We start from the raw sequence: 72,089 nt of genomic DNA on the forward strand, positions 1-72,089 counted from the left end.
GGCAAAAAATAAGCCCATTTTCCTTTTCCAATTAATTTATGTATGACATATATTTTTACATTTCTTATTATATTTCCATTTACATCTCTCCATTCCATTTGAAAGTAAGCTCTTTGAGAACAAAAGCAATGCCCTTTTCTTTTCTGTTTTTTATTGTACTTAACAAAGTGATTTACTCATAAGATGTGTTCATTAAATATTTTTAAATAAATTAATGTTGTCTCAGAGTATCAGTTTAGTAAGAGCTCTGGCATCTGCCTCTCCCTGCCACTGCCACACTCACTGAGGCTGTGGATGTGGCATAATCTGAAATCCAGATTGGAGAGTTTCTCCATTCTTGCCTTTCTTACATTGCTCTAAGCCATTTCAGAAATCATTTGCTCTTGCTCTCTACCCTTTCGGTTTTGAGAATTTGTCTACCCTCCTTGTTTTGTTCCATTTGGCTTTGACAACTGTTCACACACTGTTTACCTTGCATACTGACCTTGGAAACCCTGAAGATTTGCCTCTGCTAATTGTCTCCGCCTCCTTTGGCTCCAAATTCCAAATCATTGCCCAGACCAGGCCTCTGAGACACCACCTGCCCTGTCTTGTGGAAAGGAGATCATATTTGATTTCTTTGGATAACATCCATCTTATCAGGTTCATCCAAATCTCATATTTGTTTGTAATGGGCATTTAAAACCCAGATGGCAATAATGTTTAAAAAGTTTCTACCTGTGAAAGTGAAGAGAACATTCTCTTGGTTCCAGGAACAAGTGCCTATATTGAAACAAAGCAGTAGAGGAAAGGATGCACTTCTTCATAGGATGTATGAAGAACATGGAAAAATAATTAAGAATTAAGGATGATAAAATATAACTAAATTATAGAACCTAGGAGTTAAAAAGAACTCCAGAGCTTTAAATAAATAAAAGATCTGATGAAAAACCTTCACTCAACATAAATCTCCCTTATAAAATATTTCTGATACATGATCATTTAGACTGTTTTAATATTTCCCGAAATAAAGAGCTAAGTAAGCCAATGCCTTAGAAATTGTACCTTTAATGGAAATCTGCATGCAGTAATTCCCACCACGTTTGTCTTAGTGCAATCCTCTGAAAACCATACTTTCTTTTCCAAGTGATAACTCTTTAAATATTGTAAGATAACCATGACAGCCTCCACTACCACCATCACCTTTGTGTGTGTGTGCATGTGTGTGCATACATCCATGTGTGTAGCTAATTATAAGAGCTTTCTACCTATTAATACTGAGGCAAGTACTTTACGTATATTATCTCTCTTATCCTAACTTATGAAGTTATTATTAATTTCACTGCGGGCTCATGTTTAACTTTTCAGAGCATGATTCCTACCATATACTAATAATGTGGCCTCTAAGCTTGCATTTTAAAATGAGAATGGTGATACATGCCTGGTGTAGGTGTTGCAAGGCTTAAGTGAATTACAGTTTGTTGTAAAAATTAAGTGAGGTAAAGGATGGAAAGCACCAGAATTTTCAACAAACTGAGACTGTTGTTAGCTCATCAGCATTAACTGTTTTCAAGCCAGGCCTCTTCAATCTAGTGCTTGTGCCACTGACTTAAAAATATTTGCATAATTATAAAAAATAATACATATCCAGCATAAAAACTGAAACAAAAAAAAATAGAACTAAGAGACAGCACGTAGTAGGAAAACAAAGATAGTATTTGGTGTATATCTGTTGAATTTTTTACTTGCATAGAATTTTAATTGTTTATATAGATGAAGATCATCCAATTTGTGTTCTGGGTTCTTAGCATTAATACACAGGTACCTTACCATGTCATTGGAAACTATCTGTTCATAAGTTTCATTTTGATGGAAGCATGATCAAGTGAATATATCATGACTCTAATAACTGATCTCATTTGGATGTTTACTTATTTTAAATAGTTCACTATTATAAACAACTATGTAATGAAGCTGTTTATTCATAAATATTGCTCTGTTTTTAATTTTTATTAGAATAGAGCTCAGATCTTTTTTAAAAAGAAATAATCTTGATAAACATACTTCAATTGATACTGTTAACCAAAATGCAAGGTTGCATACATATATATCTTACATTTTGGGTGGATCTGTGTGTGTGTGTGTGTGTGTGTGTGTGTGTTTATTAAACTTCATTGTGTTGATTTATTCCAAATTGATTCAATGGGTCCAATGTTTTAATATATTTCTCACAGTTCTGCAACTTCTACAAACATGATGAATCTGACTAAGTCTTCATTCAAATTAGTCATATGAACTTTGAGGTAGAAGTATCTAGAACAGACATTTTGACATGTCACTGGAGACACACCAGTTTGATATTGGTTCATTAATCAAAACTCTAGGAACATTGTTCAAATAGCTAAAAATATTACTAACTATACTATCATGTAGTCTATAGTGTCTCTATAACATCAACAAGATGGTAAAATTCCTTCCAAAGTATACTATCACAAGGTAGATTCATCTTATAAGGGTTCAAACAATTGTATGCAATTTGAAACCACATTTCAAATTTTAGAATTAAACTATTTTGAAATAGCTATTAGTGCTATTAGTAGGGTGCCTGGGTGGCTCAGTCAGCTAAACATCTGACTCTTGATCTCATCTCAGGTCTTGATCTCAGGGTCATGAGTTCAAACCCCTACTTTTAAAAAAATTGATAATATAGCTATTAGTAGGTAATATGAATTAACAATCAGATCTATGTCATTTCTACTGCCTAGATATTTATCCATGCAATATTTAGAGAGTACTTATTAGGGACCTTGCCCTCTGACCCATGTATGTTTCTCAATAGAAAAAAAAAACTGTACCTTTGCCTAGATAATCAAGTTAACTGTTGTAAAAATAAAAGCACAGAAAATCATTATTAGGTAATTTGTTTCTTAAACATAAAAGCATGGGTGTTTACATGGATGAATGGATGGATGGATAGAATATAATATCTAAAATGTTTACAACATTCTGGACAGTTTGACAAGATGGTGGAGGAGCAGGAGACCTTAGTTTTGTCTGGCCCCAGGAATTCAGCTAGATAACTATCAAATCATTCTGAACACCTGTGAACTTAATCGGAGAGCTAAGAAAAGAATTGCTGCAATTCTACAGATAGAAAAGTGACCACTTTCTACAAGAATGACAAGACAGAAAAACCCACCTCAAAAAAGAGAACAAGAGGCAGTACTGACTGCCAGGGACCTAATCAATATGGATATAAGTAAGATGTCAGAACTAGAGTTCAGAATAATGATTATAAAAATACTAGTTGGGCTTGAAAAAAAGCATAGAAGACACTAGAGAATCCCTTTCTGGAGAAATAAAAGAACTAAAGTTGAAATAAAAAAGGTTATTAATGAGATGCAAGAAAAAAATGGAGACTCTTAAGTCCTAGGATACATGAGGCAGAAGAGAGAATTAGTGACATAGAAAACCAAATGATGGAGAATAAAGAAGCTGAGAAAAAGAGAGATAAACAACTACTGGATCACAAGGGGAGAATTTCAGAGATAAGTGATACCATAAAGTGAAACAATATTAGAATAATTGGGATCCCAGAGGAAGTAGAAAGGAGAGGGGGCAGAAGGTATATCAGAGCAAATTATAGCAGACAACTCCCCTAATCTGGGGAAGGAAACAGACATTCAAGTCCAGGAGGCACAGAGAACCCCCCCAAAATCAATAAAAATAGGTCAATACCTCAACATATAATAGTGAAACTTGCAAATCTGAGACAAAGAGAAAATCCTGAAAGCAGTTCGGGGATAAGAGGTCTGTAACCTACAAAGGTAGAAACATTAGACTAGCAGCAGACCAATCCACAGAGAACTGGCAGGCCAGAAAGGACTGTCATGATATATTCAGGGTACAGCCAAGAATACTTTATCGAGCAATGCTGTCATTCAAAATAGAAGGAGAGATTAAAAAAGCTTCCAGGACAAACAGAAACTAAAAGAATTTGTGATCACTAAACCAGCTCTGCAAGAAATATTAAAGGGGATCCTTTAATCAGAGAGCACAAAAGTAACATAGACCAGAAAGAAACAGAGACAATATACAGAAACAGTGACTTTACAGGCAATACAATGGCATTAAATTCATATCCTTCAAAAGTGAATCTGAATATAAATGGACAAAATGCCCCAATCAAAAGACACAGGGTATCAGATTGGATAGAAAAGCAAGACCCATTGATATGCTGTCTGCAAGAGACTCATTTTAGACCCAAAGACACCTCCACATTTAAAGTGAGAGAATAGAAAAACATGCTAATGGACATCAAAGGAAAGCTGGGGTGGCAATCCTTATATCAGACAAATTACATTTTAAACCAAAGACTGTAATAAGAGATGAGGAAGGACACTATAGCATAATTAAAGGGTCTATCCAACAAGAAGATATAACAATTGTAAATATTTATGGTCCTAACATGGGAGCAGTCAATTATATAAACCAATAATAACAAAATTAAAGAAACACATTGATAATACAATAATAGTAGAGGACTTTAAAATCCCACTCACTAAAATGGACAGCTCATCTAAGCCAAAGATCAACAAGAAAACCGGGGCTTTGAATGACACACTGGACCAGATAGACTTCACAGATATATTCAGAGCACTCTATCCTAAAGCAACAGAATACACATTCTTCTCGAGTGCACATGGAACATTCTCCAGACTAGATTCCATACTGGGTCATGAATCAGGTCTCAACTGCTACCAAAAGATTGAGATCATTACCTGCATATTTACAGACCACAGTGCTTTGAAACTGGAACTCAATCACAAGAAGAAATTTGGAAAGAATTCAAATACATCGAGGTGAAAGAGAATCCTACTGAAGAATGAATGGGTCAACCAGGAAATTAAGGAAGAATTTTAAAAACTCACAAAACAAATGAAAACACAATGGTTCAAAACCTTTGGGATGCAGCAAAGGCTGTCCTAAGAGGAAAGCAATACAAGCCTTTCTCAAGAAACAAGAAAGATCTCAAATACACAACCTAACCTTACACCTAAAGGAGCTGGAGAAAGAACAGCATATAGAGCCTAAACCCAGCAGAAGAGAGTTAGTAAAGATTAGAGCAGAAATCAATGAAATAGAAACCAAAAGAACAGTAGAATAGACCAACAAAACTAGGAGCTCGTTCTTTGAAAGAATTATTATGATTGATAAACCCCTGGCCAGACTTATCAAAAAGATAAGAGAAAGGACCCAAATTAATAAAATCATGAATGAAAGGGGAAAGATCACAAGCAACACCAAAGAAATACAAACAATTAGAAGAACATATTATGAGCAACTATATGCCAACAAATTAGGCAATCTGGAAGAAATGGATGCATTCTTATAGACGCATAAACTACCAAAACTGAAACAGGAAGAAATAGAAAACCTGAACAGATCCATAACCAGCAAGGAAATTGAAGCAGTTATCAAAAAATCTCCCAACAAACAAGAGCCCAGGGCCAGATGGCTTCCCAGGAGAATTCCACCAAACATTTAAAGAAGAATTGATACCTATTCTCCTGAAACTGTTCCAAAAACTAGAAATGGAAGGAAAACTTCCAAGCTCTTTCTATGAGGCCAGCATTGCCTGATTCCAAAACCAAAGACTCCACCAATATCCCTGATGAACACGGATGCAAAAATTCTCACCAAGGTACTAGCTAATAGCATCCAACAGTACATTAAAAGGATTATTCACCACGACCAAGTGGGATTTATTTCTGGGCTGCAAGGGTGGTTGAACATCCACAAATCAATCAATGTGATATACTACATTAATAAAAGAAAGGACAAGAACTATATGATCCTCTCAACAGATGCAGAAAAAGCATTTGACAAAGTATAGCATCCTTTCTTGATTAAAACTCTTCACAGTATAGAGATAGAGGGAACATACCTCAATATCATAAAGGCCATATACTAAAAGCCCACAGTGAATATCACTCTCAGTGGGGAAAAACAGAGTTTTTCCCCTAAGGCCAGGAACACGACAGGGATGTCCACTATCACCACTGTTGTTCAACATAGTACTAGTAGCCCTAGCCTCAGCAATGAGACAACAAAAAGAAATAAAAGGCATCCTAATCAGCAAAGAAGTCAAACTCTCACTCTTCACAGATGACATAATACTCTACGTGGAAAACCCAAAAGACTGCACCCCAAAATTACTAGAACTCATACAGGAATTCAACAAAGTAGCAGGATATAAAGTCAATGCACATAAATCAGTTACATTTCTATACACTAACAATGAGACAAAAGAAATAGAAATTAAGGAGTTGATCCCATTTATAATTGCACCAAAAACTATAAGATACCTAGGAATAACCTAACCAAAGAGGCAAAGAATCTGTACTCAGAAAACTATAGAAAATTCATGAAAGAAACTGGGGAAGGCACAAAGAAATAGAAAAACATTCCATGATCATGGATTAGGAGAACAAATATTGTTTAAATGTCTATGCTACCCAGAGCAATCTATACATTCAATGCAATCCCTATCAAAATGCCATCAACTCTTTTCACAGAGCTGGAGCAAATAATCCTAAAATTTGTATGAAACCACAAAAGACCCTGAATAGCCAAAGGAATGTTGAAAAAGAAAACCAAAGCTGGTGGCATCACAATTCCAGACTTCAACCTCTATTACAAAACTGTAATCATTAAGACCGTATGGTGCTGGCACAAAAACAGACACATAGATCAATGGAACAGAATCGAGAGCCCAGAAATGGACCCTCAACTCTATGGTCAACTAATCTATGACAAAGCAAGAAAGAATATCCAATGGAAAAAAGACAGTCTCTTCAACAAATGGTGTTGGGAAAATTGGACAGCCACATGCAGAAGAATGAAACTGGACCATTTCCTTACCCCACCCACAAAAATAGACTTAAAGTGGATGAAAAACCTAAATGTGAGACAGGAATCCATCAAAATCCTAGAGGAGAACACAGGCAGCAACTTCTGTGACCTCAGCTGCAGCAACTTCTTGCTAGACATGTCTCCAAAGGCAAGGGAAGCAAGGGCAAAAATGAACTGTTGGGGGACTTCATCAAGATAAAAAAGCTTTTGCACAGCAAACGAAACAGTTGACAAAAACCAAAAGACAACCGACAGAATTAGAGAATATATTTGGACATGTCTCATCAGGTAAAGGGCTAATATCCAAAAATCTATAAAGAACTTATCAAACTCAACACCCAAAGAACAAATAATCTAATCAAGAAATAAGCAGAAGACATGAACAGATATTTCTCCAAAGAAGTCATATAAATGGCCAGTAGACACATGAAAAAATGTTCAACATCACTCGCCTTCAGGGAAATACAAATCAAAACCACAAGGAGATACCACCTCACACCAGTCAGAATGGCTAGAATTAACAAATCAGGAAATGACAGATGTTGGTGAGGATGTGGAGAAAGGGGAACCCTCTTACATAGTTGGTAGGAATGCAAGCTGGTGCAGCCACTCTGGAAAACAGTATGGAGGTTCCTCAAAAAGTTGAAAATAGAGCTACCCTATGACCTAGCAATTGCACTACTAGGTGTTTATCCCAATGATACAAATGTAATGATCTGAACACCCCAATCTTCATAGCAGCAATATCCACAATAGCCAAACTATGGACAGAGCCCAGATGTCCATCGACAGATGAATAGATAAAGAAGATGTGGTATATATACACAATGGAATACTCCTCAGCCATCAAAAAATGAAATCTTGCCATTTGCAACGATGTGGATGGAACTGGAGGGTATTATGCTAAGTGAAATAAGTCAATCAGAAAAAGACAATTATCATATGATTTCACTCATATGTGGAACTTAAGAAACAAAACAGAGGCTCATAGGGAAAGGGAGGGGAAAATAAAACTAGATGAAATCAGAGAGGGAAACAAACCATAAGAGACTTTAATCATGGGAAACAAACTGAGGGGGTGAAGAGGTGGGGTAACCGGGTGATGGATAGTAAGCAGGGCATGTGATGTAATGAGCACTGGGTATTATATAAAACTGATGAATCGCTGAACTCTACCTCTGAAATTAATAATATATTATATGTTAATGAATTGAATTTAAAATTTAAAATAAAAAGGAAACAATATTCCCTGCCCTTCGGGCACGTGGGTGGCTCAGTCAGTTAAGCATCCAACTCCTGGTTTTGGCTCAGGTCATGATCTCAGGGTCCTGGAATGGAGCCCTGCATCCAGGTTCCCCACTCAGTGGGGAGTCTGCTTGTCTCCCTCTCTCTCTGCCCCTCCTCCTGCATTTTTACAGGCTCTGTTTGTATGACTTGGAGACTGTAATGTTAGGCAGAATCTTTAGCTGTCATTTTCTTCCACTATAATGATGTACTTGCTGTCCATAACAGAGTAAATGAGCATTTACACCTGGTAAAGAAACTGTATATGAAGAAAAGAAGAAAAGTGAAGGTAGAACACCAACACTCATTGAGCTCCTACGTGCCAGCATTTACAAAGTTGACATTGCTTTTAACTCTCACAAAAATTAGAGTGTGAGAGAATTAGAAGCTCAGAAGAGTGGAGCCATTTTCCCAAGGCCTCATAGGTAGTAAGTACATACTTACAGGCCAACTCCAACTTCAGATTTCAAGCTTTCTCTTGTTAACCATGCTGCCTCTTGGCTACCAGATGGTCTTTCATGAAGAATGTAAAAAACTGTTGAGAAGATATTATGAAACATCTTAAGACATTTAAAAATATTTTTAAAGAAGGCATAATTATTCCCATATCACTGAGATCAAAATAAATAATATTAATCTGCACGATGGTGATGCTTTCAAGTTTGAAGTTGCCTCTATCAGAACCCCTGATAGTCTATAGAGCACGAGATCCTGAGTTTCTTTACATAACTGAACAGCTTCCTTTTAGGGTCATAATATGCTATATATTAACATAGGATCACAGGAGTGATCACAGGAATATCAAGGTTTCTCTGCAGCCCTTCCCCATGGTCTGAGAAATCCTAGATCTTTATTTTCATAGTACAGGATTAGGAGGAAAATATCAACTCCAAATGTCAATGTAACTGAATCATAGCACTATCCAGAATTCTAATCAAACCAATCCCTCTTAAGTCAGAACTAAGACAGCATCAAGGGTGAAAAATGCAAATTATTTTTGACACTCTTCTTCTTCACTGTAATCTTTCTCCTTGCATTACTTTGCCTCTTCTTGTTTACTTAACAAATATTTATTGTGCATTTATTACGTCCCTGGCATTTTGCTGGGACCATTTGCTAATTTCTGGTAAGAGAGACTAGTGAAAAGTTAAATATTAGTAATATTAGAAAAGAATGATTTATTTAATACATTGATAAAATTCCACAGTCATGCTGAAAAAAACCTCACTGGGAATAAAGAATAGAAAAATAAGTTCCTGAACAAAATTAAAAAATAATAATTATAGATAGATAGATACTGATATTATACCAAAGAGGGAAATTAAGTTTAGAGCTTGTCAATGTAAACATAGAAAGAACAGCATCAAAATGCTATCGGCTATTTTCATTTAGCATCGTTCTTGAAATTTTGGCTAATTTCAAGAAGATATAAAGCAGAAATAAGGGATGTTACTATTAGAAAATACAAGACAAAATTATGATAATTTACACTGAACAGGACCTCACCATATAAGAGAATCAACATAAAAATGTTAGAATTAGTAAAATAAATAAAGTGATCAAATGTAAGATTATTTTTTCAGCTGTTTATTTTGGAAGTTTACACCTACAAAAAGGTCAGAAGGATAGTATAATGACCATCTGCATTTTTAAAACCAAGATTCATCAATTGTTAAAAGTTTTGTCACATTTGCTTTTTTCTCTCATTTTATCCATACATCTGAGTGTTTGTATATTCTTTCTTTTTTTTTTTTGCTAAAGCATTTAAGAGAAAGCTACAAACATTGCAATACTTGATTCCTAAAACTTCAGCGTGTATACCAAAGTATTTTTAAAAGTCAATATCTTCCCACATATAATTAATAACTAGTTAGAGAATATAATGAAAAAGATATCATTTGCCCTAACAACAAAAAAGTAATGGCCTTATTGAAAAATATGTTGGATCCAAATATCCAAAGGAGAAAAATCATTTTAAAAATTTGTTGAGCTACATAAAAGACAAACTATATTTCTGGATAGAAGACAACATATAATGAAATTCCCATTTTTCTCAAATTAATTCATATGTACATATTACACAAATCCAATCAGAATTATATTGTGATGTTTTTTTAAAACCGTAACAAAATCTTTCTAAAGTTAATCAGAAAAAAGATCAGGCGAGAAGCAAAAATAGAGTTTGGAAAAGAAATAAGGAAAGAAGACTAATCCTACATTTAGACTTCCTAGTGAACAAGAGACCATAACTACTGGCATTAGAACAAAATTTGAGCCCCATTTTATCACCACAACTTGCTTGGCCTTAGAGAAGTGATTAGCTTCTAGCGTTCTGAGTATCTCATCTATAAAATAGACATGAAAACATCTGTCACTCAGGGTCATGTGAGGATTCCAAGCAGCCCACCTGAAGAATGCTGTACAATGTCCAGGCAATGACAAAAAAGTCAATATATGTTTTAAAGGTATTTTTCAGCTCTTTTGAGACTGTAATTTGTAATTAACTTGGATCCAAAATAAATTTCAGTTCTATATAAAGGTTGGATATTACAAACATATATATATAATACAAAATTTAAAGATTAAAAAATAAGGAAAGAGAAGCAAACCATAAAAAAGGAAGTATAAATTAAAATTTATCAAATCTCCAGGGTAGAAGCTTTTTACCTTTAGAAAGATATAACAAATTATAAAATTTATGCTCAGAAAAATATTTTGGGAGAAAACATATCCAAATATTAACAACAGTTGTCTTTGGGTGGTAGGACTATGAATAGTCTTTTCCTTTATTCAACATTTCTGCATTTTCCAAAGGCGATAAAGAAGCATATATTAATTTTATGATAAAAATATTTTTCTAAAAAGGAAAATAAAATAACTGCATTACACTGAGGGCAAGAGTGGGTGTTACAAAATACATTTTTTTTAAAGGCTTCAAGAGCAAAGAAGCACAAAACACTTTCAAGGTGAGCAAAGAGTCCGAAAAAGCTTCACGGGAGAAAGTACATCTAAGCTAATTCAAAGAATGAATAAGAAATGGACAGATGAACGGAAGAGAACCACCATACCACATGGAAGGGTAAAATAAAAGATGGACCAGAAGGGGATAAATACATTTGCTACATTAAGGGAATTTTACTTCCCTCTACAGGCAGAAAGGAGCAATATAGTCATCACTGGGTACTTGGATGGATGGATGGATGGATGGATGGATGGATGAGTGATGATTGATTGAAAGTAAGGATTTTTAAGCTGATGAGAAATAGGATAAGAATACAGATTAGCTGTGGGAAGGCTGCACTAGTAGGGCAGATGAAGCAACCATTAAGAGACAATTTTGCAGGTAGTAAATGGTGAAGCCTGCTTTGTGAAAGAGTGAGTACACTAGGAGGTTAAGTCAGCTCATCTGCACATCATTTATTTTCTCTCTTCAGTACTTAGACAATGCTTGGCATAAGGGGAGAAAGAATGAGAAGGAGGATGTATAAAGAGGGAGCTAGAAAGGAAAGGAAAAAAGGCAAGATAGGAAAGACAAAGTGTGGCAGAGAGAGAGAGAAGAGAGGAGATGAGAGAAGGAAAAAAAATGGGCAAAAAAGGAAATGGGTAGGGAAAATGCACAGGGCAAAAATACCCAGAAATATGGAAAAATGAGAAAATATGAAGAGGTTTTTCAGAGATTTTCAGAAATCCATAACTAAACTAGCACATACTCATGTAAAGTAGAGCATCAGGAATTATTCATTCATGGTTATTTCTATTATTTGTGCTTAATTCCTATTAAGATTACTCCTGATGTTTCAGTTTCTTTTGCTTCTATGGAGTGGACCAGTCAGCACATGGGTTTTCCAAATACAATCAATGTACCAGTGCTATTAGCGGACTCATCTAAGCTCATGGCCATCTCCAGCCCACAGCAACATTAGGCAAGTTTCCAAGCTGTCCTCCCTCCTGGTAGAGCAGTAATCCATTCCCCACTCCAAACAAAATTTTCACCCTGCTATTTGAATTCTTACTTTAAAGAACACAAATTAAAAAATGTATTGAACCACCTGGTCAGTACCAAGAAGCTAACATTGTTATTATTTGCTAAAGGCAATATAATTTGATCTGGTACACTTCCATTTACTTAACTATAGACCCTCATTCACAGTGCCAAGGGAACCGTTTTTGAAAAGTTGATATTTTTATCTATTGAAGCACTAGGGAAAGGAATATAGATCATCTCCTCAAATTAAAAAAAAAAAAAAGCCTTATTTTCATGAGCTAGACTGACCACATCATTTACTAATGTTGGCAAAGGTGCAGAGCCTAATGAGTAAAAATAAAACTGGTGTTGCCCCTCAAGAGGTTATTTTTTTTTTTATGTACAGCAGATCTGAGGAGTGTTCTTTATTACAGCAAGGTAAATATTTTTAAAGACTTGTTTTGACGGAAGCTGTGTTTCTTCTAAGAAGAGAGGTTTATGGGGACATTGTAGCAGCCCAGAAGATGCAAATCAGTAGCATTTATGAGCTGGAAAAAAAGATAGGCATGAAGTTGTACATGACATACAATGAAAACGTACAGCTTTTGTCATTAAAATTGCACATGGATATCTAAGAGAAGTCACTATTTCTCCTACAGCATGCCTTTCTCGTGGATCTAAAAGATAGCTCGATATCTCGTGTGCATGAGCGCTCTCGTTCAAAAAGACATTATACAGAGAATCCTAAATTTACAGAAGACATAAATTGGGGGATAATTATGCACAATCCAGAAGGTACTTCTTAACAGAAGTTTTTTTTAAAGAAGTAGCTCACTTAGTGCGTTTAAAAAATTATTTGATATCTACAACTGTAACCTACATGCAATCTATCAAAATCACATCTATTAGGTAAAGTGAGGTATATCTGTAAGTAGAATTTAAAGACTATAATCAGAAGGTGTTCCATAAAAGTATGAAAATAAATAAAAATACTTTAAAACTTGCTCATTTTTTTAATTTCAGGAGATACCCTTGTACAGTATTTAAGAAAGGCAGGTATTAACTTAAATTTATACATAGAATTCAAGGGAAATATCAATTTTTTTCCTGCATATTTGAAAGATTATTGGATTGTGAGCCAGATTACTGACCTTGGGCATACTGCACGTCAGCTTCCAAACCTATCTGGAAAGATACTTTATCCTATGAGACTAATATACGGTTCCGGGTGTGAAGCACTTTAAAAAAAAAATGTTTTTAAATATACCAATAGTTCTCAAAGTGTAGTTCCCAGACCAGCAGCATCTGGGAGCTTAGAAATGCAAATCATTAGTCTCCACCTGGACTTAAAGTATCAGAAACTATGGGGTGAGGTCCAGCAATCTGTGGTTTAACAAGCTGTCCAGATGGTTCTGGTACACACTGAAGTTTGAGAACCACTGAAGTGAACTAATAGAGAAAGTCCTAATATATGCCTGCATCTGGTTACTGCTTTATGCAGTTATTTTCAAATTCTCTTCTTTGGAATGCTGGGCATTTGTCCCAGGGCTCTGGTGGGGAGTTGTGAGAAGAGAAGGAATGTGGGGAGAAAATTTGTTTTGGAAATATAGCTGAAGGTATCTGCAGTACTTGCTGGTGGAAATGTGTGATAGGTAGATGCAATTAATAAGTCCTGGAAGGGCACCTGGGGGCTCAGTCGGTTAAGGTTAAGCATTCGACTCTTGATTTTGGCTCAGGTCATGATCTCAGAGCCCCAAGACCAAGGCCCGTGTCTGGCTCCACACTCAGCAGGGAGTCTGCTTGAGATTCTCTCTCTCCCTCTGTCCCTCCCCACCTTCAAATTAGTAAGTACATAAAATCTTCTTTAAAAAAAACGTCCTGGATACAGGAGAGAGAGCAGGACTAACAAGAGAGACACTGGGGAGAAGAAAAAGGAGAGAGAGAAGGAAAAGAGACAGGGAGAAAAGAGGAGGGAGATTACTCAATCACATGTAAAAATATCTGAAAAATATTATACGGTGATCAAAATGAATGAATGCACACTATACTTGTTCACAATGCAACAATACAAATAATTTTTTTCATTTATATTAAATGAAAAAAGTCCCAGATGACTACGTAAAGCATTATCCTTTCTGAAAGTTAAAAATGACTAAAATAAAATATAGACATATACTTTTTAGAAATATAGTTCGATGGGACAAAATGATATAAAAAGCAAAACAAGGGAACAATGAACACAGGACTTGCAGTAGTGGTTATGTCAGGTAGGAAAAGATGGGGTAAAGGGACACAGGGGGACAGAGCCAGATAGAAGTTACTGCCAAGGTCTCAACTTTTGTGTTAACTGTCTGACTCACTGAATAAAGGTGGGAGGGTGGGAGGGAGGGAGGGAAGGAAGCAAGGAAGGAAGGAAGGAAGGAAGGAAGGAAGGAAGGAAGGAAGGAAGGAAGGAAGGAAGTTCGTTATTTGTGGACTAATGATGTGATCTAATTTTATGCACCTGATAGCCATTAAAAAGTTACAAAGATTCTAGCAGTGAAATCATAAAATATGTACTTGAAAACTATCAGAATTAATACAAAACATGAGAGTTCTTTATTGTAATTAGGTTATTAAGACAATAGGGCCTTTCTTTACACAGATTATATTTTAAAGCTTTGTCTGTTAGACAAGATTGATACAAATAAAATGTGTCTTTAAGACTTGCCATGCCACTTTTTTGACACCACCTTGCTCTCCTTTTTTACCCTATTCCTGTATTTCCAGGGCCCTCATCGACCGAGAAGGGGGCAAGAAGTAACTATTCTCAGTAACACTAAATACAATTTGTTGGTTCTAACCACTGCCATCAAACCTGATTCAATCTGTGTCAAATTGCCTGAGGCCCTTCTGCTGCATAACAGTGAGTAGCAATTATTCATATAGACTAATTAATCCTTGCTAACAACCTAGTTATTGGTTAACTCCTCCTAGAGTGATGGCAAAACTAGCTGAGAAAGTATAGCTTCTTGAAAGACCTTTAAGGTGACATGAATATTTGGAATTTGGTCCTCTGTAGAATGACATGGAAGAAGATAGTTCTGATCAGAGAGACTTTTCTTCAAAGCACACCACCCAAATAGCACTCCACTTTACTTTGCAAGATTGGACATGTGTATAATTTTCATTTGTAAAGGTAATTTTTTAAATAGGTACATATATAAGTCCTTGCTGGTGGTTGAGGCTGAGATGATTGATTCTAAGAGGTTGGACCCTATTACTACTAAGTCACTCACATTCTGTTAAATAATCACGTGCCAATGGAATCAAGAACATTATCCTGTTTTTACCTCTTTTTCCCATTGAGACTTAATTGAAGGATTTACAAAGATCCTGTTTCTCAAGTGACATGGAAAAGGTGAGGTTATACCAAATAACTGTCTTATCCAAATAGTAAAATTTAGATGAAACATTATTTTAAAATATAGATTGATTGGACTTATCCAGTATAATGAAACTGGATACTGTGAGATTATAGTTTATATATGTAAATGTATATTATATTTTGTTATTATTGTATATATTGTATATATAATTATTTATTGTGTACATGTATTATTATTTTGTGTGTGTACATATATTATTATATATGTATATAGAGTGTGCACATACATATATATCATACATACTCTTTACCTGATAATACATAAAAAAAACATTTAATTGTGTTTACTTTCAAAGAAATGCCATCTATAAAACAACACAACATTGAACTCTTAACTATCTGGACTCAGATGTCTTTAGGCACTTAAACCATTTTTATCCCTTTCTCCATTACCCATGAGTGAGAATTTCTTCAGGGTAGGTAACAATTTTTTTTCCCACTCATGTAAAGCAAAAACACTAAATAGATTTAATCCAAACTTTGAAAAAGGGACTTTACCTATGCACTAAAATCCCACACACTCCCGAGAAAATTAGGCACAACCTAAGAACATATTTATAATAGAAATTACTTAGTAAATGGAATCAAGATTCAAAGTGGGATGGTCAAGCATTGCCTCTATTAGAGAAAAAAGAAAGTGTGATCATTTATTCACAGGCACAGATTCAAACCAGATATCTATAAAAAGTTAATGGGAAGATTCAGAACCTAATAAAAAGCTATAGAAGAGCATCCTGCCCCACATCAAATCACCATACACATCCATTGTGTGTGTTGTGCCTTATATGTCTGAGAAAGATGGAAATTATGTATATAAAAGGCTATCAATATGTTAAATCACAGATATGCGCTAGTCTGCATATTCACGGTACTTCAGACACCCTAATCTGAGCATTTTTTGTGAGAACACAATCAAATGTACTTTGTTACATTTGATAGAGCTTATTGTTAGTGCTTTCTTGTTAGCTGTCATTTATAGGAGATGCAGATGAAATTGGCCTGGTGTTCAAGGAAATTTAGACTTTCTGTAACACACTCCTCAAAATCTTTTCAGCCTCAACCCATTACCCAGTCACAACAGCACCCCACTTCTCAATACCAAAATCTGTATTAGTTATGTAGGGCTGTATCACAGTTTATTCCACAACTCAAAACTTAGTGGGTTAGAACAACAAACATTATTATTTCACTGGTTCTGTGGTTAGAAATCCAGCCTTGGCATAGCTGAGCGCTGTGGCTCAAGGTTTCTACATTGTTACAATTAAGGTGTCAGCAGGGGCTGCATCTCAAGGCTGAATGGGGGAAAATCTTTCAAGGTCACTCATGTGGCTGGTGAGAAGGCCTCAGTTCTTTACTAGCTGTTGGCCAGAAACACCACCAGTTCCTTGCTGTGCTGTCTTGTCCAAAGGGCTCCTCCCAACAGAGCAGTTTGCTTCCCTCCGGGCAAGCGAGGGTTTAGAGGGAAGGAGAATGTGAGAGAGCCAGCAAAATAGAAGTCGATCTTTCTGTAACCTAATTTCAGAAGTGACACCTCACTCCTGGTGCTGCATTCTGTTCTTTAGAAGTGAGTCACAATATCCAGCCCACACTCAAGGTGAGTGGGGGCGTGTTCCAGAAGGGTGCGAATTCCACAAGGTGGGGACCCCAGACAGCCATGTTACAGGCTGCCTACCACAGTGACCTTCTGTACTGAAGGAATTCTAATTGCCCGGGGACTATACAAAATTTCTGGATGGATGGCACTTGACTCTCATGTTTTATCTATGTTTAGATTATTAATTAAATCTGAGACATTCTACCCATAGAGTAAAATAAAAGTCTAAGTCTAGAAGGTAAGGGAAGATGTCCCTGAAGAAATCGTAACTTTTAAACAAAGACCTGAAGGGTAGTGCAGTGAGCTATGCATGTGTGAAGATCCAGATGCAGGAAGAACAGCTCAATGCAGCAAAGAGAAAAGAAGGAACAATATTCAGAACCCAACAGTTTCTCAGCTGCCACTTTGTCTTCCTTGTGTTCATCTTTTGTGCCTTGATCTGTTAACTGGTCCTGACTAGTTTTAGAATACATTTATTCACTTTGATATACTTTAAAGAACCCAAGATTTAATGAGTTTGTAGCCCCAGTGATTTAAAGAAAAATGATGGAGGAGGAGATGAATGGGAGAGAGAAGGGGGGAAAAGAGGAAGACCAGGTGGAGGAGGAGTGGCAACAGGGAGAAAGGAAGTAAGAAAAGGATGCTTCAGTGAGCTCCTCCATCTTTGCTCCTCAGAGATATGATACAGGCGTATAAGGGAGTGTTTTCATGGAAAGGCATAGAGTGAAAGTCATTATGGGGTTAATCAAATTATATTGACCGATTCATGGTCAACAATATAAAACCAAACTATTAAATAAGGGAGCTATTAAAAATAGCTCAGAATCAGGGATGCCTGGGTGCCTCAGTCAGTTAAGCGTCTGCCTTTGGCTCGGGTCATGATCCTGGGGTCCTGGGATCGAGTCCTGAGTTGGGCTCCTTGCTTAGAGGGGAGCCTGCTTCTCCCTCTGCGCGCCATTCCCTTTGCTTGTGCTCTTTCTCTCTGACAAATAAATGAATTTTTTTAAAAATCTAAAATAAAAAATCAGAATCAGAACCCCTGATTGAAATTAAAAGCAAACAAAGCAAAATGAACATGAAGACTGGCCAGCATCCAGAATGGGGTGACAAAGAAAGGATAGGTGACAAAGATCCAGGAAAACTTTCATAGAGTGAGGAAAGCCCAGTGCTTCCAGCTCTGTGAAGATGCAGAGAATATCTGAGGGTCTTACACACATCTGTCTGTACCAACTTCTTCTTTTTTTAAAAATATTTTATTTATTCATTTGAGAGAGAGAGAGAATGAGAGAGAGAGAGCACGAGAGGGAAGAGGGTCAGAGGGAGAAGCAGACTCCCTGCTGAGCAGGGAGCCCGATGTGGGACTCGATCCCGGGACTCCAGGATCATGACCTGAGCCGAAGGCAGTCGCTTAACCAGCTGCGCCACCCAGGCGCCCTGTCTGTACCAACTTCTTATATTTTAGGTGTTATTGGTGTCCCTGTCTCCATATGAATGTGTTTTACATGTAAAAATCTTTCTTTCTCAGGCCACCTGCTTACTCACAGAGTTCTGAAATAAACAAAAAGATTTCAGTATGGACAGACTACATAGGTAAAAAGGAAATGGGGAAGGGCTCCTGGGTGGCTCAGTCAGTTAAGCCTCGGACTCTCCATTTCGGCTCAGGTCATGATCTCAGGGTCATGGGATTGAGCCCACATTGTGCTCCATGGTCTGCACAGAGCCCGCTTGAGATTCTCTCTCTTCCTCTCCCTCTGCCCCTACTGCCCCTCACACTCTCTCAAAATAAATAAATAAATAAAATCTTTTAAAAGGAAATGGGGAATGCATACTCTTGAAAGTGTTTTCATCCCTACTTAACCCATAGGTCATCTTGAAGCATGAAGGATATGGATCTATTTGCTTTATTGATGTTTTCCATTTTCAAAAATGGAACTGACCAATATATATGTCTATATAGAAAAGACCAACAGGTGAAAAAATGGTCTTTATCCTATTGTAAACTCATCAAGGTTGTCTTTAATTTGTTGTTATACTTACTATGTATAGAATCTTATATTGCCTCTAACTCTCAGAAACAAGATCAGTTGTCAAAAAAAAGCTATACAATTTTTTGACAAACGCACATCAAGCTATTAAGCTGACCTAATTTCATGTGTACCTAGTTATCACAATTTTGTCATATGGTTTAAAACATAATCTTTGGAGGGGCACCTGGATGGCTCAGCCGGTTAAGCGTCTGACTCTTGATTTCAGCTCAGGTCATGACCTCAGGGTCATGAGATCCAGCCCCACATGAGGCTCCTTGCTCAGCAGGGAGTCTGCTTCTCTCTCTCTCTCTCTCCCTCTGCCCCTACCCCCCTTGCACATGCTGCTCTCTCTCTCTCTCCCTCTCTAAAATAAATCTTTAAAAAAATAGTCTCTGAATATTCCGAATACACTTATTTTATCTTTCCTGCTTGTAATTATATTACTCAGATCACCTCATAAATTGAATATTCATTCATCCTCATGGACATTTATTGAGCTCTTGCTTATTGCGAGCTGGGAATGTTAGATTCCAAGACTGCAAAGATAAATTAGGCCCAGACCATGTCCTTCAGCCCAGATCATTTCCTCAAAGTAGAAATAACCAATAATTTATTGTTTGAGATCCATTCTTCATCTACCAACATCAATGAGGTTGTGCCCTTGGCTTAAGCAGTTGAAGGTCTCCAATAACCCTGGCACATATTCTCCAGAAACATTGTTCCCACTGTACAGAGGTTCATGGATGGCCATTCGGATTATTTTCATTGCCATCCTTTGATCTATGGAGATTAAAGTTTTCTGTTGGCACATTTTGCAAAAGGCCTCCATGCCCCTTACTATCTTCTTAATATAACTCTGTACACCAGCTGACCAACACCAGTCTTATCATTTATTCCTTAGAAATGGCGACAGAAGCACCACTAATTTAATGATTTCCAATCATGTCATCAAAAGATGTTGGAGAACTTCTCAAGGTCATCACACTTGCTCAGCAGCTTCCAAAGTCCTAGTCTACTCAACATGTAAAATGCTAGTGGTGATGTGCAGACCATGACACTATTTCCTATGTTTTCCCTCAATCTCTGTGCCCTAAAGGTTTCCTCCATCCCACCTTTATGTCCTGTCATAGATACCACATCAAAAAGGACCTCTAGCACTTTCCTACAGTTTGATTCAGAACAATTGGCCTACTCCCATTTCTCACCCTTCATTCTATGTTAGCCTCAAAACTTCTAGCTTTTTCCACATTATTGACTCTCCTCATAAGACCCTGCAGACCTGACAATCAGCACTGATGTACCAGCTATAGCCCTGGGTTCTCTCTAGTTATTCTGCTTCAAGCTGGCTTGATTGGACACACTTCCTAATACTTCCCATCTCCCACTGAGTTGCTCTTGGCCCAGATGGTGGAGCCAGAAATTATCAACTACAACATGTAGATCATGAACCACCATAATGACCATGCTCCATAGAACCCTAGCATGTTCTATGGAACAGAAATTCTGAGTGATGTTAATGTTTTACTGGGGATAAATCACTTCTTTTTTTAAATTTTATTTTATTATATTATGTTAATCACCATACATTACATCATTAGTTTTTGATGTAGTGTTCCATGATTCATTGTTTGTGTATAACAACACCCAGCGCTCCATTCAATACGTGCCCTTTTTAATACCCATCACCAGGCTAACCCATCCCCCCACACCCCTCCCCTCTAGAACCCAGTTTGTTTCTCAGAGTCCGTAGTCTCTCATGGTTTGTCTTCCCCTCCAATTTCCCCCCCCATGATAAATTACTTTTAAAGTTAAAAAATTTTATTTACAGCAGGAGCATTTAGTAAGTCATTGAATATTACGAATCTCAAAGAGGAAATATGGATGCATTATTTTTCAAAGGTATTGAACATGAGGACACCCTCCCTTTTTGGTAAACTGGTGTTGAAAAGATTCCTCTTTTGGAAATGTTAACTATGCATGACTTTATACTCCATAAGCACATTATGGGTTTGGTTATGTTTGATTGACAATATAGGTCTATAAATTTACTAGGATATTTTGACCAGCAGTGGGAAAGATAGAAATGCTATGATACTTAACCAGCTTTGTTTGACATGCAAAAGGAAGCTTCTTGATCTTGAGAAGTTTTTTCATAATTATGTTGAGGAAGAATTTTTGTGGTCACTTGAGGAACATTTTCTACTCCTTATTTGGCTCTTAGCAATTCTAATATCAGGGTCTCTGATCTCTACAATGTATTTATATAAAATATATGACCATAAACATATACATATTTACGAGGTCTTGAATAATAATTTCAATGGATCTTATACAGTCCCACATATCTTCATTTACATAAAAAAGGAATAATGACTAGTTCTCTACATACTTTACATACTACATGTAATCATTTGATAAACTTTTTTTGGTCTGGAGTGTTTTGATAAAGCTTTTTCTTCCTACGTGACATTATACTGAATAGAGAAAGCATGCTAGCCATTTAATTTCAGAACATAAATAAACTCTATACATGGATGTAACCCTAATTTTTGTCAGAGCAGGGGTTTTGTTACTACAAAGACCATAATAATAAAGTAAGAAATTTCAAATCCATAAAATGTCATAAACCAGAGGAAAAGCAGATTTTTTTCTTAGGATCTTCTCCTTCAGTGCACTTAACATTGTTAAAAATCATTCAGTGTTTATTCTATTGAGTATACTGCTTTCTGGAAAACAACCAATTCAGAAGTAGTTCAAAGGTTAGTTATAAGATAAACTAATAGCTATGCTAAGCTATTACTTTGTAGAGCCAATAAAAAAAAAGAAATAAACTATATTATTTCTACAATCTATATGGTCAGCCCCAGCAACAACCAAATCAATAATAAAACATTTTTATTTAAACTTCTCCCTGATTTTCCCTCTCTGCTTCTGAACTTTTATCCCAACAGGGAAATCTCCTTGGTATATACCATAAATATAAAAAAGCAAAAGTGGACAATGTAATAAATGTTTTATTTTCGTTTGTTAATAGATGGCGAAGTTCAGCTCACTTGTGGTTTGACCTTACTCTAGAACATGGACAATTTTTCTTAAATACAGCTTTCATAAAACACTAGCCATCTCAAACTTCTACACTCACCCCACAGAAATAGATCTATACATACACACATATGTACGCACACAGAGTAATTGCAATGTAACATTATTTCATAGATTTTTATGCGCCATAATTCAAATCATATGGTCCTAAACATTATCTGCATAAGTACCTGATAAATGCATGATAAAACATAGGTACTCTCTGGACTATCAGGTACATTTTTTTAAGTTTCACCACATACATTAACATTAATGGCAATTAATAATAAGTAATAAATATTGAATCTTTATAACAATGATTTTCATCGAAACTATACATCGAGATCATACTCAGATATTCAGATTTTATAGGTTTGGAGTATGGCCAGGTCACTATATGTTTTTTTTTTTTTTAATTTCCAAATGCTGCTGATACAAATTTAAGGTTGAAAACCACTGACTGATAAACACTTCCTGTGTGCTGAGTCCTCTGCTAAGTGATTTACATTCATTATCTCATTTAATCCTCATAACTGCATTGGGCAAGTTTAATTATCTCCATTTTACCGATGAAGATACTGACACATAGAGAAGTTAAATAACTCGTTCGGCACTGGGATTTAAACCTAGATTGCAGATATGTGTATGAAAGTAAAAACATAATTTTATATTTTTATTAAATAATTCCTCAAATAAACAAAAATAAGGCTAAGACAAAACTAAAATGGGTTTGTGAAAATTCTAATTAAAATAACGTATGATCGTCCCAGATAGTCCCCTTCTACTGGGTCTTCCATAAACCACTCTGACCCTCTTCTGATCTATTCTCTACCCTACCACATCATGGTCATTTCAAAAAGCAAGCAGATTGAGCTACCAAAGCCCTGAGCTCTGAATTCCCTGAGATCATGTCTGGTTTTGCTCCCCAGTTTATATCCCTAGCCCTGTCACTGTGCCTAGTGCATGATGAGGGGTCAACAGATATCTATGAAATAAGTAATTTTCACTGCTTTCTCAAGTCCCATCTTCCTGTCTCCTGATTCCTTTAAAGTATTCCCTGGTTCCTAACTCTAGCTCCTCCCTCAACTCCAGCTGTGAGAACCTCCCCTAGCAGGCTCTCGGGCTCCAAGTGAGCACCTGTATCAGGCCTGATTTTCCAATAACAGGTTGGACCAACCATGCTGATTTCCCCCTGGGAGCTCCAGACTGCTCTCTGAGCGGACCCCCAAGTCAGCACATGGCAAGTGGGCAACAGAGGGAAACTGAGGCCCAGCGCCCCTTAGATTACAGTAGAGGACTGCACTTCAGTGCTTCTGCCCCTGTGCATTCTCTGCTGGTACGATTCTTACATTAGGCTATTCTGTCTCTCCTCACTGAGTCAACTCCAGAATTGGGATAACAGAAAGCAAAAGTCATTTATTTACATGGCTCTGAGGGAGGACTAGCCTGGAGAAAATGATGTGATTTAAAAGATCGTTTTCCCAGCCTGATTTAACTACAACCACTCAGACCCCCTAAAATGGTTTCATAGAGATAATACATGTGAACCTGAGTTCAGGGAGCATGGTAAGAATTAATCCTCTGTGACTTGCCTACCTTTCAAGAGAAATAATAGCTTATCCTCAGAACTTGGAGAGAGACACACCTCCACAGAAGTCTCACAGTTAATACATTAGTGCGTAATATTTTAGGCCAAAACAGACACTTAATTCATGCAAGGTATTTAAAAGTTAGGAATTACTCTAGTGAAGAGGGGTTTTGATAACAATGGACAATATTAGTGTGGTCCTTCAACAAAGACTTTTGCTTCTTGCTTCTTGCATACTATTATGATTGCATGGTAATCTTACCCAGCCAGTGTTTTCTTAATGTCCTGGGGAGCCTGATCATTGTAAATTACCTGTGACATCTCATTAATCCTCTTTTTCCTCACAAACGCATAATTAATGGTAACATTGACAATAATACACAAATTAGCTAAGTGACGCTTTATGGTGTTGGTTTTGATTAACGTCAGGAACCCAAAAATGACATTAATGTAATGCAGATCCCAAAAGGCAGTCTGCACTTTGACCCCAGACATACATTTTGTTTGCACCATCACCAAGATTAATCCTCCTCTGGATGAAGACGAGACAAAACTCTGACCACTGGCAGTGTGTGCTGGGCTGTTGGAAAACAAACCGCCTCAATTGCATTTGTTTAAGAAGGAAATCTTAATGCATAGAAAACAACAGCGTAGTGTCATTTCCTATTGTCTCGTTAGGACAAAGATAAATGAGCACCTGTCATGATTGAGATCAAGTGCTTCTCTGCTAACTTCTATTATTTGCTTATTTATGGAGCGGTGTTTAATTAAAAGTATACCTCGATGATATGAACCACATGATAAAATGATTGAAGTTCCTTCTGCTCTCACTGTAAATGGTTTTTGGAAATCAAAACTGATTTTTATATGCATTTCAACCTGCAGGACTTCTAAATGATAAATTCTTGTTAACCACAGAGGGTAAAAAAATCAATGCCTGAGAAAATTTCTTTGTCTCTGACCTGAGTAACAAAGTGAAAGCAGTAGAAGGAATTTGGACAAAGTAAACTTCTTTGCCTCAAAAATGAGGCACCTCTGCTGCGAGGAAGCTGATTCAGAAACACTTTTTCCAAATTACAAAAGAAAGAGATAGACACTGTGTTAGTCACAGGATTGTCTACTGCCGCATCATCAGCTTATAAATTCAGGGTGAATCATATGACTTTATTATGATCATGAACAGTCCCTTAATCACGATTTTCACAAATCCAAGTTGAATCTTTTCAACACTCTGAAGAGGTATAGTATGCTAATTTCTAAAAGACACAACTTTCTATTTTCTTCACGACAATTATATATAGCTGACAAATCCTAATGGTATATATCTTTTTTAAAGAATGATAATAGTCCTTTCTTGATTAATTTGACATCTATTTATTATAGGCTATTTTTCAAAATGTTGCCACTAAACCACAGCCCTGGCTAATGATCATATTCCATTTCAATAATGGAATAGGGAGAAAAGCCATATTTTCATGCTTTTTTCTATTATTCACATAAATAACTGCCATTTGGAGACTGCTTTACGGACAAAAATATATAATAAATAAAGTGATGTTGTAAAATGTCATAAAACCAAAATTGGCAAACAAGGATCACCAGAATTATTTTTTTAATTGTGTGTATATTTGCTAAAGAGAAGAGGAACCTGAATACCTTAAAAATTGGCAAACAAGGATCACCAAAATTATTATTTTTTAATTGTGTGTATATTTGCTAAAGAGAAGAGGAACTTGAATACCTTAAAAGAATTCAAGAGGAACTTGAATAGTTGCTGGGGGTATGCATTTTCAATTATACTACCCCTAACCTCCAACACCACCTCCCCACCAAAAAATAAGAAAGCAGACTGCTTTATAACTGCTTGTCATAGCAGTTTAATTTTGAAAAATGCCTCATCTGTCTCTGCTTGTAATATATTTATCATATGACTTGGTTTATCTTTTTTGTTTGTTTGTTTATTTAAAGTTACAAGGAACAAAATCTATTTGAAGAGACTCAGGTCTTTCTTCTTCTTTTGTTTAAACATTATTTTAAAATCAAAAGCAGCTTAGTTTTAAATTGACATATTCAGCGTTAGTTGTGCCAACTTTCACCAGCACACAAACTCATTGTAAAGCAAACTGGAATTTAAGGGGCTACAGGGATTCCTATAGAGGTCATATTTTCACTCTGCCTAACTAAACCATAAATTGAGATTACAACAATAAATTATTTTTTATTATTTTGGCAGGAATAAGTACAGCACTGAATTTTGCAAGATATTTGGGCTTAATTCATATGTTAAATAGGCCAGGATAAACCAGTGCTAGAAGAAATTGAAACCGGTCTTATACAGAAACCTGAATTAGGCACTCACCACTGAACTAATTAGTAATTGATAAATTTATTATAAAAATGCAGTTCCTTTACACTGCAAAGCCTCAGGAACAGGATGATTTAAAGCTTCAAATGTATAAAAACCTCATCTGTGGCAATCTTTTAACCAGAGCCATTGTTTACAACGTGTTTTTCAGGTAGCTGTAGTAACATCTCTAACTAGTTAAAAACACTGATCAAGTTACAAACCTACTTTCTTAGAAGACTCTTTTGTAGCAAGCTGTTTGAAGCCTCCCAAAGTGCCTTAATCTGTATTTTTTCAGCAGTTACAATGAATATTACTGTTAGCCCAAATGTATCATCTTCTCTTTACAATTTGACTTGAGTTCACAGATAGCAATCTATCAAGCCTTAATTTTATAGCAATCTCTTTTTCGGGTTTAAAAGTGGTCCGCTGAATTTTAATAAGCTCCCATAGTTGTGCCAAGTTACTTTTTTGTTGTTGTTGTTATTCTAAGGAATTATTTCATGCAAAGAAAAAAAAAAGAGGCTGCTGTGTGGGAAAGCATGTTTTCTTAAGTATTTAATCGGACGTTTCCATACCACAACACTTTGTAGACATGTTTTTTGCTTTGAAAACATATCTTATCAGGGGTGGTTGGTGTAAAATTCTTGTCTGTTTTCTTACCTTGGAATTTGAGCTCTATTTATAAGGCTCAGCTCAATGATGTCTACAGCTAAGGAATTTCCTTAACTAGGGAGTTTTACATGAACACGACTAATAAGAAAGCACCACGAGGCATGGAGCAGGATGTCCCTTCAGGATTCCTGTCCATTCTAACCTTATCAAAGTGTTCCCCTTTACAAAGAAGAAAAAGATGTGACAAAGTGGCTAAATATGTATCTCATTTTATCTTTCTACTATTTTCCTCTTGATATAATACCTTTTGAGAATGAACAAAAGGAGGTGAATGCTTCATTCCTTATTTGTATATGCAAGTGAAAGGGCTTCTCTTTCACTATGGAAGGCCCTGGCCTTTCTCATATGGAACAAACCGCTAGAAGAAACTCAGTTTAGACGAAAGGCAAATATTTAATCCTCGCATCTATATTTTGAAATATAACATGGTATTTTCCATAAATCTATGTGTGATGACATATTTCATAACATTACATAAGGTTTTCCAAGCATTTTTATTCACGGATGAACGGTTTGCAGAAAATCACAACATTGTACTATACTTCTCCAGCAAGTTAATTTTCACTTTAATGTGAATATACAGTTTATGGAAAAATAATAGTTATTTAGGCATGGCAGCACTTACCTGTTGCTGTATGAAAATTCCTATCCTCAAAGATGTGCTTTTACTTTAATTATTAGTAGGCTATACTGATGCCTAAAGATTTTTATAAACAGAACCTTAAATCTGCATTTTGGCTCAGGGCTTTCCTTTTTAGACAACTGAAAATGAAGCAGCATGACATAAAGTCAAGTCCAAAAGAACATTTTTATACATGCCTCGACTTTGGTTTTTTTGGTAACTGCCCTATGGAGACTGTCCTTTATTAAGATTCTTAATGAGTGTTCTGCCTGTATTTTTCTACCAAGAATGTCAAATAAGGTTCGAAAGCAAATGTAAACTGTAATGCAAGTGACACACACTAAAAATAGCCCTATAAATCTGTTCATTTTGTTTAGATAGTCTCCAGAGTTGTAAAAAGTAGGACTGTTCAGCTTTATTATTTGTTTTGGAAAAACTAATTCTGCAGAGAATAGGCCACTGATAATGCTATATTACATTAGAGAAGATTTATTAAGACTGTCTTTGGATTTAAATTTTTTTTCAAAAGGAATTTTCTCCCATTCTTATTGTCCAAATAATCTGCAAGATCATTAACAGCATAGATTCTACGATGGCAAAGAAGTTTGCCCGTTTAGTCATTAGAGCTAAGATGGTGAAAGAGTCACATTTATCTAAAATGAAATTAATTAAAATTTCAAATGTAATTCTCATTCCTATTAACCTGTCAAATATGTTGTTTCCAATGTTTCCAGTAACAGAGCAACAATATTTATTATCCAACATACCATGAGTTTTTTAAAAATAACTCAAGGAGAACATTTTTAGAACATTTACAAGCTGAATAGACAACTAAAAAAAATCAGACATTTCTGTGTGAAAAATAGCTATTGTAATTCACAATGTTTGATGGAGGATGTATTTTTAGAAAACCACTTAATTTGAATTTGAGAAATTGAGCTGCAGGGCAAAATTGAAGGAGGGGGCATGAGTCCTCTCCTGTGTTAAGGAGGTTTTAAACAGTGGTTCACTTTTTCTCTTGAGAAAAAGTTTAGGAGATTTAAACTCTTCCTTTTCCCTATCCACATGATAGTCAATAGGATTTCTTGGATTGGTTGGATAGCTTTGCACTTAAGCCAAGACTGATTATAATCTAATGCTTTGTTTTTGGATATCTTATCGCAACGGAGACATGGATAAACAGACAACATGACTAAAATGGACAGCAATCTGACCTTTTAAAAGAGAGGCAGTTCAAAAACTATAACAACTTTTCTTTTGAAGAAACAAGAATATTGTCATTTGACGGAACCTTGCAGCTTACTTCTTTTTTTGCTTCCACATGGCCAAACTGTACACTTGAATTACTAAAATATGGGAGCTTCCAGGCCTCCTTTTCTCCCCAGAGCCCTTCCCGCCGCCCCCCCCCCCCCGCAAGTTCAGAAAGAAAAAAGTGTTGCTATTCATGTGATAATTGTCAAAACCATGATAAGTGCCAAACAAGACAGTGCCAAGAAATCATTAGTTCACTATACATCTCGGATTTCTGTAATGTTCAGTTAATGGGCCAGATTTCGTCAGACCTTTTTTCCTTATAAATTTTTCTTAGCTTTTTTTTAGCCGTCTTTTAAAAGAATCGTGTGACCCAGACTTAGAGTAATTCTGCATGACTTAAAATTAAGTTTAAAAAAAACCTGAAATATTGTTTTTGATAAATTCTTACATTCCGTTCTCATTACATACATTTTGAAATGCCTAATTCAGAAAACCAAAAGGCTGTCTTGAAAAATTTACCAGCCCCATATCAGAGCTGAAACTTGTATCTCAAGCACAAAACATAGAAGGAGGATAAAATAACTGATCCATCTCAAAATTTTAGAAATACTTCTGATTCATATAGGAAGAAAGATAACATCCAGAAAAATTCAAGAACATTTTTTTAAATCATCACGGTATATACCGATGCAAAATCTTTTACATAAATGAATTGCATCTAATGCTTCAAATGCATACAGTTTCATGGTATCTTTCTAAATATTTCATAGAAAAAATGTCCTCATGAAAAGAGCAAATATTACAATGATAGTATTTTAACCAACCAGGATTTTGAAAAGCAAAGGAAAGGGAATAGTACATTTTTTTGTTTGTAAACCCATTGACATAAATAGTCTGACCTGTCACAAATTACCTTTTAAGCTACCGTATGTTATGTATAGACCAGTCAAAACTGATAACATTTTGCTTTCATCAGTTTTGTGTTATAATTCTGAAAACCTGAAATGTTTATTGTAGTGAGATAATACAATGTATGCAGATAACAGGCATTCCCTAGACATGTTTACTCGGGTAAGAATTCATAAATGGAAAACTGTTTGGGCTCAAGAACAGGGTTATTGCTTCTAAAAGGCAGCTCATGGGTTGTTTAATAGTATTTTAAATGTCTGCTAATGAGAGTCACAAAAAAGCGCAGAAGAGTAGAGAATTGGTTCCAGAGGCGATCACACAGTAGTCGAGAAGATTAACATGCCACTAGGGGACAGCAGCAAGTCACAGAATGAGGTAGTGCCAGGGAGACCAGAACAAAAGGCTTTTCTTTGTCGAGGGGGAGAGAGAGGGAGAGAGAGAGAGAGAGAGAGAGAAACTAAGATGTATTTCCAAACCAAAATCTTTTACAAGTGAAGTGTTTGTAACTATATTTTTTAAAAGCAGTAAAAAATATTTGCAGGGATCTATTTTTAGATTGTTAGGATCTGTGTACCAGAATGTTATAAAATATACATAGCTATCATCTTGGCAAAATAAATTCAAATACAGACTCTTCTATTTTCTGCATTTGAGAGTGAAGGAAACTTTCAAACATCAGAAAAAAAAAATGGCCCATTACAAAGCACATTAGACCAAACCTATCAATGACAAAATACAGCTGTGAAATACTGAAACTTGCTCAACAAAGCTAAACATAAGCAGAATCCATTCCATTTTCAAAGAGGTAGAGGGACCATTTGAAGAAATAAAAGTAACTAGAAAACTGATCAAACTAACCAAGTAATCTAGAAATCCAGCTGCTTACCCTGACCCATGATATATGTTTGATTGTTGGTTTGAGTTGCAATGGTAGTTCAAGGGGATTGGAAATTTCAAACTCTGCAATTATTTTAAAAGCTAATGCACATTCTTTAACAACTCAACTTGCTAAAATGGTCATTTATACACCTAAGTGTCATTTTAAGTGCAGTGTACTCTGCGATCCCAGGTAATATACCTCTAATGCAACATTCTTATCAAATGACGACCAATCTTTGACTCTAAATTTCTTCAATTCATGGATCACATTCCTTTGTTTGATCTGTATAAAACCTAGACCACCGTATACTCAGTTAATATCTCTCGTGATAAGGATGTTGATGACTTTGGCAATCATTTCTTTTTTCTGGATTTTAATATTGCTGTTTACATCCTGTGCATTCTTTGGTCTTGTTTTGTGTGTTATATATGTACGACCATTTACTTAGCACACACTCACAGTTTCCCCATGTCATAAGATCAAAAGATGGGGTAAGATTTGAGAGTCTACTTAGTCCATTTCCCCATTATTTTTTGTTTCCTATAAAACTGGACATCAAATACAGCATATCCGTTTCTTCTATCTTTAAGATTCAAGGATATCGATCTAACAGAATTTTTTAGAAATTACTAGTAGCTGGTATATATTGTACATGTGAATACTTAGAATTTTTTTCCCACCACCAAAAAAAATTTTGGTTAAAATTGTACATTTATCCCAAATACATGCCTTACCCTCCGATTTCCAATGTTTTGTCTTTACCCATTTAATCTCCTTTTTTTCCCCCCTCTCTTCTTGTCAAGTATTCTAACTCTTACACGCTTCTAGAATTTGGTACTTCTTTCATCCCGGATGGCCTTTATCCTTAGATCACAACTCTTCATTCTTTGTCTCCTTTCCTCTACAGTTTCCTGTTTTGTAGATTGTATTCTCTCTTTTTATTCTGCAGTCTGGACTAACTCCAAAAAACAATAATAATAATTCCCTCAACACATTCTAAACCCCGAGGATCCTCTTCCTGCACTTGCCCTGATCTTCCTAACATCTTGCCTAAATCCCATCTACTGCATTTAAGACCCCACTGCCTTGTACTACCCTCAGAGGAAACAGAGACCAGCTGTCCACCTCTACCTGCAAAGGACTGTGTTCCTTCATGAACTTGAAGACTGCTCTTAATTCCCTCCAAGTCTTTTCTTCTCCAGACTAAACAAGGCCAGTTCTTTTACCCTTGTTTCGTTGGGACTGCTTCCCAACCATTTAGCTATTTTGCTGCTTCCTCTGGACCTACTCCAAGTTCTGCACGTTCGACTTAAGTGGAAGGATCCTAAAAAACACAGGATGATAACAAGGAACTGATTAATAATGCACATAATGTGGATGATTATTTATCTTCCTTAAATTCTTTGCTGACTCTCTATCAGCATTTTGTCTTTGAACAGTGGGGCTCTGTTTTCAACCCATAAAATTAGCTTGTGATCCACTGTGGCCTCCTGTATCATTTTTCTTACTTATGATTGAACAAGGCTTTCTTTTTTTATACTTGATGTTGATTTTATTCTCTTCACCTGTTAATTGCTTTTACTTTTTACCAATAACCCTCACTCTATTTTTTTCTGTTTGATTACTTAACTATTCTTTCTTCCTTTGGTTGTTTTCTGTTGCTTACATTCCGGCCACAATATCTTGGACAAGTATCAAAATCCTAACAATAACTCTGTGTATATTTGATTTCCTTAAGCAGACTTTTAATAAATAAGATTAGTGAGGGGCGCCTGCGTGGCTCAGTCAGTTAAGCGTCTGCCTTCGGCTCAGGTCATGGTCCCAGGGTCCTGGGATCGAGCCCCACATCCCCGCATCGGGCTCCCTGCTCAGCGGGAAGCCTGCTTCTCCCGCTCCCACTCTCCCTGCTTGTGTTCCCTCTCTCGCTGTGTCTCTCTGTCAAATAAATAAATAAAATCTTTAACAAATAAATAAATAAGATTAGTGAGTTTTGAAGAAGGAACAATATCTGGAAAAGATTAGTATTACACTAAAAGCTAGATATTGTTTTCCTTTCAGACAGGAAGACTTGGTTCGCGTGGCATGTGTGAAAGAAAGAGGGAGAAAAGAGAGGGGGTCTGTGTGTGTGTAAGTACGCATAAGTTAACTCTTACAACACTGGAGCATTTGGCCTTCACCCTGTTCTTACCCCAGAAAAGACCTGAGAAGGGCGCCTGGGTGGCTCAGTCGTTAAGCGTCTGCCTTCGGCTCAGATCATGATCCCAGGGTCCTGGGATCGAGCCCTGCATCGGGCTCCCTGCTCCGCGGGAGGCCTGCTTCTCCCTCTCCCGCTCCCCCTGCTTGTGTTCCCTCTCTCGCTGTGTCTCTCTCTGTCAAATAAATAAATAAATCTTTAAAAAAAAAAAGACCTGAGATTGTGATTTTCCTCACAACTGCACACTCTGTCATGTCTAATACTTTATCTGTCTACATAGAGAGATAGAGAAGATAGATATGAATTAAAATTATATCTAATCTCTCCCATCCCTAACACTGGTGAGTTATTGTTCAGCATGTTCACCTTGTAGAGTTGGTTATTACACTTAGAAATTATATTAAGTTTTCAGTCCAAAGAGAAAAAGCTATGGAATAATTCAGCCAATTCTGAGCGCTTCCCTTGGTGGGTCACTGATGACTAAAATGATCAGTGATAACAATGAAAAGAGGAAAGAGAAAAGTAAAAATTACTATGTAATTCTGTTATTGCCCAAATATTGCACCGTGAAAGGAAAGAAAACAATTGCAAAATTATGTAGATTCAATAGAAAATTATGATTTACTAAGGCTGATCTTCAAGAGCAGTCATCTAACATAAAAGAATAACCCTATGTTGTGCAAAACGATCATTATTTCTTTGTGCTTTATCACGAACTTTTAAAAAAGAGAGAGAGAGATCACAAGAGATATGAAACTACTTGTACAATATTATCCATTTATCTCCAAACTAGCTTTTACCCCCCAAAAATGGAGGGCAAGAAATAAATGAAAAAATATAAACCCTCACTTTGGTGTTAGCCTATAAACAGGAGACTCCTCAGCACAGACAGATCCGGACTCTATTGTTTCCATTACCTGCATGGAGGTTGCTGAAATTACAAAGAAAAGTTAACTCTATTTAACATAGACCGAGTGCACATGAGCCCCTTTATTGCTCTTAAACTTTTTACTTACCTTCATGAAGAAAATGCCACCTTCAAGTAAGAAGACAAAAGTAAAGGTCTACTTCTGTTTATATAAATTCAATTTACAAAAAAGGAAAAGAAAAATGAATAAGACCTTGGGGACAGTACTATAGCTGTCATTTGGCACATGGTGAATTTAGCCAGACTGTTTACTTACATCGGAGTCTTATCTGAAGGTCAGAATGTAATCAAAACCTAACTAAACACAAAAGGAAACCAGTGAAAGATAAAATAATCCAATCTCAACGTGTCCTACTTAACTCATTTGTGGTTTTTGCTTGAGGACTTTTAAAATTATTATTGCCCTGGAAATAATTTGAGCTTAAGAAATAAAACTTTCCGTAAAATCTCCATAATGAACTCTCTAGAATTTTTAAAAGTGAAAAGGAAATGTACAAGCGCCCTGTAGAGTCACTGCAATGGACGGGGCACACAGGGCACACAGTTTTCTAACAGGTCCGTTTAGGGACAGCCTGTGCAGAAGACAGGTGAGTTGGAGCCTCTGGCCCACTGTCCCTTGAATGAACAGACACCTTGGCTGGAAAACATCAAGGACTCGGCTGGTTCTGTTTCCCTTTCCCTCTGTCTAGGACTTTCTCTTCTGATCAGCTTCCCGAATATTTTCCCATTTTTCTCTCAACCTCTACAATATCTCTCTCTCCTCTCTCTCTCTCTCTCTCCAGGTTCAGTAAATCTCACTTCTATGTAACAATTTTATATGTATTACGTTAAATTATTTGTATATTTTGCCGTCATGATGCCCCTTCTTTCTTTTCCCCTCCCTAAATCATTTCTACCTTTCTTTCCGTCTCTTTTCTCCTTCAGGCCCTCTCTGTCCCCTCCAGCCTTTTCTCTTATTCTGTCACCTCAGGGTGCGGCTGAGTTTACTGCTCTTTTGCCTGTCACTCTGTGCACTCTTTGGGAGCAGATCTCTTTTTCACTTCTCCTCCCACGTGGCCCATCTGTGCATCCGGGAAGGATGGCTAATGCACTGGGTCAGCGTTAGAGACCCAAGAAAATGCAGAACATCTCAGGAAAAGCAGATTTTTCCAAATATCTTATGTTAATGGAGAGTATCAACAGATGCAAAAATTAAAAAGTAATATCCATAAAATACGATCCCTCTGTGTTTCAGACACACCGCCTTTATGTCCTGCAGGTGTTCTTCGAGACCAAGTTGAAGCACATTCATTTAAAAGATCTCTTGCTATTTTATTTTTGCTTTTCATTTCCCGAAAGGTTTTAAGTGAATTCTTTAGCACAATTCACTAAAAGGAAGATAGATGTGTTTGTCTACTGAATCTGAATATTTTGGTTTGGCTCCAACAAAATGCATTTTAACAAGTCTGTTCTTAGTAGAAACAACGGTTTAAGTAACCTATTGTGCATTTCATTTGTAAATAATTTATTATTGAATACAAATGACCACGCTTTCTAACATGTCAAAATCAACAGGAGGCAGAACTTGCCATAAAGGTTCACCATTAGCCCAACTAAATTTTTGTCAAGATTGTGTGAAAGACATAGTTAATATTTAATTTTGCTTATATCACTGATAGTCTCTGGCATCTACCCCACTGCAATGATATACAAAACTGAATTGAGTCTTCCCATTTGGGTGAAAGGAAAAATGTTTCATTTCCCCACCAGTGAAGCCATCTGAGAGACGGAATAACTTTTAATGTGCTTTTAAGTCCCATTTTTAAAAGACATAATGAGCGTTTCTGTGTGTATTCAGCACTGACTATGATACCACCCCCTACCCCAAAGAAATCTCAGATGGGTTTTCAATCTTTGGATCTCCCCATTACATTCTAGGAGACTAGAGAACAATGGGTGGGTTTCATATAGCACCTGATTGATATTTCCAGGGTGTGAAAGCCTCCACCGGCCGATTGGGCTGATATTGCATATTCAAACACATACAATGATATATTTGTCATTGCTATTGACCTTTATCTCTCCAGTTTCCTGACAACCTTCTACAGTTATTGACATTACAAATACCAGCAACAACGTGCAGGGCAAAGTATAACCTTTCATTTACCTTCATGTCCCTCAAATGACTTGTGTAGGTAGTTTCAACAAAAGCGGCAAACAATGATACTGTTGATTTTTTTTTCCTTAACTTGCTAAAATGTTTTCCATTTTCTTCTTGTTCTCAGAAAATCATGCCAATAACTCTCTACAAAGGAAACGATTTCAAATGAATACAGGTAATTAGAAGTGTCAAGAAATCAGCAAAGTCGGGTGCCTGCCATCATTTCTGTGGAAAGAGTGCCAGATTCCCTTTCAAAAAGGTCTTTGTCATTTTTTAATAGAAGGTAATTAATGTAGACTACAGTGAAATGTACAGGATCCTGGTTGCTTGTCTTTCTTGCCATAGAAATGGGATCATAAAGATGTTTTGATATCTAGAAACAATCTTCTGAGGTTATTTTTAAATGACTTTTAATTACAAAAGTAGTCCTTTTAGTCCTTTCATTTTCAAAGAAAAAAAGATTTAGAAAGGGCATATTTATCAGGAGACAAAAGAAAGAAAGTTTTACAAGGAAAAATTATCTGGGAAGTGAAACAACAGAATTTTATAGAGCTGACAAGAGTTGAGGATGCGATAAATTAGCCTATATCTCACATGTTTCCAACAGTAAGAGAAATAATGCATAACGTCCTACTGAAGGTAATTACACAGTTTCAATAACGCCTTGGACTGAATGAGATCTTTGTTTTCTCTAAGGCCACGCTACACTATCTGGCTCTATTAAAGCCACCCCTCCATGAGATAAATGTCCTGTGGGTATTTACGAAACAGGGGAATTTTTAGGACTGTGCTCATTCTTTTGGGGATGAAGATGAAATCTAGCTCAATTTTGAGATTATCTGAAGGTCGTAATTTCCTATTAAATGTTATAGAAATGGAATAATCCTTCCAAGTTTAAGTCTGACATGCATTTATATATGAAAGTAGGCTCATTTCCTCCCTTGGTTCTCAAGAAACAGAGATAGTCCTTTATTTAAGGTTTTTTTATTTGGGAAAAGCAAAAAAAAGTCTCAGTTACAAAAATATATCTTAAAACCTTGAGGTTTGAAATGAAAATGATGAGGGTATTTTAATATTGATGATTTTAACATTGAAGCATTGATTAATTTGGGATTATGATACAAGTGCATTTAAGTACTAATAAATAGGACCATTATTATCTATTATTGCGAATAAGAGGGACTGGAGAAAAAAAATATAGCCAAAATCCTATAATAAATCTTTTTCAATGCAACATGTGGAATAAGATCCTGTTTTTTTCTTTAAACCTCTATCCTGAGATTGTCCTTCATGGAATCCACACCACTCATCAAATAGACAAAGGGAAAACACTAAACTACGATCATATGTTAATCCTATGTTACTCCATTTACCAACATAGGCATCTAGGAATCATAATTTAACATTTTTTTAAATTTTATTTTATTATGTTATGGTAATCACCATACATTACATCATTAGTTTTTGATGTAGTGTTCCATGATTCATTGTTTGCGTATAACACCCAGTGCTCCATGCAGTACGTGCCCTCCTTAATACCCATCACCAGGCTAACCCATGCCTCCACACCCCTCCCCTCTAGAACCCTCAGTTTATTTCTTAGAGTCCATAGTCTCTCATGGTTCATCTCCCCCTCTGATTTCCCCCCTTCATTCTTCCCCTCCTGCCATCTTTTTTTTTTTAAACATATAATGTATTATTTGTTTCAGAGGTACAGGTCTGTGATTCAACAGTCCTACACAATTCACAGCGCTCACCATAGCACATATTTTTGTTTATAAATCAGTCAAATCAAGTTTTCAGAGCAGATGAATCTGGCTATTTTAGAGAAAGCTACATTTTCTACAAGCATAATCTTTAAAGTCTGGCATTAAACTAATGTTTAAAGGGCGGTACAAAAATGTCATAGTATCATTTACAACAGATATTCCCCCAAATGTAGGAGAAGTGGCAATGTAGTCATTAAGAATCATTAAGGAGTCTAGGAAAAGTGGCTTGGTTGATAATGGTCAGATTAATCAAGGCCCAGGCAAGGTTCCTAAGTGATGAACCTAAGCTTTAACTATCACTTGGAAGAAATAATCAGAGATGACTTTGACTATTAAAGTGTATTTCAGAAGCTGAAGTGAAGTCACAATATGATATGGGGATCATAATCAAGAACACGGAACACAGGTGCAAAGAGGGCCAGAGAAGGTAGAAAAGAGTGCGGGGTCTCAGAAGCACACCAGCACCAAGAAAGAGAAAGCTGGACTTCTTCCAGTACCTGAGCCCAGCTGATAGCTCTTTCTGGCTTATTTGACTCTTATTCTTTTAGCCCGAGGAGACTAAGTGGTCAGGAAAATAAGCTTTCCATGGCAGGATTATTTTGAGCGGTGCTGCCTCATCCTCTAAATCATATAATCTCAGCTAAGAGCCCTGATTCAGTGCTTTCTCAGAGCCTGGACCATAAAACCCTTCGAGAATCAAAGGCGATTGGCATAGCCCTTCAAAAGACCATATTCTAAGTATAACGGTGCACAACTGGTCTGTATTTTACCTCCTTCCCACCTTTCTTACTTGTAAATACAAAATCCCATTAGGATGTGTCACATTTATTGCCCTCCTGCCAAAGACAGTAAACACCAGTCATTTCTTCCATCACCCATGACACAACTTCTTCTGTATGGCTTAAAAAGCAGATGAACCTATAGGCTAATCACTGCTAAAAAATAATTGCTGAATATTAACCAAACTCAAATCAAAGATCACTGGATTCATTTCTTCCTATTCAAATGCATAATTTCAGGCAGGGCTGGTATTCAGCCAGGAGGTAACTGAACAGGCTATGTTGGCTGTTAAGATAATGAAATACTGCTATTCATAGTCACAAACCGCTAACTGCTCTTACTCCCTGAGGACCAACTGTGCTTCTACTCCCCTGGCTTCTCATTCCCAGAATACCACCCCCTAAGCTAATTCAAGTAATGCCTACCAAGAGGTTCTCCCGCGCACATCTTCAGGAATATGACTGATGTCTTTTACCATACCAGTTCCTAGAAAGTTTTATAATTACCCCATGATTCCAACTCCTCCCTCAATGGGTTAATCCATGAAATGATTTAATTCATTTTGGGTCATGGGTTAATTCATGAATGGGTTAATTCATGAAACCTCCTGGGTATATATTTTGTGGCCGGTAAACTTATTCTATAAAAGTCACATTTATATCTTTATAGCTAATTTGGTCAATTGATCAAATTTCCACTTAAATTTTCTAGTCAAATTATATCTTTCACACTATTTATATTTGTCCACCTATTTGAGCAGAATCAAAGGTATTTTAGAGATGAGCTTTAGCACAGCTCAGATGCACCTCTGCAGCCCTTCTCTGCATAGAGGTAGGATGACACTATATTTGAATGAGAAGGTTTATCAGGCTCATTAATTTTCATAATAGAAGACCAGGTTTACCACCCGCAAGTCAGATATCTAAAATATACAGCTCTCACTTCAATAATCAGCAATTCAAATATTATTGTGGGTCTCTTATGGGCTAGGCAATTGGCAACATATAATATTCATGCTTAAGGCACATAGAATTCAATTTTTAGATCAGGTCCATCCAACTTCTGCCAAAACCCTGGTCAAGACAATCAATATTTGAGAAAGTCTAAAAAATATATTGACTCTTTCTCTCAGATTATCTCTATTCCAGAATCTATTTCAAACAACAGAAAACAGAGGAGCTGGACTACATTAATCTGGCACTCTATAAAAATGCTTTCATTAAGGGGCACCTGGGTGGCTCCTTTGGTTAAGCGCTCAACTCTTGATTTTGGCTCTGGTCATGATCTCAGGGTTGTGAGATTGATCCCTGAGACGGGCTCCACATTCAGCATGAGTCTGCTTGAAATTCTGTCTCTCCCTCTTCCTTTGCCCCTCCCCCCACTCACACTCACTCTCTCCCTCTCTCAGAATAAATAAATAAAATCTTTTAAAAAATGTTCTCATTAAATTAGCAAGTGTTATTGGAATTCAATACAAGAGACAGTACAATGAAAAGCTTTTTTGCATTTGCATCTTCCTAAAATGTGTATCTCTAATCCAGACCGGTGGGAATCCACTTTTCTAACAACCTCTTTGATACCTCCAATGTCTCAGAAACACCTGCAATTCAGCATGTCTAAGACCCAACTGGTTATTTCCTCTCCAAATCTGGTTGTCCTTCAGTGATTCTCTATCTCAGTATCTTTATCCATCCAGAAGGGGAAAGTTTGAAATTTGGGAATAATCCTTGACCTTTCACTTCTTTTTCCCTCATATTAAAACTAAACCAAAGCCAGTTAATTTAACCCACTACATATCTTTCAAATCTCTCTACTTCTCACCATCTCTACACTATCGTCTTTTACCCAGACACCGTAATAGAGACCAAAATGGCGCTCTGCTTCCACTCCAAATACCCTCTGCTCTGCACTGCGGGGTGATGTTTTCCAAATACAAATCTCAGTATCCTCTTCCTCTGCTTAGAAATCTTCAAAGATCTCATGTCTCTCAGGCCTACAGAGCTCTGCATAGGTGGCCCCGGCATGCTTAGATCTCCACTACCTTCTCCTGCCAAGCCCCCTTCCTTTTACTACAAAGACTGCAGCCACCTAGCCTGTATTTTAGTTCCTCAATCCTCCTTCCTACCGTTGAGACTTTGAACACGCTTCCTTTGTCCCATTTCCCCTAGATCAGTGCCTCTCAAAATTTAATGTTCAAAAGAAATACCTGTGGATCTTGTTAAAACAGAAGCAGATTGTGAATCAGCAGGTCGAAGCTGGGGCCTGAGATTCTGCATCTCCACAAAGCTCCCAGCTGGTGCCAGTGCTGTTGGTCTATGGGTGGCCCCATGATAGGCAAGGATCTAAATAGCTTCTGCTTATCCTTGAGATTTCAGCGCTAACATCACTTCTTTAGGGAAATGTCTCCTAAATCCCAAGTCGAGGTCATATTCTCTTGTAATGTGCTTTCATAGAACTGTGCTCCTTTCCACATAGCAATGATATTGTTTTATGATTCCAAACTAGGGGTCATTTCCTCCACTACTGTACTCCCCGTCAGGACAGAAAGTTTTTTGCTCACTGCCGAGTCCCCAGTGACAGGCATAATACTGAAGCCATAAAAGGCATTCAATAAATAGTTGTTGAGTGAATAAATAAAGGAGGGAAGAAAGGATTCATGCTATAAATTGTTGGAATTTAGTATCAGAACAAAGTTTGCCCCTACTGAGAAATGTGTAAATATTTTCTTTTATTAAACGAGAGTTATATAACCCATCACATTTTCCTTTTTTTTTTTTTTTTGCCTTGTCTGTAAAGAGCATTCCTAAATTCCTGTTTATATTGCAGTAGTCGGTTTAGTGCAGGTTTTAGTTTTTAATTATCATAATTTCACCTCCATTTTTCTATGTTTATGACCCCTTGTTTTATCCTAATTTTTAACTGCCTTGTGTGTTGCTGTTTTACGGAAAGCTGCATCAACTCCTTTTTGGAAACAGTTAAGTAAAAAAATCCTTTAAAAATTCTAAGTGAATGGATATACTTGATACATTTGTAACATAGACGGTAGGTAAAGAATCCGGACTCTGGAGTCCAACAGTCGGTATCTGAATCTTGGCTTCATGACTTAAGAGCAGTGTGGCTTGGATAAGTTACTTACAATTAGTTTTTTTATTAGTTATTATTTCTATCACTGTTAAGAGGCACAGCCAGCAGACGGAAAAATGTTCCCACACTGAGTTGCCACTAATTTTCGTTCATAAAATTAGAGTACTGCAAAGACCAAAACTTCAAAAATGTACAGTAGGCATAAACTTGGGGCAGCCATCAGTGAGAATCTATAAAGGTGGTTATGATCCTAAGGAAAGGCTCGAAGTCTCTATAAAGACAAAATAATATTGCCTCGTGTTCAAATAATATTGGACACAGTGTGATTAATTGATTTGAACATAGTCATAAAGCCAGCCAGTGGTGAAAGTACACATCTGTCGACACAGAACCCAGAACTAATTCCTATTCCATAACTTTTGATTCTTCAATGATAGCATGATATCTGGCATTAAATACCTAGGTATCAAGAAGAGCATTTTAAATGTTGAAAGTAAACTTTATAGCATAATAAATAAAGTTGGACAAATCATATTGAATATACTTGTCCACAAACTGAAGACGCCATAAAAGGCTCATATGATATACTGCAATTGAATAGAAATGTTACCCTCAGGGAAGCTTCTATTAAAAAAATTCAGTGTCTGCTGTATTCCCTATGTGTAAAAAGTACTTAAGCTTAACTGCAACCTAAAATTTAATTGATAATCAATATAAAATGTAACATCAAGGGCAAAACTCAGCTTCTAAATGAATATATAGGGAGGTCTTATTATCTTCAAATAGGGGCCAGGCGAGAGCTGCTGAGAATAGAAGTGAGGTTGGGTATAAGGATGGCGTTTCATAACGGCCCCGCACGAGGCTGTCAGTGGATCTGTTTTAAGTAGCCCGTATTAGATCTAAGAGGAGACGTTTGAAAGAAAAGCAGGGAAGTGAGAAAATATCTCTTTCCCATCTATGAACGAATGTGAATTCAGCAGCAGTGCAGTTGGGATTTCGGGTCCGTTTTCACTCCAGCATTACCAGACGAAAAAGCAGCAAGTGCTTCACGGCCAAATCTCAAAGTAGTTGAAAATTCTCCTGGGGTATGAAGGAGTTTGTCTCACCTTATATTTTTCAGTTTTACATCTGTAATTCATGAGCCACCAAATAGTATGCCAAAGAGATGTTTTAGGAGGGAGAGGATGTTGATTTTAGTCTGAGAGGGTATCAAACCCCAAACCTGAAATTTAAATTCAGAATAATTTATGCTCGGAAGCGAAGAGGTAATAAAGCCCCCTCAGAAATGAAACCCACCAAGTTTCACTTACCCCCGATCAACGCAGGACAGCTCGGAAAGGTGTTTAGCTGAGTTCAAATGTTTTCTGGCATTCTCTTTCAGTCTCCAGTTGCGTCTCTTCGGCAAAGATTTGGTGGAATAAGCAGGACTTTCCTTTCATTCAGTGTCTTCGGATTTCGAAGTTGCGTATGTAGAGACCTGTTCTTTTAAAGTTCAGTTCCATTCAAATCAGTGGATGAAACAAGTTCTCTCTTGTGTGATGGAACTTTAAAGACGTGCATATTTCTTTTACAAACACACAGTACTACGAACCAGAAGAATTCCATACAAACGAAAAATTTCCCGTGGAAGGAGAAAAAAAAAGGGGGGGGGGCTAATTTCTGGTTGAAAAAAAATGACATACCACCTTCAAAAAAAGTGCATAATTGTGGGGAAATAAAACGCAACATCTTAAGGACTGAAGTGTAAGAAAATCCTCTGTCATGAAAACATCCAAATATCTTTTGAACTATTTACACCATATGTGTCCCAATAAGACTCTTTTCTGATTAAATAATGACAAGTAAGTGGAACCAAAGATGGCTTCAAAGACCCTTGAATCTTTACACAGCTTTTTGTAATTTTGCAAGTGTGAAATTTAGCTATCATTAAACAAATGTTCTAAAGCATAATTTTCGTGATCTATGAAAAATGTCTAGGAAGAAGATGCCATGCCCATAGTAGGCACTCGAAAATCACAAACACATAAATTAGTAACAAATGAGTGCGTCGGCGAGCCATTCTTATACAATACACCCATCTTTTCTAAAATTCTGAGCACAGATTTAATGACGAGAAAACAGTAGTGGTGAACCTAAGGTAGACAACCACCTCTTCAACAAAATTAGCTGAGAGCTAACAGAGTACAAGAGGGTAATGGCCAAACACATGCGGAACACACAAAGAGGGGAAATTGTACAGTCATTAAAATTTGGAATAGCTAGTAGGGAGCTGGGAAAATATTTAATAGAATGTGCAGCGTAAGAGAAGCAGGGCACACTACATGTACTGTAGAATATGAATGTTTTCATACTGACAATGAGACAGAATTAAAATGTGCAAAATCTTTGAAAGTGGATATCTCTAAGTAAAGGGATTATAAATGTTAAGCTTTCATCTTGGATGAAAATGCCCTTTAATGAGCTCGGAAGACTTGTACATTCTGAACAACAGCAACAAAAAAATGTTTTTTGAATGCTCACTGAAAGTGCTATAATGTTATACCTTTTAAGACCGAAAATTCCTTTTCAGAAAATGTGGCTGTGTAAGCAGTGTTCTATAAAACCTAGGGGCCGTTCGTGGATTCAGCTGCGCCACCCCAGACCTCTCAGAGAGCCCAAGCGTACTGGTTAACACCTGGATGAGATCGTGATGCCCCAAACTGTCCAGGCAAAGAGCAGGAAGTACACTGAAGAAAGGGCATGATATGTGGAAATAAATCGGGGAAATAAATCTAAAACTCCAAGGACACTTTAGATACCAAAAACTTTAGGTTTCTACTCCATAGTAGTCTTCGAAAGGCAGCCATCAAGACACTTCACTTTAATATACAAGAATGTAACGGTCCAGCCTTTGGTATCATAGATACTCAGGAATGGATGGGGCCTAAAAGGGCCATCGTGTACGGCAATTGATCTGATGCTTGCCATCCTGGGGTCAGCATCACTGTCAAACAAAGGCCTGGGTCTAGACACTTCTAGGAAACTTGCTACCTCCTATGGCAAATTTGACAGCTAGAATGCATTTTCTCTCTCAGTATTTTTAGGGTAGCAACCACCTTAGCTTGATGGAAAAGAAATATATTAGCCAAGACACTTTTGGTTACAGTGGGGAAAACATTCAAATTGGCTTAACCCAAAAATGAAATAGAGACATATGTTGAGAGGTCCGGAGGTAAAGCTGGTTCATGTGCAACTGAACCCAGGACCTCCAATGTTAAAATCGAGATTCAAGTTCATACTACCACTTGGTTCTGCCTCTTTCTGTTTGGACTTCCTTGTCAGGCAACCCAACTCTTCAGTTGAGGTGATAAGATGGCTTCAGTAGCTCTCAGGCCCAAATTCTCTCCTCTCATCAATCCTCTTAACACATGCACCCATACACACACACACACACACACACACACACACACACACACACAGAGCTTTTTCCCCCCAACAATTTTTAAAATATAAAAATTCTGAACCTAAATATTATTGTTCTACATTGAGCTTTGTAACCTGCTTGAAGCAATCTCTGTGGTCAAGAGTATGAAATCCATTATTTGATCCCTTTACACCATGTACCCACTCTAAGAATGGAGCCAGTTCCAGGGAAACTATATGAAGTAAGAGACAAGAGGATGGGGTGACTCTAAATAACTGTCAGGGAAGAAGAAGACAGAAGAGATACTAGATGATAAATGATGGATGGATGGATGGATGGATGGATGGATGGATGGATGGATGGATGGATAAACAGATATACAGACAGACAAACATCTATTGCAAAGTAATTTCTTTGCAGATATGCTCTCCAAGGCCTTGATGGGGAAGAAAAGATAGTAGGGATTGTACCAATGAAAACGCAGGAGAGAATTATAGTTCTGTGTCAGCATTGCAGGGCTTTACAGGTTTTTAAACAAGGAGACAGAAAAAATTAGCATAATGGTGAGCCATTTCACAAATATTATGGTGATATCAGCAAACAATGAAACAGAATCAAAGATAAATTTTATGATGACCCATGCCATCTGCTGCCTGGCATGGTCTAATATAAAACTGAAAATCCTGTCACCAAGCACCACATGCCTTCAGCCTTTCAAGAAAAGCAGCATCCAGTTATTCAAGGTGTTGGACACAAAATGACTAGTTGGAAATTTACTTGCTTGAGTGACTATCTCTGACAATCCCACACAGCTTGTTGTAGGAATAAATGTGTTAGACGCAGTTAAATGAATCTAAGAAGTGTGCCATGGGTGAAAGATGAGAGCAATCGTGTCTTGTGAAGACTGACTCAGACAGAACTTCTGTTGGAAGATGTTTCCGAAAACTGTGAAATAATAACTGATGGGAAAGCCTTGGTGAGATCAATAAAATTTAAGGGATGATGCTGAATGAAGACACCAAGGTACACGTGTATCCATGCACCAACTGAAAGAAAGTCTTGAGATCTTGTTTTTGAAATCCTTAATTCCCAGTCAGGAAAAAAAATCTTTAAGATACAGAAGCAGGGAAAAGAAAATATAATAAAGACGATTCCACGGAAGAAAATAAGTAAAAGATATAAACCTTTCGAAGAGAAAAATTACTCTTTTGATCTACAGGATTTAAACAACTGTGACAAAAACCATCCCAGGCAAAACTCTTTCATTCTCTCAGTTGGGTATGCATTGAGCAACTGCTGCATGCCACTCACCCTATGTTCCACCCTTCCTAGAAATCCAATCATGAGCCAAACAGATATGGTGTCTGTCTTCAGAGAACTTCAAAGTAGGAGAGATTGTATTGGCACTAGGGTATCACAAAGACTTCCACCCTGTTATCTAAACAGGGGTGTTGAGTGTTAGTAGGAAATATTAAGGCAAACAGGGAGTTGGAGGCAAAGGGAATCCTCAGTTCTAGAACATCCGGAGGCAAGCGGAAGAATGGAGCTTCTTAAGTATAGGAAAGACATTGTGGGTTGTGTGGAACAAAAAAGGAGCCCCATGCTACAAGACTAGGTTAGAAGTAGGGGTTGTCCCCAGATCACACAGAGCCTTAAAAGTCCTGTTAGGGACATTAGTCTTTGTCCCAAGAACAGAGAAAAACCACCAAATGCTTTTGAGCCAAGTGGAGTCCAGAAGATGTGTGATCCAAAAAGGCCACTCAGGCTACATAGTGAGAAAATAACTATGCAAGATTTGGGAGTGGGAGTGCAGGCTGGCAGAGTTCATACCAGAACTATGGGGGGTGGAAGGATAAAGAGGGAAAGAGGTGAGGGACCTGAGAAATATTTAAGAGGTCATTGACAGAACTCAGAGATGAATCGGATCAGAAGGGCAAGAGAACTTGAGATGTGAAGGACCACCTTCATTTTTTATGCCCACTGATTACAGGTTCACTGAAATGAGAAACACAGGAGAAGGAGCAGTCCTAGGAAGAGGGCTGGATTCTGAATTGTCTCACATGCCTTGAATTTGAGGTGCTTTCAATACATCTGCTTAGAAAAGCAGAGTAGACCGTTTGATATATAGATATTGAACCCAGAAAGGAGGTCTGAGCTAGAGATAAAAATATAGGAGACATTTGGTGCCATGGCTGGGGTGGGGGGTAGTGGATAAGATCAGAAAGGAATTTTAAAAATAGGGTAATGTTAAAGTCTGTTTTGAGAAATTGCAAAACCTAATGGCCCCGGAAGAAGAGCATATGCTTGAAATAAAATCCAAGGTGGAAGGTCCTGCATGGTAAGAGGAAAATCAGGAATGTGTGTTATACAAGTCCAGAAAAAAGTTGCAAGGAAGAAGGACGGCTGGCTGTCAAGTAGCCTTCTATTACTGACAAGCTTCTGCACACGTGGGAAGAACCAACTCAAAGGAAGCACCTCCCCCACCCAAATAACAAAACTTACTTCTTCAAGCCGCTAAAATATTTTATTAAACTTCCAACAGTGCTCTAGTCTGATGCGAAAGGCAGGCCCACAGTCTATAAAAGTTTAGTTAGACCCACAAACAGGAGCTCCCTACTTAAGACCATCCCCCGGTTAGCAATGGCTGCCACACAATTATTGGGGGTTGTCTCTTTTACTGCCTCTCCCATACAGATGGGAGGAGGTGGGAGAAAAATCCACCCCCCTGAATATCAGGAAAATCAAGGTGGGGGCAAATGCCCACCCTCCCCACCCCCAACCAGAGCCACAAAGGGAACTGCTTATTCTCTAGAGGCTGGAGGGAAGGGAGGTGGGTTCCTCCGTCCCTGCTGCCCCCCATTGGTGGTAAGAAACTCAGCACAGAAACATTATAGGAAAGAATCGTTAAACTGAACTATAGGTCAAATAAGTTTTCTCTGCATCAGCTGGAACTGAAACCAAATGAAAATCCTTCTCCTCCTAGGGAAATATGTTCTAAATTTGCCTTCATTTAAGGCAATGAAACCTGTAAGCCTCTGATCCTGTCTCCAGTTAGCATCTTTGGGCCCCTGGCAGCCCACTTGCTCCAGAGAACACAAAAGGAGGAAAAGAGAAAGCAGTGTTTGTCGATGTTTATGTTGCTGGGATCTCTGGTCATGATCCAGGAAGATATTGGGGCAAAGAAAACACAGTAATCATTTCTCACAGAACTCATGGGCATCTGAATGCCATTTAAGCTCAAGTCCATGGAAATGATACGGCCTTGATTTCAAACAGGTCATAAGCATTCCTGACTTCATGAAAATGCAGTCTTCTTCCTCTTCGATCAGGAACTTACTTAACTGACCTGGGCACTTAAACAACTAAATGGTTTGTGTGAGGGTGGACCTACCAGGAGAAGACCGCAGATAAATGGAAAGTCCTTATTTCCTGTCTTCCAAGGATTACAAAGACCACAGGAGCTCTCCCTGGTGCTACTAATACCGTGACCTGCCTTGTTTGCTTAATCCTATCTTTGCTCTCACTTCTCCGTGCAAATCTCCTACCAGAAATCCAACCTGAAGGGACTCTGATTTGTTGTTTCTGCCTCTGGCCAGCACCACTGGGCTACCCTCCTGTCTACCACCACCCCCATCTCCACCCAGTTTGTCTTCACTCCACCTGACACAGGACTGTCCTGGGATGCAACTTTTATGATGCTCCTGCCTAGTACTGCCTCCGAACTCTCAAATCTCACTGTAAATTCCTAAGAGTCTTAAATCAAAAAATTACAGAACTTGAAGAGTGCTTAAAGATTATTTAATGAATACTAATTCTTCTTGTCCAGAGCATATTACTTAATCACATTTTAGAAATCTTTTGTCACTAAAAGACCAGTATTGCAAATAATCTGTTAAATGTTTATATTTTCTCAGTTACTTAATGGTTAATGAGGTTAACATGTGTACTCAACACTTACTGGTGTGTGGTTTCAAATGATGCTAGTGCACATTAATACTCCTAATTACAAGACCCCTGAGCCCATTTCCCACACACTTTACATCAAGAGGTCCATAGGGTGACTAAATCTAGACAGTTTATGCCTGATGCCAAAACCTACCCAGACCCAGCCAACTGGTGCCATGACCTTGCCTTAGGACAAGGGCTGAATAGGTAGAAATGGAAGGAGGTGTTCCAGTTAAGACCTGTAATATGGAGTCCACCACAAGAACTTCTGGCTTCTGGATCTGAATTCCTCACAAAGGTTTTCTCTGAGAGAGTGCATTTTCGTCCTGGAATACAGTCTTGATCTGAGCGTCCACAGTTCATTAAATGCATTCTTAATAATCTTAAAGCTTAGTTGGGGATTGAGAACAAAAGATCCAAGATCCTTTTTCATTCAAAGGACTGTTCCAACTCTATATAAACTTATAAATGCAGGTATGTAGACATGTAGGAAAAGGGATATTGCTTGGTGCAGGGACCACTCCTAACCATTAATATCCATTTTATTTTTCTTCAGGCCATAGACAACAGTTCACAGCCCCTCTTGAAGTTAGAATCTGGTCCCATGATGAAATTCTCACCAGCAGAATTTGAGTAGAAGTGATATGTGTCACACTGAGGCTTGGCCTATAACAACCTCCCCTCCAATGTGATCCCTCATTCTATTTCCCTTTCTGCCAGTCAGTTTCAGATGGTAATAAGGACCTTGGAGACGACAGAGCCACAAGGTAAAAGGAACCTTGGTCCCCGAATGATCATGTGGAGAAGAGCTACCCTGAACACCTACCCAAGGCTGATAAACTTCCACAGATTCATGCTTATCTCTGCTTATCATGACAGAGAGCTTACCCTTGTTAACAGAGTGCTCAGTTCAAGGTCTTGATGCAATAGGCATGTTGAGGGAGAAGTAGTCTACCTCCAGCATGTATAGCATCTCAATCTTAGGCTCTGAGTCCAGCTAAGGAGCTCTGTACAAAAACTGGCTTAGAGTCAGTTCATATCATTCCTTTGTGAAGGATAAGAACATATAAATAGATTGCCTAAGATCACATATCTTACAGGCAACAAAGCTAATATTTGAACCCCAGTCTTGGACACAGTGCAGAGTACTTTCCACCATACATCGGCCAGCAGGGTGCTTGAAGAGTTTCCACTCAAGAATCATTAACAAAGACTGCTACTTTTCCGTTGAAACTTGACCTCTAGAAATGTATTTCCTTTCTCGTATGCATGTTTCTAAATTCTTTTGAAGTAATTTTTTATCCATTTTGTAGATAGGAACATTAAGGTGCATAAAGTTTGAGTTGTAGAGAACACCAGTTATAAAAGTTAGAACTCAAAACAAAATTTTATGTGGATTTCAGGGCAATTATTTTCTATATTTCTTTTTAAAATGTGATCTCTTTTGCCAACCAAACCTACATGTTTATAATGCATGAACTCTTACAGGCCTATCTCTTTTTCTCAGTGTCTTAACAGGAATTTTATAGTACAGATACTTCGGTAGCTTTAATTGTATCAAATTTCTGTCTCTATACCAAGAGTCTTAGCGTAGATGCAACCCAGATTTTTTAAAATAACTTTTTCCTTCTAAGTGTCTATGTGTAAGCCTTTGGGTTTAATTTTAGAAGCATCTCATAGGTTGTAAAGATATAACAATCTGTGAATAATATTTAAGTCGATAATAGACACAAAGCTGTATAAATTGTAAAGTTGAATGTTGTAATATGTTCAAAAAGATACTGAATTCTCTGAGGGAATTCAGATCCAGCAACTTTGCAGCATCAATCATGATTTCAATGAAGACTTGACATAGCAATTAATGGTGTATCTGGCAAGTATAGGTGCCTCTAATCATGTCTTGGACCGCATACCAAAATAATACCAGGTAAAGACTTTCAGTAAATTACTTTCATTTACTCTGCACAACTGAATAGAAATTCTTCTCTCTGAGCACTCTGGACAAATTACTTCTGCCACACATGTATTTTTGACTTGGACAAGAGAGTACATAGAAACAGTGCTGATCACTCAGGCAACACATTGACTGAATCACATGATGATCAGTTACGATGCCCAGCTCAGGAGTTACCCATTTACATCCTTTTTAGAAAAAGATTTCTGACAGGGTTGGAAAGACCACCTTTGGATCTGTTAAATCAAATGGTCCTCAAGTGACTATAACATTTGTGGGAAAAAAAGTTAACTACATAGAAAACATTTTCCTCCACCTCATCCTAATACCCAATCATTCTGGAACCATACACATGACATTAACATTAAACTGTTTTTGTGTTTCTTCTCATTCCAAGTGATTTGTATAATATTAAAACTTTACAAGGTCCTACATCACTTTAACTCTAGCTACGCGGCCGGCCATGCCAGTTTTTGCATTAACACAATCCTTTCTAGGCACTAAATTAAATATGACTCATTTTAATACTGTATCAATAAGCCTGACCTCATAATAGATACTGCTGTCCTAGGTCTTTAACTGTTGAAAAGGGGTGTGAGGTCAACAGCATATTAATAGGAATCAGCTATGCTCATGAATTGTTAATTATTTTTGTTGTTTAAATGTTTCTGAAAAAAGAACATAAAATGAGATACTTTCACACACGCATGCACACACACACACGCACGCACACACACACACGCACACGCACACACATACACCACAGTGCCTGTATAGATTTAAGAGAGACAGAGGGAGAGAGAGAGAAGGAAAGAGACTAAGTTTCTGTGCTTCGGGAAGTTTTATTCAAATCTGTATATTTACTAAAGTAAAATAAATCTTTATTTACTGAGGGTAAAACTCACTAAAGTGTATTTTTTAATTGAGCTCAGAAGGATGCACTATATAATTTTTGAAAAATGGAGAGAAATTGGTATCAAAATAAAACAGTTGTGTGCAGAAGAAAAGACCATACAAAGTTCAACCGAAAACGTATTGTGAAACATAGTTCTTTGATTAATGAATATTCTTCTCTTACTTTAGAGGTCATATATCTCTTTCTGTGTGCATAGTTCTTCCTCACAAATATTTAAATATAGCTTTGTGTGTAATCACTGCGTTACAAAGATAATGTAGCTTTATGTCCTGCCCTCAAAATCATTTGGCTATGTTATAGGTAACTTTGAGAGCAACTTCCTCTCCATCCGAAGAGAAAGAACACAACAGCCTAAGCCAAGTTCTCATAAATGTCAGATACACTTGTGCAAGCCAAGATTAGCATGTCTGTTAGGTCATGAGGGCATGTTCATTTCGCTTCAAAACTCCCCCAATTCACTTACCTTTTATTTGTCATCTGTTATGACATTTGAAGCTCAATTTGTGTGCTTTTCTTAGAATGTCTTATCTAATTGTTTCTGTAATTCAGAGTTGCAGTCTACATTTTATGATGAAAAAAGAAAGCATTTGCATTCGCTATCCATGTTCCCAAGCGCTTATTTCCAAATGATATTTTCATAAGTGGAGTTTGAAGGTTCTCTATAATGCAATTCCAAAGTGCCTCTCCCCAAAGGGATAGGTTCCTAAAGCAATGAATCAATATATATTAGATATGAAAGGAGATAAAAGAAGCCAAACTTCTTCCGCTGGTATCATGCAAGGACAAATGTCTACCTAACTAACCCAGCCACAATATATTTGCTTTTCTTTTCTTTTTTTTTTTCCCATCTTGACAGGGATTCACAGATGTCTTTTTAACAACCATAAAATGGAAATACTCAATATGAAAACAAAAGAATATGTATATTGCCAGTAATAATTCGGGTAATCTACAACTCCTTCCATTAGCACTGCTGCTTTTATCCGTTTCCACATGCAAACTTCTTTCTGCTTATAAATCAGGAGACTAAAGGGGAATAAATACATACGTATCATAGTGATCTAACACCCATCCCAAGCAAGGCTCATCCTGTGTCACTGCCTAAGTCATGCAAATTACACCAGAGCTGCCAGTTGACTAAGATTAATGACACTGCGCCAGCTTCTTTGTTTCTCTCTGCGGCCGTTTAGTGTGAAATACTATCCAAAAACATTATCTATCCTCGATTAATCCCACAAATTTGTTCACACGATGCACATTGTTTAGGGCAATTTACAACAGGAACATACTGAGCACAATTGCATTTAATTACTTGGGTTCTAATTACATTCATTAAAGGCTAATAAAATAAATGAAACAGCTTTAAAAGCTTCTGCAAAACACATGGGTCTTGTCTCCCTAGTGAAACATACAGTAGATGTTTGATGTGAAACACAGATTTGACCATATATGTGTGTTTATATATGTATATATATATATATATATACATATTCCATATGTTATGTAAGGTTGATTTTAAATCATAAGCAATAAAACATCAAGTGTTCTGCATTTACTTAATGAGTGGTTGAGAGGTTTTAGGAACCTAGAACTACTTTTTATGTGGCAAATAAAGAGAAAAGCAAATCAGTTTTCAAAATCCATTTTGAATCTTAATTGTTTCCACCTGCATGGCCCAGATGCCCAACCCTCTTTCCCATGCCCGTATCATAATGGCCACTGACCAACAGAACAGGGAGGCATTCCACTCAAGCTGGGTTCTGGAGAATATTTCCATCGGGTTAATCCCAAAACTCAGTCAGGCCTTTTGGCTTACTTCGGCCCAACACTGGAGGCAGCTTGTTTAAAGACCCGATAACCAATTGTATGGAAATTCACGCTTTAAGGCGCACTGGGCAGTCTGTATAATTTACTCTGTGAGCGTTAAAAAAAAATGAACTTTGTAAATATCTGATTTTCCTCATATTTACATGCCTATTTTAATGTACTGTGTGTGGACCATTTGAGAAAGAGAAAATGTAAAATATCATTGTTGACAACTATGCCAGAGAGAAACAAATATTGGACATTCAAATAAGGGCTTCATTTCAAGCTTTTCTGTCACTTGACTAGAGCTCAGAAAAATCTATACTACCAAAGACAAAAGTCTTATATGGCTTTGAAGTCCACACCCCACTTTGTCAAGTCCATGGGGATTTTACCTGGTAAAGGTACACTGTGCCTTGTAAAGCCCTCTTCAGTGCTCAGCACTGACAAATACAGTGGCAACATATAAATCTAAATACATGGGATTGGCATATCTCATCACAAACAGTATTATTTTGCTTCTAGGGGATTATGTGAAATAAACCAAGAACTTTGGGATGATTTTGATAGGCATCTGGAGTTAGGATTTCAACTGGATTCAGATCTTTGCCAAAGAATGAAGTTTTGTTTTTTTTTTAATCTTACTAAACACATTGGAAATATCCTATTGCTGTCTTCTTTGTTATGAGTACTCTTTGACCCAGGAAGTCTACCTCTAGATCTCTTCCTTGAGGAAATACTCTCACACATGCACAAAAACAGAGTTAGTAAGATGGTTATTAAAGCATTGTTTATAATAGTGAAAGAAATGGAAACATCCTAAATGCTCATCAATAAAGGAATGGTTAATAACTATAGGAATCCATATTCTGTAGTCCTATGTAGCAATTAAAAAGAACAAAGTAAATTCATATATACTATATGGAATGTTTCCAAAAAGCAAGCTGTGGGACGCCATATACTATAGATGGCATACAAGATAAAAGAGTTTGTAGATGTGTGTGTGCATGTGCATGCGCCTGTGTGTGTCAGCACATAGAAAAAGATCTGGAAGAATCCAAAAACCAATAGCAATGGTGACCTCTGAGGAGAGTAGACAAGGGAGTAGCAAGAGACTATCAGGGCGGGAAAGAGAACCACTACTCGTTAGTCAATACACTATGCAATTGAATTTTTATAAGAATGTACTTATGTATTATATGTAACTTTTTGAAATTAATATATGTACAAGTAGAATATTTAGAACTGTAACGTGTCATTAAATACTCCCTCCCCTGCCACATATACACACAATAATTTCCCAAACATCTTCATCTGATAGTTCTTCAGAACATGATCTGGAAGAGGTTTTCTCAGAAAGTTATCACACAGAGTGGGACTGATGTTTTCTCTCTTTGACATCTGCTCTCTGCTTCTACCTTACTATTTTTATTTCCTCCTGTTATGTGTCAGGGCCAGCAATTTGGGGGAGTTCTATTCTCACAACACAACTGTAGGAGGCACTTAGGGTCCTCACAGAATCCCACTCACAGGAATGCTGACTTGCTTGCAGCCCCTACCCTAGAGAATCCTAAGAGTTTTAGACTCGTGCCCAACATGGTTGAAGATTACCTCTCAGTAGTAATGCAATGACGCAGGCTTTGGAGCAAAGCAAGCGCAAGTGTTTGCTTTGGGAAGAGTTTTAAAAGAATGATGTTCTGCTATCATTCACTCATTAACACAAATGCTTTAATAGGATTCTGACACTATTTTATAAAACTCAGAATCATAATAGCATGGAAAAGGACTTGGCACGAAGAAAAGATGGGTAAACCAAAAGCAGAGCAGGTATGAAGCCTTGGATCATATTTTCTGATGCAAGCCTACTTTTCTCTTTGTCATTTCTCAAACACCCCAAGATCTCCAGAGCTTGAGGGATTCAAGACGTCCAAGAGCGGAGACTCACCATTTCATCACATTATCTCTGATAATGCCTAGAGGGTGCAGTCCACATCTTTAGGCCTTGCACTCAGGGCTCGTCATCTGTGGAATTTTACATCTCACGACGTGGTTTCCTACACCATAGGCACTGCTCAGACGTGGTGATGTCTTTTTGATAGTCTCTCTTCCTAGAATCTCTTCGTCATTCCCTGATGCTCTCTACCTGTTAGGATCCCTCAAGGTCTATCTAAAAGGTCATTTCTTCTGGTGATTTCCCCGGGTATCCCACAAGGTACCTTTCCTGCTGAAAGTCATCCTAGTGATCACTGTATCTCCATTACAGTTTATTTGCTACATGTGCTCTTGTATTATGGATCTCCGTGTCTGTCTCAGAACCCCCTCATAACATGTAAGCTCCTTCAAGTTTGGGACTGATACCAATGTGCCCATGAAACCAAGTAGAGTGCTTATCACATGGCAAGGAGGGATTAGAAAAAAAAAAAAAACCTAATAATTAAACAGATGAAAAGAGTGCCTCAGTTGTTTGAATAATTACTCAACAATGTGTACCAATATGTAGCTGTCAGTAGAGAGAGCACCTCCAATGTCTAACAGGGTACCTGGCATAGAGTAGGGGCTCAATAAATATTGGTTGAATGCATATGAATAAATAAATGAAGAAACAAACAGAGGAACAAATAAGTGAAGGGTTTTTTTCTTTCTGTCTTTCTCCCATTTGTCTACCCTAGGAGGCAAAATGTTTATTATAGTGTCTCATGAATAATGTCAAAAATCCCTTCATGGCATTTCATCAAAAACAGCAGTCTTTAGTATTATAATCTGAAATTATAATAACAGCTTCATACAAAGTCTGTAATTCAACATGTAGTTTCCATTAAGAGTTTTAGGACTGACTCTAACATGCTTATACTTTAAATCTGTTCTATTTTACAATAAAAGCTGTAGAATAATTACAAATAGGTTTAGTAAGTCTGGATTAGTAAATCAATATCTTTAGAATTCTGTCTTTATACATACTTGCAGAGATTTAAAGATAGGGTGTTTTTTAATGACATGAACATCCTCAGAGGTGATAGGCAGAAGAAATGCCTTTAAGGAGAACAGGAGACTCAGTGATTTTTTTGTCAGTAGGAAATTCCTCTTGTACTTCAAACCTTCTGAGCAAGAGACCATGGCTTCTTCTGGATGGCCAAGTGACAGCATTCCTTGTATACACTCAGACGGGATGCATTCCTTTATATGACTTACAAGAGCTTCTCCTTCCTTTTACTAACAAAGATGCACAGTGCAGCAGGAAAAGACCCACACAAACAATATCAATGCATTGTAACGGGATTCAGTGATTTCTTTCCTTTTCTCCTTTCATTTTTTTTTTTTTTTTAGCCACCTCCAGGAAACTAAGAAGAGCTGTTCTACGTAAGCACCAGAGAAATATATAACTACAAACTGAAAGCTCATGACCTCAATCCTCAGCCACCCCTTGCCCCTCATTACTGCAGCAGTTGGTGTAGGGAAGGATTAAAGAGGGCTAGAAATCATTGGGTGAGCATACAAGGGCTCAGAAATTTGACCTTCGTTACTTAAAGCACACAGTCTCCACTAAAAGCTGGTATATGAGGAGAATTAAAAACAGAACCAAGAAAGGTCAGGTGGAGTGCAGATGCACTAACAAAGATGAGGTTGAAATGGCAAAAAATAAAATAAAATAAAATAAAATAAAAAATCCTCCAAAATATTCATCTTTTCTTCTACCAGGCATAAGTTGACATCACAAGGAGACATTTTGGCTTTTGCCACTAACCAAAAATGCGAAAGAGCCTCTGTGCCAAAAGCAAGAGCTTAAGACTTACAATCGCCAGAACAAGGGAAGACTTGAGCATGCAGCTCCCAATGCAGGAGGCTTTCTTAGGGCACTTTCTAATGAAGTGAAATCAGATTGTGCCTCCTCTATATCTGATAGCTTTTATTATCTGTATCTATGAATTACCCAAGTTTAATGGGAAATACAAGAAGAGATTACAAAGGCACTGACTAGTAAAATATTTTTACAATTGTGAAATTTGCAGCAAGTCTCTTTCTTCCCCGGGGAAGGCAGAGTAAGGGGCAAGGGGCTAACATCGTAAAGCATATGACCATGGCAACAGCCGCAATGGGGGCGTGAACTCAAAAGCGTTTCAAAAAACATACACTAAGAAGTGAATGATTCCCATCTGTCAGCAACAATGGGGCCACATTATTCATTGTTCTGACAGTCCTGTACCCCATGGGTGCTGAGAATAGGCCCCCCCCTTCAGCGATCTCTGGTTGTAGATGAGGAAACAGAGGCATTTAATTGAACTAAGGCTACGTGACTTGCCCCAAAGAAGTAAGCAGCCTGAGCTCAGTAAGTGTTTGCTGACTTTGGGACAGAAAATCCAATAGCCAGCTATTTTCTTTTTTAAGAAAAATAATGATTATAAAGATCTTCACGGTTTGCACTTTCGAAAACAATTTCATAAATCTTCAGTGAAGCAAATAGATGAGTTAAATACTATCATCAAAAGATGGTAAGATGTGTGTGTGGAGATCCTAATCTTGGAGGTTTTTTTCATTTAAACCAACAGTGAATCCTCTGGGACAAGTGCTATCCAATAGAAATGTAATCTAATGCACTCATATAATTTAAAAATTTCCAGTAGTCATAGTAGAAAGAGTAAAATAAAAAGAACAGGTGAAACTTATTTTAATAATATATTTGATTTAACCCAATATATCAAAAATGTTTAAAAATGCAACTAACATAAAAAATTGTTTTTATATATTACATTTTTTATACTTTATTTGAAATATAGTATGTAATTTAAACTTATAGCCCATCTCAGTTAGAACTAGTCACCTTTTGGGGCAGCTGGATGGCTCAGCCAATTAAGCATCTGCCTTTGGCTCGGGTCATGATCTCAGGGTACTGGGATCAAGCCCCGCATCAGACTCCCCGCTCAGTGGAGAGTCTGCTTCTCCCTCTCCTTCTACCCTCTCCCCCGCTCATGCTCTTGCTTTCTCTGTCTCTCTCAAATGTATAAATAAAATATATTTAAAAAAAAAAGAACTAGTCACCTTTCATGTGCTCAATAGCCATGTGCGGTTAATGGAAACTGTTTTTAATAACATAGCCCTGAGGTTCCTTCTTTCCCCTAATTTAGATGTTATGCTGCCCTAGTTTCTCCACTAGCTAATGTAGATTTCAGGAATATAAAAAATTGGTTGACTTGATTTAGTGTCATAATTACCAAGGGCATCTAAAAATCCACTTGGGAGATATTCACATATTCTCTCAAGTCCTAAGAAGGAATATGTGTGTGTGTGTTTGTGACAGTACTATTACATATGTGTGTGACATATATCAACAAGACTTAGTAGTGTCCCTATGCTGTGTAGAGCATGTCACAAGTACCAGATCAGGATTAAATCATCATTTTGGACAAAATATTTATTAAGTCCCTACAATGCATAAGACAGCCTTGTTTCCATCACCAGCAAACCTCAGGGTGATTCTAAAGTTTTTGACAGCCCTAAGTGTAGTGGATGAAGGATTAAACAAGGACAATGGAAGCCTGACTTCAAGTCTGGTCTCTTTATAGGCACTATGATTTTGTGCAAGTCATTTCCCCACCCTGATCTTCCATTTACTCTTTGGTGAAATGACTGGGTGACCTTTACGCTCCTTTCCAGTTCTGACAGGCAATGGCTTGGTAATAAAAGTTTACTTCCTTTTCGCCTCAAGGACCACATTCCTTACACTTCAGCAGTTGTCTATATGTTGTGATTTATAGAGTACTAGTAGGATCGCCAGATTTAGGGGAAAAAATACAAAACATCCAAGTAAAGTTTAGTTCAATTAGAACTTCAAGAAAACAATGAATAGTAAAGTATAAGCATATCCCATGCAATATTTAGCATGTACTGGTACTAAAAATTATTTGTTGTTTTACCTGAAATTCCGATCTAACTGGTGCCCTGCCTTGTATCTGGCAACCCTAGGGACTAAGTCTCGTGGCCCTTTCGCCTCCTCAGGGGCTTGAAGTTCTCATGCTGTAGCTCAGCAGAATGAGATAAGCACAAGCTTTTGTCAGATACCGTGAGCTGGAACCCCGGTTCGGCACATTTTCACTGTGTGTGACTCAGTTTCCTCATCTGTGATCTTAAAAATTGTCCTATAAGGTAAGTATTTATCCCTGTTCTATAAATGAGGAGACAGAAGGTCAGAGAAGCTGGACTAGTCCCTTTACATTCATATTTTAATCATTGATCAATCTCTAGAAGAGGGCAATCATTACATGAAATACTGTATGTGCCAGGTACCTATTAAGCACTCAACAAAAGCCATTTATTTGTGCCATGATTAAGACTAGAAGAGTTGTTGATAGGGTGGTGGGCAGGGGAAATTTTGACTTAGAGGACTCCTTTGGAAGGGCAGACATGAATGAGACACTATAACAGAGTCTTGAGCAGCTGAGGAAGGAGTGATGAGCAGGAAGGTGGGAAAAAAGGCAAAGAATCCAGATGGTAGGGTACACAACCATTAGCTCTCCATGTGTGATCTGCCTCACTAAGCACTGCGCATCACACTACAGTTCCAGAGTTCCTGTTCTGCACGATTTCCACAACTGTTTCCCAGTACTCTTAGTACTGAGTAAAGCAATCTGAATCAAGGTTTTCCTTCATTAGGGAAAGCACAGATACCATACCCAAGACAAATTCCTTTTACCATTCCCCCAACATTTCTATAAACCATGCACAAAATGCAATTGCAATATACAAAGATAGCCTCGTTGGGAAAAAATAAGCTTCCCTGAGGTAACAAGCCTGGGGGTTTGAGTGGCAGCAGGAAAGGGCCAATCTTTGCCTTTACAGAATTATGAGCTAAATTGAAAGCATCCCTTCTGGGGTTCCTTTTAGTGCCATTAGCAGAGCTACTTCTTTCTCCCACCAATGGCTGCCACTAATATGGCATGTTACTCCCAAAAGCTTGGAGACCAGAAAACTCTTCCCAATTTTTCCATCACCTTGGGAAAGCTCTATCCCCTCAGCTGAGACTGATTAAAAAGTAAGAAATCTTTTCCTCATGATTTCCATCCTAAATTCTCAACTCCAATGATGCTGGCCTGCCTTCAGGTGTTCCAACTTTTGCTATTCTTTTCCTTTTCTCCTACACATCAGTCTCTGCTCCTTTCTTTAATACTCTGAGTTCTGTCTCCTTACATAACACCTTCCCTGGCCAGCCCACACCAGAGTCCTCTCTCTCTTACCTGAGCTCTTCTGGTTGGTTTGATTCATTTGGCATTTATATGGCCTTGTGTAGTATGTGCATGTGTGTGCATGTGCACAAATATGAGTGTCTATCCAATTAGAATATCAACATTTTCAAGACAGAAACAAAGTCTTATAGTTCTCTATCTCCTCATATTTAATGAAATAGTACCTTTTAGATGTTCAATAAATATTATTTTTGAGAGGATAATAATAAAATCATCAGATCTCCTTCTAATAATCCATGATTTTGTCTCATTAAGGCTAACCTAACCTGTTGAAACTAGTGAAAGTTGTCAAATTTTGATAGCTTGGTCTATGGAGCATACTCAGACTTCAGTGGGTGGTGGACAAAAAGCAAGAGTAAGTTGATACTGAAAATGGGAAGTTGACCCAATAGTAGAGCAGGCCACTGAGGGAAGTACCAGCAGTGCAAATAAGCATCTGCATCCATAGGGTTCATCGGGTCAGTGAGGGCAGCAGCTGAAGTGATTCTCAAACTCAGTGGGTGATAGTGCCATGTTTTTGGGTTTCAACCTATTTAAAGATCAGGACCTGTCTAGGAGCTAGAGATACCATAGATAAGGTCTAGTCCCTGGGAAAGGTGGCTGGCAGAGGTAAGCAAGGTATCTCTGTCAGTGGTCTGTATCTAAGGCAGAAAGCCAATGCCTAGCAGATCTTGAAATGCTTATCTGAACACCCAAGAAGATATCTGTTTATACTCACTGAATATACACAGAAAGATGAAGGGAAGCCTTCATTTTAGGCGATATATGAGTATCAGAACTAATCTTACAACAGCAGGTCTTAGATATCTTACAGAAGCAGGACTAATTCTAGATCACACTTCCTGATGAGGCATAATCCTTTAATGTTTCTTCCAGTTCTTAAGATTTAAGCCCAAGGATTGAGGAGGACTGAGCTTAAAGATGGAAGTCCTCAGTTCATACACATATACAGGTCTAACAGGACTGGCTAAGGTAAAGGCTGGTAATTTATCTATTGATTAATGGTTAGATAACTTCATGTCATATATGCCCTGAGGTTTCTCAGTAATGGCTAAATACCTTTTTTTCAAAAAAAATTCAAGCTAATTATTGTTTAATATTAATTAAGAAACACATGCACACATTAAAAAGAGAACACACTTCTCCAACTTGCAGTTTGAAAAGCAGGTCTGGATGTTCTTCATGAGTTCATAGAGTTCATAGAGAGACAATATTACTTTTTCTCTATGGCATAATGCTCTAATGTAGTCTGCTTTAGAAATACAGTGCAGGCCTTAAGTAGAGCTCACAAAACCTGCCACACTCTTCAGTAATTGACCTTGGATTATCAAGGATGGTAGATGGGGGGAGAGGGAAATGGGAAAATACTGGTCAAAGGGGACAGTGTTTCAATTATGCAAGACTAATACATTCTGGAGATCTGATGTACAGGGTTGTGACTACAGTTAACAATATTATATTGTATACTAGAAATTTGCTAAGGTGGTAGATTTTAAGTGTTCTCACCACAATTCCTATGTGTCAATTATGCCTCAATATAGCTCAAAAAAAGTATGTAGATGAAATGATAAAGGTCTGGAAAATGACCAGAGACAGAAACCTAGAAGCCCCTACATATAAGGATGGGGGAAAGGAATGACAGTTAATAAAGTACACTGAGAAGAAAGGGTCAGGCCAAAAAAAGTAGAAGAGCCAGGGGGAAAGGCCATCATGAAAGCCCAAGAAAGAAGGAGCTTCCAAAAGTCTGCTCTAGTCAGTGGTGGCAAATGTGGAGAGGCCTAGATGTTTCCTACTTGGCTCTAACACCTCCTTTCTAAGCAGATTCACACAACGTTCTAACTTTGGCTTAGTCACCAGTTTCAGCAAAGGCTGGAAAAGGATTAAACACAGTTTGAGCTGGAAATCTGCAGGAGGGCAGAGCAAGGTCTTTTCTTCCGTGTGCATTGTAGAGCAAACATGCTGAAAGGGCAATTGGAGGATGCATAGGGTTGTTACCTTCCAGATTCAAAAATGAGTCAATGATTGTCTTAACAGGACATAAAGTACAGAAGTCAAACCAAGACAATGGAAATAAAAGTAAAAACAAGAGATTCCTGGGTATCATTTGAAGGCATTGAAAAAGATTCCGTTTAAGATTCTTAGGATTTGCACATAAATCTGGTGTTGGCAAATAATTGCCTATTCTACTGCCAAAGTTCTACTTTGGGGGTTCTTAAAAATTCTCCAAACATATGGTGACATAGCCTTTAGAGCTTAGATTTAATTTTTCACCTGTATGTTAGAAAAGCATGTTAGTTTCAAGTAATACATTATTTTTCTAAATATTCATTTTAAATATTAAGACTCATAATATTACATGTCTCATGAAAGCATTACAAACCTCAACATTCTTTCACTGTTGTTCTAATAGATTGTTGTGAAAATATCTTACACTGGTAAAAAATACTGAAAACTTGGGGGAGGTGCAAAGATACAAAAAATGCACAGCAAAATATAGCACAAAAAGCAGAGTTCCTTTTTTCCGTGTATTCGATATATCACGATCCTCACCTGTCCACGCGTGCTGTGTGTTAGCATAGAACTTTCCAACATTTTGAATTCTATTAATCTAAAATATAAAGCCCTATACCTGTGATATATTACTAATGCTAATAGATAAGATCACCCAATTATAAACTTCAGTTTACTCTTATTAATGTAGCAAATGAAGGCATGGAAGTGAGTGAGATCTCATTTTGGATAAGGTTCCATTTCTTGTTAAATGTTGTTATTTCAGAGTTGGGCATATATCATCATTGATATAACAATAACAGATGTCTTATTTGTGGATTCATCTCCTATCCGCCTCACAGCAATGATTTTACTACTTGTGAAGGATTACAAAAAATTACTGGAAGATTTACAAGAGGTCTCTGCAGTATTTATCTAGAAGCCAAGTATAATATTGTTTTTCCAAACCCATCAACCAACACAACTTAATCCTGACTCAAAAGAGCTGCACTATTCTTTCCTTAGTCAGCCTGCGTGATTACACCTTCTGTACCCCTTTTGTCAATAAAACTTGGATGAGTCGCGGTAACACATGTTAGGTGGGGGTATGAACATCCCATCCTCCTAGTCTTCTGAAAACATCAATGGTTATGTTTTTCGGGAGATACTAACATCAGGTTTTGTAGTGTGTACTTACTGAGCCAGTTCTTCCCCCCCCCCCCCGCCCCGCACTGGGGTGGTCCTTTTTATTTCGACAGTCCTCAAAGGGTTTAGAACTTGCTGGATTTCAGGTTTAGTTGAAGTTTGTGTTGTTTCTTATGAATTGCTTGGGAATAAAGGCAAGCGAAATTTTGGGATTTTCAGGACATTCAAAGCCCTTTCCCTTTTAATTGTCTACTGAAAAGAAATCTGGGGAGATGAGATGCCATAATCTTGGGCACAGTCATCAGGGCTGTGTCTTCAAATACCATCAACAGGTGGCTCAACAGCCTGTGCTATAGATGATAGGAATGTCAGAGTTCCAGTGTGTGATCAAGGTGCTGGAAAAGACTTGGGGGGATTTCTTAATATTTCAGGAATTTTTCACAAGACCTCATTTAACATTCCCAGTGACATAGTAGGGCTATAGTTAACCATTGTCTTCTCACAGGGTGGATAAAGTCAAGGTGATTTTTATTCTATCTAACAAGCTGAGCAATGGGCACCTGTAGCACATCTGATTTTACAGTGCTTTTTAACAGCAGATCAGAGCCCAGTCAGGGAAACACACTAGATCATTTACAGGGAAATGGAAATGTGGTGATGCAAGAGCTAGGAGGATCCAGACAGGGGATAATGAAGCAACCCAGAAATTAGCAACAGCAGGAAGCCTCTGCCATCTCTAAGGATCAAGGGAAGGAGGTGTTATTCCTAGAGCTCAAAAGCCAGAGCTGTCTGGTGGGGGCTAGAATCCCAGCTGAGAATTGCCTGGTGGGAACAGGGACCATGGAGGGAGAGACAATCCCACAGGAGCTTGAGCCACAGAAGGAAGAGAGCCAGTGCCATAAATGGAAGCTCAAGGCAAAGAACAAGGAGGAGAACTGGGTGGCTTCTCTCCCATTGCCCACCAGCCTTCCACCTGTGCCTACCATTGGCCAAAACTAGGCAGAAGCCATTTAGGAAGAGAAGTTGAGAAATGTAGGTCACTGCAACACACATCAGAGAGGGGCAGAGAAGAGAAAGGATTTGAGAGGAAACAAACGAATGGCTGGCAAAAATAGCATCTGCTACTCAAAGAAATTTATGTCAAACCCCCCCCCCCAAAAAATTCAGATTCTCTCAGTATTACATACAGTCTCTATCTTCAAAGAATTCTCTACAGCATTTCACTGGAAAAGTGAGATAATAGGCATTAGATAATTAAACAATGCAAATATATGAATACTGTCTGCTTTGCCGGAATGCCCCTAGTTAGAACGTGATTCAGTTCACATGTAATTGGTCAACAGGGGAATATAATTGATAAGCAGGGGGATGCTCGTGTAACGTGGAAGTCACCTTGTTTCAATACGTACATTTTGGTCGACAAGAGGAACCAAAACATAGCAAAAGGAGAGTGGTAAGTTTCTGCAAGAAAGGAAATATTTCCCAGCATGGCTATTGCATGGTCACAGCAACTCTTTCTAAGGCTGCAGTATATAATTTTAGAAAATTAAAAATGAGGGCTTGCACTCTAGGCTCCCTCCCCAAAGAGGTGCTCCCCCAGCCTGAGGAAACTCTTAGCTTGTTGCAGGTTGCCATGTCTCAGTGCCCACCTTAGCAACCACCCCATTGGCTCAGACTCCATTTACATCTATGTTCATTATCTTAGCAACACCTCCCTAATTAATCAGAATATTATCAGCATCTCCACTCTATTATTACTGTTTGTTATTGATATCTACTGTGGCCATACCCAGCCACACTAAGGAGGACTGCATGCCAGGGAGATCCAACTTAGCTCAGATACCAAATATGGTTTTTATTATGCTCTGATTACAAATTGCATGAGGTCTTGAGCGGTCTGCCCAGTGAGCCCTTTTTATTGTGTGCGTTTGTTTTGTTTTTATGGAAGATCGAATTTTTTTAGGAAAGCATATATCATGTTATAGTGCAAGCACTTATAGTAAAAATATCATTTGGTTTGGTTACAAAGCACTATAGTATGGAGAAAAGATCAATATGGATCATTCATTCGTTCATTCATGCAGCATTTATTAAACATCCTTTCCTTGGCAAATTCAAATAAGAGTCAGGCATAGAAAGAGCCTTCTCTCCAAAGAGTTTACAACCAGACCTGTTAGCAGATCATTAAAATACAAAGCAATAAATGTTGTAATAGGAGTATTATTGGCATGACAAGAAAGTCTAGAACAGGGTAAGAGCAACTTTGCCAGAGTCAGGAAAGACTTCAAGAGGAGATGATATGTGCATAGTCTTAAACAGTACCAGTTTGGCAAGGGGTGAAGGAGAAAAGAAGCATCCTAGGCTATAGGAAAACATGTGCAATGGCATAAATTAATATAATTAGTTAATATATGAGTTTTAGGAATGGAGCCAGAGATGAGACTCCATGCAGAAAATGCCAAGAACTGTAACAGGAGAAGTTGATGCTTAATTTCCAAAAGCCTTATAGATCCAGCTAGAGGAGTTTAGCGCTCATCCTATGAACAAGTGGACTCCAGCTGAGGTCTTTAAGGAGAGACATAACTTGATGAGAATTGTTTTCAGGAAGTTCATTCTGGTGTCTAGGTGAAGAATGGACTCGAGGGAAGGAAGACAGATGCAGGGGAGATCAGATAGGAGGCTAGATGAATACTCCAAACAAAAATGATGAGGGTCTAAGCCAGTGGCCATGAGGATGATAAAAAGGGACTTTAGCCAGAGGACACTTCTGAGGGGGAATTGACAGGTCTGATGATCAACTGGACGTGGAAAATAAGGGACATAAGCCAAGGATGACTTTAAGAGTCCTAACTGAAGCAACAGGGTATATTGAAATGCCATTAGCCAAGGGACAGAACTCCATAAGGAAATGCAGATTTGAGGATGAAGGTAAGGGGTTTAGCACTTCTATTTTCAAACTGTCCAGATTATTTCAGAAGTGGATATGGGGGCCTTAATTTCTGTGAGATAGCTGTACAAATTGGCAAAAATCCATTGTTGAAAGATATTTAACCATCTTTCTTATGGTTTGCATGCAATAGCCAAATCATAGGTGACCTAATTTCCTGATCTGTTAAATGGGTTTTACTTACCAGTGTTTGTAAAGAGATCAAGTTAAAATCTATATGCTCAACATTTAAAAATATTATGAAAAGCAGCAATATTTCCAATCCCAAAAGCATCTGTACAGTTTGGCAAGCATACAATATGTAGATTGGGGAAGAAACACTGGATTTCCGGGCAGGAGCGCTGCATGGTATAACTGAGGACAGATGCAGTTCCATGGAAATGCTTGCAATGTACATAAAGAAGGCATTGCACAGCCCTGAATTAATAGGAATATATATTCTAATTAATTGACAGCAAGAGCTGTTGATAGAATGAAAACCTAGATCTCTAGCTCCCTAAGCAAGCGCCCTGACACAGCCAAATAAATTGCTGAGACTCTGTCTTTATATAATATATGATGCGGTCTTGCAATCCCGTGTTTTCCCGTCCTCCATCTATTATTTTGGATTTGGGGTTCTTTTTTTATGCCCAAATTTAACATGCACAGAAGAGAAAACCTAGAGATGGAAATTAGAACAAAGAACAACAGAAAAATTTCGAAAGAGCACTTTAATTCAGACAAAATGGCCACCACGTTGCACATTTAAGAAGTCTGTGATTTTTGTAAAAATGAAAATTATACCACTGACGCTCCTTCACTGTGGTGTTTTTGCAGCAGAAGTGAAAGTTATACTGGGCCATCCGCATTTCTTGTCATGTCCTTGTGACCAAAAGCACATTGTCATATAAGTGATTAGTATCAGAAATATATAATTTTCTCTGTACTTAGTTAACACACCACTTGCCTTTTAGGTAGTATCTTCTAAAAAAAAAAAACTATATGAACCTCTTCAGACACGCTATGAAGACACACCATCTTCATACATGTCAAATCCCTAGGAGATGATTAAGGCCAAAAAGGCAAAGGGCAAGGGTTTTAGGAGCTCTGGTCCGATGCTTTCATTTATAGCATCGCCTTATGAAATAAAGGCTTCCTTCAGGCTTTTTGCTTAAAATGCTGCTAAAAATGATGTTGGTGTGTTTATATGGTGCTGATCTTTGCAATACAGAAATACTTTAAACCAGACGATTCATACAACCCTTTATTTTAATATGCAATTGATTAGCTAGCATTGCACATAAAGAGAGAATAATTGTAAATTGCCAACTAGTCTATAAATATTCCCCTTAGGAGTGCCAAAATTGCAAGCCATAATACCACAATCGTAATGGAAACTTGAATAAACTTCTGTAAATTAAAATTTATTTCCTAATGATGTCTCCACTGAACCAATATTATCATTACCATTTATTGAGCAATAACTTGGTTCCAGGCTTGGAGTTAGGGGAGAAAGACATAAAGATAAATAAGACTCAAAGTCTATTCTCTGAAATCAGTGGAGGAAAAGTTAAAAATATTAATAGCCATCTATAACAAAAGTGATCAATGGTGTTATATACACAGGGCACAGATGTGCATGATTGTGTGCGTGTGTGTGTGTGTAGGTACAGTGAGAACACAGTGGAGAACACAATTTTAATGGGAGAACAGTGTCAATTAAGGAACATGGCACTGTAGTGAATGATAAATTGTGGCCCCAGAAAAACGGTGCTTTGAGAGTCAAAGCACTTCTTAAGGACCTGCTTCCAATTTTTAGCTCACTGCCTAACAAAAGAGACCAGATTCCTCAGGATTCAAGACAGGCATTCCCTGCTGGGATGTATTTATTCATCCATTAACTTTATCCAGTTGTAGGTTTCCTAAAATTGCAGAAAGGATCATTGTTTGGTAGAGAACTCTGCACAAAACAGAAAAGCTTTGGGAGACTGGGCCAGAGGAAGAAACAGCTAGGGAATATTCTGCATGTTCTTCTAATGTTTTGCAAAATTTTTGCACTGTGGTGCACATAGAAATGAATTCTGAATGTGAGTCAAACTGTAGGAGGGCACTGTCGACAACTGGATCTGTTGGAAAGCGGCTCGCTTACAAAAAAACACTACAAGGAAAATTGTGAATTTCCTGCTCGGCATTCACTATAATTCGGCAATACTTTCCTTTAAAAATGTAAAACAGCAAGAAAAGGTACACGAAGTGCATTTTTATTTGTTTATGACTTGAGAGTTTCTGATGTGTAAAGTGGCTAAAAGGCCCAAAGGCAAAGGAATCTTTGTCTCAAAGGGTAAATGCTGTGGAAGAAAATAAATGTTGGGTTAGGTATTCAACAAGATTCAGAGTCACTCTCAGGGGAGATGTCCTTCATTTGGGGAGACTCTTAAACTCATTCAGGCCACCAGGGTACCAGTTAGCACAAGGCAGTTGTAATTCGCTAAATGGAACCCTGGTGGCCTGAAAGAATCAATGCTACCAAAGAGACAAACTTACCTACAGGGAGCAAATTAGGTGCTAGCAGAATGTCTGATTATTTTGCCGTTTATATTTATAGAGTCAGTGAGTCAACAAGTATTTATTGACCCCCTAGAGGTAGCACTGCTCACTAATAAATGTGTGGGTACCTATTAGTGGTTAGACACAATCTCCTGCCCTCAAGGAGATTTACAATCCAATGGAGGTGATAACTATCCTTTAAAATGGATACTTATTAATAAAAACAACAAAAAGGGAAATTAGGAAGTTTGGGCTGGGAATTTTCTTGCTGCGTTGGAAAAATGGGATACTAATAAATCAGGACAAGCCTGAAAGATGGACTTGGGACGGGGTTTTTTGGTTGGTTGGTTTGGACTGGTTTATTTGGGGGGTTTTGTCTTTGTTTTTGTTTTTTTGTTTGTTTTGTTTTTAAAGGCAGAAACAGGACATGACAACAGGAGGAAGGATTTATTTGAAACCTTCAGGGAAGCCTCGGTTAGGAATTTTTTGAGATTGAACAACAGAGAAAAATAATATTAGAACAAAATGAATGCTGTCTTGGTGGGCCAGCTAAAAGATATAACATGGCTTGAGCATAAGAGAGATAATAGACCTTGTGGGTGAAACTGGCTAACAGGGAAGGGTTGTTTTTTTTGTTTGTTTGTTTGTTTGTTTTAAGTTAACATCTAACAAAGAAGTCATTGGAAGTCATTATTAACAGAAATACAAGATCTAAGGAATGAGCAGTACTTTTTAGCCATGTGCAATAGGATTCTGAGTAAGGGGGGCTTGGGGACCAAGAAGTCAACAATAAAGAGCCAATCGTTTTGTATCCTGGTTTGTGTAAAGGCTGTCCGGTGGGGCTAGAGAAGAACAACAGTGAGAAACAAAGTTACCTCTGGGGGGCATCTTTTGAAGGGGCACTTAAAGGAGCTAGGGTACCTAATGAGCCCAGTTTGAGTCCTATTGAGTCTGATAATGACAAAAGGAAATCTAGTGAGAGTTATACTGAGGGCCACTTACCAAATAGTACTAAACCCTCCCTGAAACCCTTCTTGCCACAGGGTGGCCTTCCACGCTAAGCAGGGCCCTTTACTATCTTCAACACCTATCTTATCCATAATGCAGTCCCTCTCTGGACTCCCTGGCTCTGCAAAGTGGTATCAGGGAAACCAGGCCACCTGAGTTCTAGTTCGGCTACCTCTGATCTTGAGTTAGGCTTAAACCTCTTTGACATCCATTTCCTTAACTATAGAATAGAGTCAAATAATAAATCTTATCTCTCGGGGATGTTTGAAAATTAAACAAGATAATATATATCAGGTATCTGGTATATAGTATGTACTCACTAAATGTTAGCTCTAATAGCTCTAATATACCTTTTTAAATTATAAATATACATACAAATGTATCTTGACTATGCCATCAATTTATAACTGTTCATTTCTTTCCACTTTCTACAAATACTTTTTTCCTAAATCTTTGTCCCTCCTTAGAACCTATAATAAATGCCCTATTTTTAAGAATCCACACCCCACTCTGATTAACTCCTTAACAACTATATCCAAAATTATCCCTGCACCTTTTAAAACTACATCAATTTTCAGTCATTTCAATTCAGTGCAATTCCATTTTAAAGGACAAGAGATTTGAAACCAGAAGATGTAGGTCATAAGCTTTAGCCAAACAACGTAGACAAGTTTCTGAACCCCCACGAATCTAAATTTTCTGTTTTTGTAATTGAAATAACAGCAACAGACATATACACATCGACAGTCTTGCAGGATTATTATTAAAACAACTCAGATAACACGTGTAAAGCTCCAAAGAGTTGCAGCAATCCGAAAATTATTGTTAGAAACCACTCTTAGTGGTCTTATGCTTATCACTGACTAGAGGGTGAATTTGAGAGTAGACACCATTGCATCTAGTACAGAGCATTCATATCACTAGCACTCAAGAAATGTTTTCTGTGTGTTTGCACAGAGACGGTTGGCAGACACAGAAAGAAGACAGAGTCCGATCAACAGAGCTGAAGTGGATCCCATTGAATGATTCTTTAGAGTAGGGAGCTGGAAAGACAAACTCACAAGTGGTGCCCACTCTCTCCCACATGTTGTGCTATTTTTTATGACAACAATGGTGTTTGGAGTTCTTGACCAAAAGAATTGTGATTTCTTGGTTCAAACTTGCGACCTCATCCCCACTTCTAAAACAAGAGTTGCCAGTTCATTCATGGCTTCTCATGGTCCTTAATTCCGGCCACCTCACACAGAGGCTCTTGAGCAGTATGGCGGACCGATAATCTCCAGAGCAAGGAATTTCTAAATTAGTACATCATGTTATGCAGAGCTCTCGGAAGGCCTAAACTAGCCTCTTGGTTATCAGTGGTGCAAACGGAGCTCTCAAATCAAATTCACAGAAGCATAAACTGAAACCAAAAAGCAATGTTTAATTGGTTTCTGAGGTCCTAGGAATGACAAACTTCTCCCCCAAATTGGCCTGTTATCTCAAAAGCCTCCGATTCTGGTCCAGTGTTTGTGTGCTCTAAAACCACTCCATGTCCCCCTTCCAGTCCCATCTCGTCCAGCTTGGGATGTCTTTTTTTTTTTTTTTTTTTAAGATTTTACTCATTTATTTGAGAGAGAGCATGAGAAAGGGAGGAAGCCCAGCACGGGACTCGACCCCGGGACTCCAGGATCATGACCCGAGCCGAAGGCAGACGCCCAACCAACTGAGCCACCCAGGCGCCCGTCTTCATTTTGGTTACATACTCCCCTTACAGGTCATCAATCAATAGAACGG

This window comes from Eumetopias jubatus, unplaced genomic scaffold, assembly GCF_037043125.1.
Source record: "Eumetopias jubatus isolate StellerSeaLion01/CBP00866 unplaced genomic scaffold, mEumJub1_p1.0 scaffold_7, whole genome shotgun sequence".
NCBI lineage: Eukaryota > Metazoa > Chordata > Mammalia > Carnivora > Otariidae > Eumetopias > Eumetopias jubatus.